The sequence below is a fragment of the Phoca vitulina genome, unplaced genomic scaffold (genome assembly GCF_004348235.1).
Source record: "Phoca vitulina isolate PV1807 unplaced genomic scaffold, GSC_HSeal_1.0 scaffold1, whole genome shotgun sequence".
Taxonomy (NCBI): Eukaryota; Metazoa; Chordata; class Mammalia; order Carnivora; family Phocidae; genus Phoca; species Phoca vitulina.
The window spans coordinates 56,501,307-56,573,395 of NW_022589704.1; the positions used below are offsets into that span (position 1 = coordinate 56,501,307).

General features: G+C 41.7%; 1 pseudogene; it reads left to right on the forward strand.

The window, feature by feature from the left end:
• The first annotated feature begins 27,572 nt into the window (after positions 1-27,572).
• On the forward strand, positions 27,573-27,747 carry LOC116638355 (annotated as a pseudogene).
• The last annotated feature ends 44,342 nt before the right edge of the window (positions 27,748-72,089 follow it).

Consider the following 72,089-nt stretch of genomic DNA (forward strand, 5'->3'; position numbering starts at 1 on the left):
GTCTAGTGCAATCTGCATGTGAAATGCCTCCAACATATGGTTCTCTATCAGAAGAGAAATCCTCTTAAAAGTATATATATTTATATTTTACAACACATGTTTGTGTAACTAAAGTGGTAACCTTTCTGTACATTGATAGAACATTCTAGATTACTGTGTCCCAGTGAGGCCTTGAACATGCCTGAGTCGGTTTTCAGCTCCAAGGCTGGTCATCTCCCACTTGATGCCTCTTTCCTCCCTTTCAGCCTTTTGACTTTTGTTAACACCTCTCCTTTCCTCTTGTCCAGCTGCCCCCTCTGGCTGTGGGGAGATGTGGACAATAGACATTGACTATACAGATGACAAAAGCAGACTGAGTGGGAACAGGCTGCCAGAGCACAGGGACGGGGATGGGGAGTTAAAAATGAAGATAGAGGAGAGAAACATGACCACCTGGCCCCTAACAATGATCTTTAAACATTTATGCCTCATCCCTTCTCCTAGTGGTTAGATGCGGCAACGCGTGGCATGCAAATCATGTAAACCTAGAAAGGTTCCCAAATTGCAGGGGAGGGTTGGGAAGAAAGAGGAACATTGTCATCTGTGTTGCTCTGTTATGAAGCTGATCGGGGAAGTTCCTTAGGAAATATCTAGCCAGACAAGCTCTTCCTTTTCATTATCACTTTCCCCGTCAGACTCTATGCATCTATAGTCTTAGTCTATGTTCCTAGAAGGAGTGAAACTATAGTTGATCTCCTTCTGTAGACATTCTCACTGCGTGGTTAAGAATGAGAAAAATGGGTGTGGAGGAAGGAAAGACGCTCAGAAGCTTAGAAATGAGCTGATGGGTGAGTGAAACACAAGGAGCTATGGATAGGAATGAGCAGACTCCAAAAGAAAGCCTTTCTGAAGGTGCATTGGTTGCGATTACATTCAGATGTAAGTGACAGAAAATCCAAGATAACAGTGGTTTCAACAAGATTGAATTTTATTCCTCTCTCATCTAGAAGTGTGGGTAGGTGGTCTGGGGCTGGTATGGTGTCCACATACCTAATATTTTCTCTATTGACCTTATGCTCCAAAATGCTTGCACATGCACTGTAGGCAAGAGGATGGAGAAAGGGATGAAACACACACACACACATACACACAGAAAGAAACACATATGTGCTATCCTTTTAAGAGGGTTTCTGGAACGACTCTACCACTGTCTGCTTATATCCCATTGACTCTAATTGGTATGGACCAATACCTAGCTGTAGGATAATCTGAGAAATTCACTCTTTATTCAACCATTTGTGCAGTCAAAACGTGAGCTCATTGACCATGGAAGAAGGAGATAACTGATATTGGGGGATGTGTAATTATTCACAAAAATTGCCCCTCACTTGTCACCGACATCAAATTTGGCCATGTAACTTAATTCAGCCACCGAACTATAAGTCAAAGCTTTAAGAGCTAACCAGGAGTTTACCACGTCCTTTGCCCTCTGCCATGGGACTGGCAACATTCTAGCCAGAGACTGTTCCATCACACTGTGTCCTGGAGGGATGGTGACAGAGAGCAGAGTGGCAGCTGGCCTGTGACAGACATGGGACATGAGTGGAAAATACCCCTGAGATTCGGGGGCCATTTGTTACCGCAGCGTAACCTACCCCAGCAGTTTTAACATGCAGTCCCCAGACCGTCACGTCAGCATCAGCACTGCTGGGGAACTCGAGAAATGCATGCTCAGCCCCACCCTAGACCCACTGAGTTAGAAACTCTGGGGCAGAGCCCGACAACCTGGGGGCTAACAAGTCCTCCAGGGGCTTCTGATGTGGCTAAAGTTTCAGGCCACGACCTGGTCTATTTTGCCTGCTACGGGGGACTAGTTGTCACTACAGGGAGAAGCAGGGGGCAGAAGCTGCTATCAGTTCCTCATGAGAGGACAGGGAAAAGAGAGATTCAGGAGCTGTAGAGAAGAAATGGCATCTCCCTGCCCTTCGGTGTGGCTTTAGCCCCAAGAGAAGACACCACACCTAGAGGAGTTGTGGATCCGAGCTCCTCAATACAGTGAGGGAATTGGTTATTGCAAGAAGTGGATAGTTGGGCCCATGTCCTTGAAGAAGCAGGAGCAGAATGATGCCTTACAAATTGATTTCTCACTTCTTTGACTTTATGTCACCCTGTTGTTATAGTTGGAGGGCACACAAGCCACTAAAACAGCATTATCTTAAACATTACAGTAAATTACCCCTTCTGTGGTCTATATCTGACTTTCCCAGATACTACCACCCCACTCTGGTTTGTTCCAAAGCATGGCTGATAAATTACCCCTTGAATTCTCAAATGTGGCTCACTGTAATGCCTGTGGGGAGAAATACCAAGTGTTGCTCTGTAGGGCTGGAAATGAGCAATGGACACATCCCAAAAGTCAATCTTTGGTGCTCATTTTGACCCCCTTGCAGAACTTTCTGCATCATCCAGATTGCTTTGGTCCGTCAGACAGAATTCCATATTCTAGATCTTTCCCAACCATCCAACGTCTCCACTTTCCTGCATATCATTCTCTTAGGACTCCAGGTTCCATGATTAAATAGATGGGAACTATGATGTCTGCTGGTATGTTGCTTTCTTAGATGTAGGTTTTATTTCAATACCACCAGTCTGAAAGTATGAACACCCATGGCTCAGGCTCTAGGAGATGTCTGTAGGAATAAGTCTTCCATAGGACCATGAAGGGAAATGCAGCCAAACCAGGGTGAAGTGTGGGAGAGGAGTGGGAAGGATGTTTGAGCTCAGAAACGTTGGTGTGTGGTGAAGTCATGGCAGTGACGTCTCTCCTTACTTCAGACAACTGTATTTCCCCCTCTGTTATGGTTTTGTGAGAAATTCAGGTTTCAAATAAAATACCAAATAACCCTAATGAGGTAGCAATTTAGCCTGAATCAGCAATATTCTATATACATCTGCCTCACAGTGTGAACTGAGCAACCCTTCCCACCATGTGAAGAAGCAGGCACTTCATTTGCTGCTTTTGGCTGAAGAGTTGCCATATTTAAAAGAACAAACATGATTTCCCTAGGATATAACTTTTAATGTGCTCTGGTCAGTTCTCAGACTATGCTTTTATATTAGTCATTTGGCATTTTCCTCAGAGCCCACATGGAAACTCCACTGTGTCCGTCCTACTGAAGGCTCTGTGCAAATACCACCGCATCAAAGAAGCCAAATGTCCTGAACTCCACGGGACAAAACCACAGATGACACAGCTCTGGGACCGATCCCTGAGCAGACTCGCTCAGAATCCCATGCCTCTCTGCCTGGGGCCATCTCCAGGACATTGCAGGGGCCCAGAACAAATCCTACTCTCCAACCCCTAATATTTTTCTATAAGGAAGATCAAATTAAAATGAATATCAAGGGGAGCAGAAAACCAGAAGATGACAGAAAGATATCATGATGCTCAGAGCAGGGACCAGGGTGAGTTATAGGAAGGTGACTTAGACCCAGTGTTTCTCTGCTTGTGGGTCTATGAACTCCTGGGGTCTTTTTCTCAACACTGCTTAGTTGACCTTGACAGTGAATTTTGAAACTCTGTTTGAGGGGCGCCTGGGTGGCTCAGTTGGTTAGCGTCTGCCTTCAGCTCAGGACATGATCCCAAGGTCCTGGGATCGAGCTCCACATTGGGCTCCCTGCTCAGCAGGGGTCTGCTTCTCCCTCTCCCTCCGCCCCTGCCACCACTTGTGCACATGCGCACCCTCTCTCCCTCTCTATCAATTAAATATATAAAATATTTAAAAAAAAAAGAAACTCTGAGGTTCTTTCTTTCCCTGGGAACAAACTACTTAGTGACTGTGGGAGGATATGACAAACAAGACAAAGGCAAGCAGCTTCTTTAAACTTCTTCCTGCTTCAGTTTATTTCAAGACCAAAAAAGACTTGGCTCCCTTGGCTTTGTTGGGATCAGCCCATAGGAATTTCTGGGCTCTGAGGCTGAGCCAACAGTGGAGGGTTCCCTCACAGAATTCAGAGGCAAAGGAGTTCCCTGAAGCTGCTCTTCACGGGGGCGGCTTGTTAGAGTGGCCTAGCCAGGCGGGTGTAGCCGTGATTAGAATGGGATGACCACAGCTGTACTACTATCACTCCCACACAGCAGACCCCTTGCCTGTGTGCTCCCTATCTGTCCCTGCCTTCTCTTCCCCCTGCTTTTTATATCTGTACCTCTTCGTGGTCTGATGGCTACTCACCATATGGACACTTTTTCTGTGCATATCTCAGCTCCTAACCTAGGCTGAATAATTGCAGTGACCTCTTTCACCACCATCATTCTCTGTAGCTCACGGGGATGAATTGAAAACTATACATACTCCAATGAAGGCAAATGATTAGCTATTTTATAATTTTTATAATTACAATCAAAGCTTTCATAGTATTCCCCAAACCACAAAGGTAGAGACATATCAAAATGCTAAAGACCAACCCCCCACCCAGGCCTACCCCTTGGGTCCTAGGGTCTGATGGGTTTCCCCACCAGGGCGGGGTGTGGGGTGCACACGTTTTGCAGCACTTTGTCCAGCCCTGTGGCCCAAGGCTCAGGCTGGCCTCCAGGCGCCTTGTGGCTGAGTTCCACTCCTCAGGGAAGGAAGGGCATGTGCCATTAGCAGCTGGGCTGCCCAATCCTCTTCTGTTCCAGGGAAAGAATGAGAGTTTTGCATTCTCTCTCCCCTGCAGGTAAGATCTTTGTCCAAAGACCCCTGCCATCTTCTTCCCAGCCTCAGGCCATTGCCCTTGGCTGCTCCTGATCTTCTGGCTCAGAACTGCACTAAGGTATTCTTTCTCCTTTTTTCAATATTCTCTTCCCTCCGATCTTACTCCTTTCATTTTCTGTGTCTCTTCTACCTCATTCTTCTATCCCTCAGTAGAGTATTGCCCTTCAGTTTTTCTACCTCTCTGTCTTCTTCCCCTTCCAGGACATTCTACCCTGGTACAAAATGTTATCATTAAGCAAAGAATAGTAAACAAGAGAAGGTTTCCAAGCAGTGGATTCTCTTTTTTAAAATTCCAAGGTAGTGTCTGTGAGTCTAATTTATTTTATTTCCAACTTTTTATTTTGAAAAATTTCACACCTACCAAGAAGTGGCCAAAATGGTATAAGGAATACACATATGTCCTTCACCTAGGTTCACTGACTGTACATTTTGCCACATTTGTTTCCTCTTTCAGGGTGTGTATAGTCATTATTGTTACTTAAGAGAAAGTTGCAAATATCGTAACACTTTATCCCTAAATACTTCAACATGTATCTATTAAGAACAAGAGCATTCTTTCACATAACCACAGCATAATTATCAAATGCAGAAAATTTAATAGTGGTACAAAACTACTATCTAGTGACCCAGCCATGTGAGTCTATTTAAATGTTTGAAGGAAGAATCTGCATTTGGCTTTGATTTACATAATCTAAAAATAAGGGCTTCATTGCAGTTTCACCAAAATCCACATCAATAGGAATGGGTGGTGGCCTCAAGGAAATGCTTTTTTCCCTTCTTAGTCCTTAATTTATTTCCCTTATAAAGCATAGATACCACTAATAATACCTATCAACCAAAGGAATTTGGTTGATGAACAGTCTTTCCAGCATGTTAAAATCATTGAAAAAGTATGGGAGGGGGCGGGGGCGGGGGATGGTACTATACCCACAAAGACCAGTGTCTCGTTTGGAGATAACTTCCAGAGCCCTTACATGACATTTTGATATAATTTAATTTCCTGAGGATGCACATTTAGGGACATAACCCATCAAGCTTCTTCCAGGGATGTGTTTATAGCAAATACCCCTTCAGAACAAAAACCCGAGATGATGTTAAAATGGAATCCGTAGCTCTTTGTTGTGTTTTTCGAGGGAGAGGTTTGTGCTTATACACGTGTCAACAAGCAAGCGTTGGTTTAAGAGCATCTGTATTCCTGCATCCCAGACACACAGCTCTGCCTGACAACAGCCGAAGTCCAAGGTTCGACTTGAGATTGATTGCACCAACCTGCTTGGAATAGACCACAAGAGATACCTCTCTGGCCCCTCACCAAACCCAAACCGGTGCCTCTGGAATCGGTACCTTTCTGACTTTGGTGCTTTTCCTGCGCCGTTAAGAGGACATCCCATCTTTTGCCAAAAGGGATTTGTCCTTTTTATCTCGTCAGGAGCGTGCTTCAGCTATTTGCATTTTTGAATTGCTTAGCTGCCCAAGCATGCTCCGGGTGTGCTGTTTGAAATGTGTCACGGAAGCACGTGACTGCTCTTCCCAAGCTGATGTTGGACTTTCTCCAACAAATATGGATTAGGTTAAAGTCGGTTCTGAATTGCCGAGGCTCTGTTAATAACTCCCAGACGGGCATCTCCGTGCACTCCAGCAGGGAAATGCCGGCCGTCGATGGCAGGAGCAAGTGTTTGGCAGGTCCATCATTCCGTCATTAAAGGCCACATTATGACTTACAACTGTGCTTGCATGACAATGGCTGCGATGAGCCCAGCCTCGCAGTCAGGAGCCCTAGGAATTTGCTTTTGGGTAGATTGTTTTCCAGGTGGTGAAAAATATTTTGTATGGAATTTCCCTCTTCCTAGCTCCAAATAGGATAATATGAGTGAGTCAAAGGGCAGGCTGGGAGGTGGGGTGGTGGGTCTATGCTCTTCCTTGGAGACCCATGGCAAGGCAAAGCTACATGGCCAGGGATATGTGTCCAAGGATCCTCGTGCCGAACGGCCCTTGCTCAGTGGAGCAGCTTTTCTCTGCGCCTGTCCTGAGCTTGTGTCCTTCAATGCCTACTTCCTGCCCTGGCAAGTTCCGGTTGGAGCAGTGAATTACATTAGGGTTATTGGCACTGTGGTCCTAGTTTCCATTAGAGGCATATTTTCTTTGTCTCTGGTCCTTAAGCTATAATAATATGGGCATTTTAATACTGTTGTGAATTTTTTTTAAAAAGAAACAGAAGGGGCACCTGGGTGGCTCAGTGGGTTAAGAGTCCAACTCTTAATCTCAGCTCAGGTCTTGGTCTCAGAGTTGTGAGGGCAAGCCCCGCCTTGGACTACACTCTGGGTGTGGAACCTATTTAAAAAATAATAAATAAATAAATAAATAAATAAATAAATAAATAAATAAATAAAAATGAGAAAAGAAACAAAAACGGCCCATCTTCCATTATAGCATTTCCAGTCCAGAAAATAAAATGGTGTACCTTGGGTGTTAAATACCAATGTGCCAAGTATTGCCTCGGAGTGTGCAGGTCGTGGACTCTGGGGCTAATATAGTTAATCGTGATGAAATTGGATATGATGATGAAAGGGAGTAATTTGACAGAAAGATAACATATTGGTGATGGTATCGGTGCTGCGATAGATTTCAGCAGAGTGGTGAGAGGCAACAGGGTCTCTGTTTGCCAAGTAAATGCTGCATGTGCATTTCTTTCACTTAGAATGTAAAAGAATCTTTCGTCCCAATATGTATGTTGTGGTGAGACTGACCGAGCACGATAAAAAAGTAATTGAAAACATTCAGTTGTAGATGATGCGCTTTCTCCTTTGCTCTGGGTCCCTATTTCAATAACAAGTAATCCAGCCACGTAGAGTCCTTACAGTCAGGTATTTTATGATTTCATTTCATCTGCATAGGCATATCTATATGTTCTCTTTTCCTTTCCAGCAACTCCAAGGAATTTAAAAGTATAAAACCACATCTGCCAATAACATTAGGATGAACCATTTAGGATTTGGTTTTTTACAAGGCAGCAGCACTAAATGCCATTGATTCCCAGAATGCACTGGTACATTTTTAGTGCTAACAGTCAGGATTTTAAAATATTTCATTTAAAGTCATTTAAAAATATCTAAAGATCAGCAAAAGATTTCACAGAACTTCCGCATTGAGGCCTGCCCGAAAAGGGTTCGTATGGGTGTGGGACTGTTGAAAGGTAACAAGTTGGATATTCCAGACAGTTGGGGAAAAGTAATCTAGCTCGCAGGGTTTTCCGTAAGACATGGCCATGGAGCTCCCTGTAGGCTGCAGTATTTAGACCATCTGCACAGAGGGGGAAGGATTTTTGCCATCACCTGCATGCAAACTACCGCAGTGCTTTATAAGTGTGTTTTAACGTATTACACTTCCTTATGTGTGAATATCATGAAGTCTCTATCGCCCAATAGTTCCCATAACCCTGAGAGGCTGCGTATTTATTGAAAATGCCTTCAGCTCACCCCCACAAATGCAAATGACTGCCCAGTGGATTCGGATTCAGTAACCCCAATGCAGGACCGTCAGGGTCCTTTGCCTGAGCTTGCCCAAGCAACAAAAAGGGGGAAATTTTTGCTTAAAAGGCACTGTAGGTTTATTGACCCTGGGTATTTCTTAAGTCTTCAAAAAGTACTTTTGTAGTACCATTAATATTTCATTAAAGAACTTCAGTTCATGAATTTCTATTTATAGAAAGTTTAGGGAGTTGGCAGGTGCAATAGCAATAGAAGATATCCTATTTTAATGGTCATTAAGTTGAAACTTTCTGAGATACTATTAGACCCCAATTAGTTAGCTGAGTATCACCAGCGGTTCATCATTGTCATTAGGTATTAATTAGCAGCTACAGAGTGCTAGACGCTCTGCAGAACACACCAAAGCAACCGTCCCTGTTTGGGAGAGACGTATACTTCTGGGGGTGGTGATCTTTGTTGTTGTTACATTAGCATTTGTAATGAACATTTGCAGAATGCAGTACTCAGTATTTTGGAAGGGCTTTACCGGCTCTAATTACAGCCTCCATAGCTCATAGTGTACATGGTTACATTTACAGGAAAGGGAATCGACTCCGGAAGAGGTCACGTGGTTGAGCTGGCCCTGCTGTCGCGGCTTTCTGACACCCTTTTAAATGTTATGTCACCTTTGACAGAACATATCCTAATAACACAAAGAGGTGTAAAACAGGAGACTTTGAGGGAGAGAGACCCTTGTGTAAAAACCCCAATGGTATTCATCAGAGAGCAGCACGGGTGAAGGGGCCAGGGTTTTGTTTCTGCTTCCCTATCCTTTACCACGTAGGACAATATTCTTCTCATAATGGCGCTCAAGTTTCTGGATTGTTAAAAAGAAGCTTATAAGAGCAATTGAAAGTAATGTGGGCATTTTAATATTGTGACACTTAATGCTACATAAAACCTTTGTTTCCTACAGGTTTATTGAGCTGGTGTATTAGATTTCCTGCTGTATGAGCAGGAAGATTATGGTGGCTTAGGTCTAAGTATACTTTAGGGAGGCATTTTGTATTTTCTCTATAAATAGTCTTTCTAAAACAACACAATTGTGTAACTATTAATGTTTATATTGCATTATACATCTCCCAAAGTTTCCTATGCAGAGTGTAGAGTGTGATAACCAAAGGAAATGTCTTTGTCTATGAAATAGGCTAGGAATTGTCATTATCAAAGTAAATCTATTTTACGTATTATTTCATCAGTAGGATCTTCATGCTTTGGTTTTACATTATGGTATTAGGTCATTATGTCTATAAGCTTCCGGGGGCTAGTATTTATAGACATCCACATGCACGCATCCACCTGCATACATGTGTATGTCATGTTTTGAAATAAAAGCTGCAGCAGAACTGAAAGACTGACTTTAACATAGAAATAATGACATTTAGGTGAATCCAAAATGGGCAGAAAACAAAAAACGTTGGTTTCAAGTATATGGTTTTTACAGACGAAAAATCTGATCAAAAGGACTTTTGTTTAGAGCATGCACGCAAGCTTATTTTTCATCCTGAAACAATTTCTCAGGCCTAATGAAACCAAACAGATCATTAACTCCTTATTCTATGTGCATTTTTGAATAGCTTACGCTGGGTACCTCTCGCAAGTACAGGGTCAATGGTAGGCCCGCAACAGTGCAGCACAGACTTCCACTTGGGTTACGCTTCTGTTCCTTTTCCTGGGGAAACGTAACCTATGGTGAAATTGCATTTCTTTGTGTGAGTAATTTAATGAGCAATTTCTTCAGAATTTATAAGAGAAGGGCCCCAGTCCTAGCAGCGCAGGTCCCCCCAGAGCCACTTTTCCTTCCATACATGAATAGCCAGTTTCATTATTATGGTCAAAAGCAGAGCATGAGAGAAACAAATGGGGAGGGCCGTTACATCCAAAGAAATGAAAGATTATCTTCTCCAAGCGGCAGATATTAGATGTATCGGGCCTACCTTGGAATCACTCCGGGCTTCCGATAGAACATGACGTATGGGTAATCTGCAATTTGCTAGGGGCATTGTTAGCATGCTTTGCCTCCAGGGTAGGATTTTAACCAGGCCTCCGGCAGCTGTGTGTTTGGCGTCTCAGCCACATTAGGTATACAGAACCCCCCTGCTATTACCCTGGTGAAACCCGTGCCAAGGCCCCTGGTGACACGATGGAGGTAGTAGGTCAGATGAGTTACATTAAGTGGCAAGTGATAAATTCAAGATGACAATTCAAAACAGCAGTGTTTCTTCTAGTAATTAATTCCAGTGGTGCCTGAGGCGGTGCTTGGTCGCTGCCACTTGGTGTGGCTATGCTGTGTAGCTAATGAGGAAACATTACGGCGCGGATTAGGGGCCTGTGCATTCTGGCAGGCTGAGGTCACTGTGATTAGGAAATATTAACACAGACTTACTGTGATAAACCATATACGCCCAGGAAACTTAATTTTTATTTTATTCATGTAAAAACTGTTGGAATCCTTTACAATGCGGTGATTCACTAAGTGGGCTGGGGAGAGGGGTGAGGCATTCCACCGTGGCTCTGGGGCAGCCCCTCCAGGGACACTGGGATGGCAACAAAAGGGCTTGCCAGAGCCACGGGCCCTTTTTCTTTGTGTTGTTGGCACCTAGAGACACTATAAAATGATGGGCCTGTTTCATTTTCCCAAATGAGACTTAGTTAAGAGGGGTGCTGGGTGGCTCAGTCGGTTAAGCGTCTGCCTTCAGCTCGGGTCATGATCCCAGGGTCCTGGGATCGAGTCCCGCGTTGGGCTTCCTTGGCGGGGAGTCTGCTTCTCCGTCCCCCTCTGCCCGCCACTCCCCCTGCTTGTGCTCTCTCTCTCTCTCTGTCAAATAAATACATAAAATCCTAAAAGAAAAAAAAAAAGAGACTTAATCAAGAACTTTTCTTATGAGTCATCCTCCTTGCCTAAGAAATCACTCTGAATTGGTTTTATGGTGATCTTGTCAAGCAATGGACGAGGAGTTTACTTGCCCTTGCTAAGTCTGTGCTTGATGAGGGCACCCTCGATGTCATGGTGCTAACAAGTCTTCAGAGGGCTTGCTCCCAGTTATTCTCACTGCCAAACAGTCCAGAGAGCTGTGTGCAGGAAGTGTTGCCATCCCAGGATGATCGACGACAGACACAAGGCCAGAGTGTTGATGGGAATGAGTTGGAATCACATAGTCAGGTAGCCAGCTCCTGGTTGGGCCTACAACTCAGCACTCAAGGCACTGACGTGTTGTTCGCCTGAGCGTCTCCTAGAGAAGGATGCAGAGCCAACCAGCCTAGCTATCGCCTACAGAATTCCTGAAGAATACTCCACTGGGCATCGTTTTGCGCACAAACACACTATGTGTGCATGAATGCACACACATTTACACACGCACACGCACACATACACGGAATGTGAACTCATCCCTGGCGAAGGACTTTTAGTATGAGCAACTACAGATGTCCTGTGGTGTATTGGATATATGACCTATAAAATACCTACTAAATACTTTGCCTTTGGCACTGAAAAATGAACTGCTTCTAGAGGTAAGACTGTTTCCTTATCACCTGCTATAAATTGGCTCTGGTGTTTGATACTCAAGTTCAATATGCGCTCGTCCCACAGGTATGTGTGTGAGTGAAGGGAGACGAGTGGAAAGGCCATTAGCAACATGTGTTCTCTGAAATGTTGAAGTGCTGCCACCACTTATATCTCTGTGTTCCAGCTTCTTCGTTTATTAAGTCAGATACATTTTAGAGAAAAACTATAAGCACAGTGTGTTTTCTTGTTTTCCTGAATTCCATAGAACACATGATGTTGATCTTGCGTTAGTGACAATGAAATTTAGCCAGTTCCATTTTCTAGAATTGTAGAAATCATGGAGAGAGGTTTTTTCCATGATAATAGAAGAGGGAGGCTCAGTTTCAACAAGGTAACAATTAAAAAATACTTCTAATAAGGTATATATAACTCTTGTCATTTTTGTGCATGGGAAAGAAACTTAGGAAAAGTCAGTGTTTAGCAAATAAGTCTATCATTTCTTTACATGTTTTGAGCTGATGGTTTGAAAAAGCACCAAAGAGTTTCCATAAAACCTTTCTCAACTTTGTTTGAAGTGGGCAAGAGGTGTGCAGATGAGAGATGCCCGAGTTAATAAAGGAGTAGGTAGAATAAAGGATTGGTCAAGTCCAATCACTGGGCTGTGCAGGGTAGGCAGTGGGGATTCATGTAATGAAGGCATTGAATCAGAGTGTACTCAAATTATTTTTGTCTTAACTTCTATATTTTAACCTTGAAAGAGTCCTATCTTTTTGCTTACTTAAGTTTCCACAGTTGAGCAAAAAAGCATTATGCAAATCATTTTCTAGGAGGCTAAAATCTACTGAGAACAAAACACAACTTCAGAAATGTGTAGGAAATCACAGTTCAAAAACATGATCCTAAGCTGCCTGCCATTTTAGGAAATGAAGGAAGACTATATTTCCTTTCACAAGTGCTTAAGATTACATTCTGTTCAATTTATGTCATACTGTTTAATCACCTAATTTTATGTGTAATTTCACACTTGAGAATTTTAAATATTCCTTTAGTAAGGAGGGAAGGAAGTGCTCATTTCAGGCCTTGGATGGGATGTTCTTTTTTCTCCGTGACAAGTCAGAAAATAAAAGGTTTCTAATGTTTGGAAGCTTGTCACATGTCTAAATCAGTAGGCAGGTTTTAGCTACTAAGACAATGCCAAGTCTTACATTAAGAAGGCTCTAGAACAAAACCATTAATTCATCTGGATTCAAGCCTGTTTCTCATCTTGTGTCTAGTCACCATTTTTTAAATTAACCACCTAGATACCGCATGCGGAAACCAGGCTATTGCTGCTTTGTTTCTGCCGAACTACAGGTTTCTCAGGGTCTCACATTTTAAAATACTTTCTTTTATGCTATGAAAGGAAGAGCACTGGACTGGGAGTCCAAAGATTGGGCTCTAGTTCTAGCCCCACCGCTGACTCACTGTATGAACTCCAGGCCTCGGTTTTCTCATTTATGAAATGGGAGAGCAGGTTCCCAGTCCTGACATCTGATACATCATGTATACTTGGAAAGTTTTCTTTTTTCTTCTTTTTAAAACTTGTTTAGAGAGTCTTTTTCTAGTTTTTTTATTTGAGAGAGAGAGGGAGAGAGAGCGTGCACATGCGTGAGCATGCTCACGCCCTGCGAGCAAGGGGAAGGAGCTGAGGGAGAGGGAGAGAAAGAGAGAGAATCTTAAGCAGCCTCCACACCCAGCCCATCATGGAGCGGAGCCGTGGCAGGGCTCGATCTCATGACACTGAGATCACGACCTGAGCTGAAGTCAAGAGTCAGATGCTTAACCAACTGAGCCACCCAGGCCCCCATATAGTCTTTAATTTAAACTATACAAGTCATTTGTTCTTGTTTTAAGATGTCAAATAGTATGAAATATAAAGAAGAAATTTGATAACGATCCATCCTCTTCCATCACACATGCTTCCAATCTCACTCCCCTGAGATATCCACTATTAAATTTGGCATGGGTATCACTTAGGATTACACTTTGTGTTGTGTATAGTTGAAATACAGACGAAAATAACTTAAACAAAATAGAAGTCTATATCTCTCACAGCTAAATCATGTCCCAGAGGTAGGATGTCCAGGGTTGGTATAGTGGACCTTGGCTTCTGTCTTTCCATCCCACTATCCTAGCTCATGGCTGCCAAGCTCAAAGTCACCTCATGATCCCAAATGGCTGTTGGAGCTCCAGCCAACAGAGACACATTGCAGGCAGAAGAAGGAGGAAAGGCAGAGGAAATAAAAAGAGGTGGGGGAATCTCTCCCGAGTCATCTCCCTTTAAGCATACAGTTTTGTCTACATCTTATTAGCTGAAATTACATGGTCACACTCATTACAAAGGAGGCTGGGAAATGTAGCCCCACATTCTGGGTGGTAATATACCTGGATACAAACTCACTGCAATTCTAAAGAGAAAGGAGAAAACTGTGTATCTTTCCCCAGTCTGCAGCTTTCCACACTTATTTTTCATGCTTGTACAAACATACATAAATATATAGTTTCATTGGGTGGTTCTGTTGTGATTGTTTATTAAAATGAGATTACATTTTCTTTTTCTATATGTTTTTCTATAACTTGATTTTTTCTCTTAACATAATATGGACATTCCTCCAGGTCAATGTATAGTGATTGGAATTGTTCCTTTTAATAGCTATAGAATATAATATGAATTTATCATAATATATTTACTCAGTCCCCTACTGATAAAAATTCAAATTTCCCATTTAGCTACCAAAAAAATGTTGAAGTAAATATCCTTTTATGTATATCTTTAGCCATGTTTTCTTACATTTTTAAAATTATTAATTCCATCACACATACAAACGAGTATATGTCATAAATATGCCCAGTTTATAGCGTAATAAAACAAATGCATGTATACCCACCACTCAAAAAAATTATAACTATCTTTAGAGTTCCCATATACTATTCACACATAGCATACCCCCCAAAGGTAACCAATATCCTGAACTTCATCATTTCTTTGCTTTTCTTTATAATTTTACTATGTGTAGATATATTGTTAAACATATCGTTTGGTTTTGCTTATTTTTGAACAGTGAAGTCATAGGTATATTCCTGTGACTTGCTCTTTTCGCTGTACACTATGTGATGAGATTTACCAATGCTGAATGTGGCTCACTATGGTTTACTGATGCTTGCTCGTGTGCAGGGTGGCCTACCGCATGAATATGCCACAATTTCTTCATCTGTTCCCCTGTTGATGAACATTTGTTTCCATTTTTATTGCTAACACAAAAAAATGCTGTTTTATGCATTCTTGTTTGCCCTTATTTTCTTAACCATATGTGCAAGCGCTTCTCTTGCTTATATACTCTAGAATGTAGTTACTAAGACATAGGGTAATATGCCTTTCCCTCCCCAAAGTATTTATCCCGAATTACACTGCACCTGTTGTTACACATCTTCATCAAAAGTTAGTCGTTTCAGACTTTTTTCCTTTTTTTAAATTGAAGCATAATTAACAAACAATATTATATTAGATTCAGGTGTACATTGATTCAACAATCCTATACATTACTCAATGCTTGGTAGTGGCAGACTTTTAAAGTTTTGCCAGGCTAGCTATTGAATTGTGTGGAGGCCCTGTTAAAAGCGCCTTAGCCCTTGAGAACTGATTGGGTAGGTCTGGTTTGGTCATCTTATAAAGGGTCCTAGGAATCTGTATTTAATAAGTCTCTGGTTGGTTTTGATGCTTAGCCAGGTCTGAAACCGTGAGACTAGACTGACCTCTAAGACCCCGTAGAGTGTGACTATTTCCAGATCCTCTATTGCCTTTCATTGCCCACACTGACGCCACCATCTTGGTCTGGGGAGTCTTTTTCCACAGAGTTCTTCGCATTTCCAATTCTCCTTCCTTTCCACTTCTCTAGCCAACACACGAGCCCTGAATCAGGCCCTTATTACTCTCTGTCAAGATTAGAAATGACATAGAAAGTGGTTACATACACAGACTCTGGAGTGGGTCTGGGTTCAAACACTGCCTTCAGAAGGTTGCCTTCTCTGTAAAATGAGAATGATAACAAACACACCTAGCACATGGGAAATGTGAAGATTAAAAGAGTTAACATAGGTAAAGATCTTCAAATGGTGCCTGGCACAAGGTAAGCACCGAAGCACTGTTATCTGTGACTCTGACTGTCCTTGCTGCTGTCAGCTTTGTTCCCACAACAGCCTCCTGCCGGAGTGTGGGGGATTGGAAAGAAAGAAGGCCTCCCTGACAACCTCTCTTCAACCTCAATTCTCTTTACACTAGAGTGCTAAAATAATCTTCCACCAGCAGCATTTCATCGCATTCTCCACTCTTCGAGAATGTGCAATGGGGGGCGCCTGGGTGGCTCACTCGGTTAAGTGTTGACTCTTGATTTGGGCTCAGGTCCTGATCTCAGGGTCGCGAGATCGAGCCCGCTGTCGGGCTCTGCGTTTGGCGGGCGTGGAGTCGGCTTGAGATTCTCTCTCCCTCTGCCCCTCCCCCTCCCTCCCCCTCTAAAAAAAAAGAAAAGAAAAGAATGTGCAGTGGTCCCTTTTGCATGTCTTGGGGAAATAACCCATCAAACAATCATGGAAATGTCAGCGGTGTGAGGGGTTCACTATATTTGAAAGAAACAGTTTTGCCTTTTCTTCTCATTCAGCTGGAGCTTGTCTTCAACAATACTTAAAAAGTCGCTTATGGTCATTGTAGGAGCCAAGATTGTGGTTCAACTGCTTTAACAGAGACCAAATAACGGTATTTTAAACAAGCTAGAAGTTTATTTCTCTCTACTTCACACCAAGCTTCTAAGCAACACAGGAGGTCAAGTGGCTGCATTTCATGAAGTCAGACCCTGGTTTCATCCTTGTTGTTGCTACACCATTCTCTAGAGCAGAGGTCAGCAAACTTTTTTTGTAAAGGGCCAGACAGTAAATATTTTAGGCTTCTGTGGGCCATATGGTCTCTGTGACAACTACTCAACCCCGCTGTAGGAGCACGAAAGCAGCCATAGGGAGGACATGAATGAAGGAATATAGTCTCTAGCTGGGCTGCCATGTTCCTAGCTAAAGCTTGAGGGGTTTTACTACTAAGAAGGAAAGGAATGGATATCGAGGGTCCATTAGCAATCTCTGCCACAGCACCTGAGAATCAAATTGGAATAATGACAGAAAGATTATCTCCCAAAGATCCTTTGAGTTTTGTCTTCTTGTCATTGCCAAAAATGAGATCTAGGATGCTCAGTGACTCTAAAATAAATGGCTTTTGCTGTCCAGTGAGACAGACATGAGGGTCGTAGAACCGAGGGGGCAAAGGTTGCTGGTCATCCAACTGGCAACTATCACTACAGAATGTAGTCAGTGTTGTCAAGCCATTTGGTGGAGAACTGTCATTTCATACTAAAAGTAGGTGTCAAGAATCACTGCAGAAGCAAAGTGCTTTTGGCTCTTGGTTTTAACCTCCCACTTGTGTCATTTTTTTTTTAATTTTAAAAATTTGCTGATATCTGGTAAGCCTTAACATAATCCAAAACCCTTATCTAGATGTTAATATTGAGGCTGGCTACCCCACTCCCAGTCCCAAATTTTTAGTTCATGCTGGAAGAAAAAGCCAGGGTGAAGGGCAGGAGGTCAGATGCTCACTTTATCAGAAAAATAAGAGCTTTCTAGATAGACTCAACTGTAAACTATCAATCTGACAAGAAGTGAAGATCTTTTTTTTTTTTAGCTAGACACATTGCTACCCTGAAAAACCTGAGGTCCTGTTGGTAAGGGGAAGGACAGATTAGTTATCGGAAGAACAAATGACTGTATTTACCATGTGCAATTCGATTGTTGAGTTTGCAACAGATTTATTGAGCACCTGCTATGTACAGGGCACTGTACTGAGCCATAGGAAAGCAAAAATTAACAGTATAAAACATTTGTTCTTGAGGAGCTCATAGTCTAGAAGGGGAAACAGATTAACAAACACATAATCACCATGAAGTATGATAAGAGAAGTGTGTATAAAGGACAGAAAGAGTTCAGAACAGGCAGTAGTTGACCCTGACTTTGGAAGGGTGAGAAAAGAGGTCAGAGAAGCATTAGCAGAAACAGAGAATCTCCACCTTCTTCCCAGAGAATAGACTCTGGGTGTGAACAGAGTAGCATCCCATCCATCCATATCATGCATGTGATAGGAGAATGCTAGAATAGTCACATCGAATGTGTGCCAGGGTGCATGCATGTGTGTGTGCATGTGTGTGTGTTTGCACAGGACAAGTCAGCACCAGGAGCAACACCATTTCCCCGCCAGAGTCTAGCTTTACTGCCTGCAGTTGGTATCCCGCATTTTTCCTCACCATGGTGCAAGGGCTTCTCCCAACCCCAAGGACCATTTTCACAAGCCTTACCTTGCCGAAAAATACAATTTGTATATTAAAATATGCTTGGGATATGTATGTTTCTTTCTCTTATTTGGTGCTCACTTGGTAAGAAGTAAAATGAAATGCGTTTCTTAGGGTATGAGGGAATATATGCCAGGAAGTTCCCTTTTTTCTTTTTCAAATTAAAATGGTTTGCTTCTATGGCAATATTTATTTTTTTGTTTACCTAGAACGCTGCCCATGTTTGCATCCTGGGCTTACACATCGTGGACCCCAACAAGCATTAAAAGCCAGAAGGGGAAGGCTCGGAGAACATATAAACACCGGGAGATGACAGGCCTTTGCGGCAGTTGGAAGCTGGGGAATAGATAATTACATCATTGTCTCGCATTCTGTTCCCACGCGGACTTGCTTAAATGTCATTTCCACTGCAGGGTCTCACTCTTGCCTTCCTGGGAAACCTGATTCAACCTGCGCCCGGACATCCCGAGAGCCGCCCCGCGGCGCCCCCCGCGCCCCACCGGGCATTCCTACTCCGGTAGCGCGGGTCCTTGACCCGGCTCTTGTTTCTGATACCTCCCCGCAAAGTTTCTCAATCGATACGGCATCAGCCCCAGCGGCTCCTGGGAATGCAAGCCCGCAGCAGCGTACTTAATCTTGGAGCCAGCTTGTGCTCTCTGCTCGGCTGCTAAACTGGGTAGTTGGCCTACTTGATGTGGCATTATTGCTTCTGAGGTCAGGTGTGAGCGGCGCGGCGAGGGCTGATGAATGGCTGTTGGGGAGGAAGAGCCCCTCCCGCCCACCAAGGGACATTTAATAATGATAGAGCATAACTGCGCGCGCACAAAACTCCGTGTGGCGTGTTTGTGCATCCTCCGGGCTGGAGGTGTGGAAGGATTGGCATCATTATGGAAGGAAGCTTTCAAAGTGGTGGCTTGGGGTTTCCTACACAGAAAGGACAGGGGAGAAGCTAGATGGGCTGTTGTAGCATCTTCAACGATAGTAAATAAAGTTTTCTCTCCCTTCTCAGAGAAAGCAGCAGCTGTAGGATTGGTCCACCCTTTGTTTGAGCATGACTTGGAGGCAGTGTGGAAAAAAAAGGGGGGGGGGAATTATTTAAATTGTATCAAAATGGAGCATTAATAATATGTTCATCATGGAGGTAGTAATTATTCAGAATGAGAAGGGTGGATTTCGCAGTGTAACACCCACTAATATGGAGAAATTCATATAGAAATAATAATTGAGCATAGCATTGAGCCCTCACCCCCTATTGTTTAGAATGTAACACTATGAAGCCTGAATCATTCTAAAAATGGTTGTCCTTTAAGAGGTTTCAGTGCATTATTTATCTATCTAGCTATTTCCTATTCCGTGCGATCCTTTTTTTAGTAATCAGACAAAGCAGAAAAAATAAAAATGCTTGGAGTGACCTAAATATTCTGTCTGTTATAAATGAAGGCAGGTTTCTCTGTAAATAAATAGACCACAAAATATTGTCAAGAAAATCATCAAAAGTGTAAAGGTTGGGTTCAGACAGAACCTCTACAGAATCGGAGGGCTTCATTAAATATTTGATTACACAACAATTATCTAATGAATAGGAGAGTGATGACCAGCTTTTCAGAGGTGTGACAAGCTTAACAAGTCTTTGGACAGTGCATTTAGGGAAGAGCTGTAAATAATAGTTGCGTGCTCTGGGTAGAGCTCTTGATTTATTCATCCTCTATCCCAGGACAGCGTCTCCTGTAAAGAAGGTCTGCTGTAAGCTTGGATAGTGAATGGAATGAAATAGAAATGAAATGAAGTAGAGGATGGTTTGGGGACACACCTTCTGGGGGTAAGAGGATTGATGCTTTTCTAACTCCGCAAGGTTATATTTTTCCATCTCCCTAGTGGCAAGGATGGGGCTAAACTAATGATCTTAAACTACTGATGTTTGGTTTGCATGCTGCAAAATCATTTTTTCAAATATCTAAGGTAATTTCAACTTGTCTTTTTTTTTATTATGTTATGTTAATCACCATACATTACATCATTAGTTCTTGATGTAGTGCTCCACGATTCATTGTTTGCGTATAACACCCAGTGCTCCATGCAGAACGTGCCCTCCTTAATACCCATCACCAGGCTAACCCATCCTCCCACCCCCCTCCCCTCTAGAACCCCCAGTTTGTTTTTCAGAGTCCATCGTCTCTCATGGTTTGTCTCCCCCTCTGATTCCCCCCGTTCATTCTTCCCCTCCTGCTATCTTCTTCTTCTTCTTCTTCTTCTTTTTTCTTTAACATATAATGTATTATTTGTTTCAGAGGTACAGGTCTGTGATTCAACAGTCTTACACAATTCACAGCGCTCACCACAGCACATATCCTCCCCAATTTCTATCACCCAGCCACCCCATCCCTCCCACTCCCCCACCACTCCAGCAACCCTCAGTTTGTTTCCTGAGATTAAGAACTCCTCATATCAGTGAGGTCATATGATACATGTCTTTCTCTGATTGACTTATTTCGCTCAGCATAACACCCTCCAGTTCCATCCACGTCGTTGCAAATGGCAAGATTTCAACTCATCTTTACGATTGTACTTGATCCCATGGCGACCAGTTCTCACAAAGGTGCAAAGAAAATTTAGCTTTCCCATTTTTTATGACTAGTGCAATCTTTTTTATGCACTCCAAACCTTATCACCAGGACAGAGCGGGTGTGGGGATCATCTAGGTCCAAACTGTTAAATTCAATCCCAAGCAACAATTTCCATAGATGATTTAGGTATTGTTCCTTTTCCGATTTTCTACTCTTCTTCCTGTGCTTCTCTGGTACAGTTTTGTGGGTGTCTGGGGAGAAGACTTTACCTCCGGTGGTGGGGAAGAAGGGGTCTTGGAATGACAGGCTCAGGTCATTGGCCTGTCCTCTAGTTCCTGAGACATGGCTATCCCATGTCCTTCAAGTCCCTGGGTGCCCAGCTGGCATAGATGCTGACTTCTGTGGCTGATGAACTTGTGGTCTGTTTGCGTGGCTCCATCTCTGTGTGGTGAGTTGGGTCCATGTCCATCTTGTAAGTTCTGCGCATGCATGAAGTCTGGCTGCTGTCCGCATTTATTCCCAGTCTTGGCAGGCTGCCCTACAGACTGGGACTTCAAGGCTCCTCTGCCTCCACAGTGAGGGCCCCTTAGGCAGGACCCTTGTCTTGGCCCATGCCCTCTTGGGGTGTGGGAGAGATCGCGTGAGGCTCTTCCACACATCTGGCAGCCAGGAAGGACTAACTCGGGTGCTTTCCTTGCTTGGCCTTGCCACAGCTCCTGGTTGTGGAGAAGGCATCCTGTAAGGTGATCTTCTTCCCCATCCTCACATGAGAAGTAGAGAAAGCCTCTGCTTTTGGCTTCCCTAGACCTGTCGAACACACTTCTCCTCTCCAAGATTTGGGCCCAGAATGGGGGAGACAGAAGATACACGTCTCCTCCTTCCCCCTAGGAGGCCCTCAAGGCCTGAAAGATGAAGGCTATTTGCTTCCTATCCCAGGCATGGGACTTCTCCTCTGTTAGCCTGTCCTCCTCCTTCACAGGATGTCATGCCCTGCATTTCCCGGAGCCTGTACTCGAGAAGCCATGGGTGAGACTACCACGTGAGGGAAGAAGGAAGCCCAAACTTAACCATTTTTGAAATATTATCCCCCTTATATGTACTTCTTCATCTCACTTCTCTTCTCTCTTGTTGCAGTACTTTTTCTCTACACCTCAGTAAAACACAGCCCAGTCAATGTTTGAACCCGAGCTTCATCCTTATAAAGTTTGGCACCCATGAGGGGTAGCAGTTTGAATGATAGCTCCCCGAAAGATACATTGCGTCCTGGAAACTCTGAGTGTAAGCTTATTTGGAAAAAGGATCCGTGCAGCTATAAATGAAGCTAAGGAGGTCAAGATAAGATCATTCTGGATTATCCATGTGAACAGAGCAGAGAAAACATGGAGAAGACAAGGCCATGGGAAGACGGAGGCTCAACTGGAATGAGCGGCCACAAGTCAAGTCCAGCCTTGCTGGAAAAGGCAAGGAATGAGTCTCCCGGAGAGCCTCTGGAAATCAACACCTTGATTTCAGACTATTGTGAGAGAGAAATTCCTCTTGTTTTAAGCGACCCAGCTGATGGGAATTTGTCCCAGCAGCCACAGAAACAGTTGAATGAGGTTGTGTCAAGTTGGTTTTCCCAGCCAGACTCCTTTGATTCTGGATTTCGTGAGTGTTCAGGAAGTAGTAAATACCATGTGACTGGTTTCTGCGCAGTATTTCTCAATTGCTTTCCTATGCTAGTTACCTTTTTTTCAGAAATACCTCAGTTAATTTTCTTTTTTTTTAAATTTTTTTATTGTTATGTTAATCCCCATACATTACATCATTAGTTTTAGATATAGTGTTCCATGATTCATTGTTTGTGCATAACACCCAGTGCTCCATGCAGAACGTGCCCTCCTCAATACCCATCACCAGGCTAACCCATCCTCCCACCCCCCTCCCCTCCAGAACCCTCAGTTTGTTTTTCAGAGTCCATCGTCTCTCATGGTTCTTCTCCCCCTCCGATTTCCCCCCCTTCATTCTTCCCCTCCTGCTACATTCTTCTTCTTTTTTTCTTTCTTAACATATATTGCATTATTTGTTTCAGAGGTACAGAGATAATAATTTCTAATAATTGTTTCTATTTCCTTGGTGTTAGTCATGATCTCTCCCCTTTCATTCATAATTTTATTAATTTGGGTCTTTTCTCTTTTCTTTTGGATAAGTCTGGCCAGTGGTTTATCGATCTTATTAATTCTTTCAAAGAACCAACTTCTAGTTTCGTTGATCTGATCTACTGTGTTTCTGGTTTCTAATTCATTGATTTCTGCTCTAATTTTAATTATTTCTCTTCTAATGCGTGGCTTAGGCATCGTTTGTTGCTTTTTCTCTAGTTCTTTAAGGTGTAGAGTTAGTTGGTGAATTCGGGATTTTTCTATTTTTTTGAGTGAGGCTTGGATGGCTATGTATTTCCCCTCTAGGACCGCCTTTGCAGTATCCCATAGGTTTTGGACCAATGTGTTTTTGTTCTCATTGATTTCCATGAATTGTTTACGTTCTTCTTTGATTTCCTGGTTGACCCAAACATTCTTTTTTTTTTTTTAATTTTTTTATTGTTATGTTAATCCCCATACATTACATCATTAGTTTTAGATATAGTGTTCCATGATTCATTGTTTGTGCATAACACCCAGTGCTCCATGCAGAACGTGCCCTCCTCAATACCCATCACCAGGCTAACCCATCCTCCCACTCCCTCCCCTCTAGAACCCTCAGTTTGTTTTTCAGAGTCCATCGTCTCTCATGGTTCTTCTCCCCCTCCGATTTCCCCCCCTTCATTCTTCCCCTCCTGCTACATTCTTCTTCTTCTTTTTTTCTTTCTTAACATATATTGCATTATAGAAATACCTCAGTTAATTTTCCTATTTGTGGAGCACCTACTAGGTGCTGAACACTATGCGAGGTGTGCTGAGACCCAAGATAAATAAGACCCAGTCCTTTCCCTTCAGGAAATTAGATGCCAATGCCTATTAGCACAAGAACATAGAGATGCATCTTTTGGTTTACTCTGGAGTTGGGATTCCAAATGGACCTCTTTTTATGCCTCTCTCCCTATCCAAAAGAATTATTTCTGTACGAATTTGAACCAAGGAATTTCAATGGTTTTCATGCCAGCCCAGTTTTCAATCTTTCTTCCCAGGCTTGTCAAATTAGTCCCTGTTTTCTGACACAGACTCCCCAGAATAACAATAATAAGGACAAATATCTCTAGATAATAAGATAACCTGGGAATTAAAGCATGTACCAGCATTCATTTTGCAGTGATTAGGCCGTGTTGGCTGGACTAGGCCAGATAATAAGTACTAATCAGTGTACACATATGCAGATTAGAGGGGTACTGGGACTGTCCATGGGAACCTTCAGAGATCACCGAGATCATTAAGTTCAAACACAGATTCAGTTTCCTTAGCCACATCTTTAATTTATTGAGTGCACGGTGAGGGCTGGGTTTACATGATCAACGGTACCCTGCTGGATGTCCAGGATGCACTTGGGATGATGAGACAAGAATTATGGGCATGGGTATTGGGCGCTCTATATTAACAAAAGAAAAGAAAGCCAAAAAAACTGAAGATCTAGAAGTATGCCAGTGATTCTATAGATATTTTTAAAGACAGCAAGAAGCTGAGAATCTAGAACTGAGTCATTGATTCAGGCTTCCCATGCTTGCTTCCAAGGGAGGAAAGATGGCACAGAAAAGCAAGCTTTGGAATAAAGTAGACCTGGTTTTAAATCAGGGCTCTGACATTGCCTATCATACAATTTGGGGCCAGGGACCTCTCTGCCTCTGTTTCCTCACCTGAAAAATTAAGACACTATTACTTGCCTTTCAGGCTTATTAAAAGATTATAACTCACATTTGTAAAATGCCTAACATGGCGCCCATCACTTAGTGGTCAGTTAACAAATGAAAACTGTTATTATTTTCCTTTCATTCCTGTTCATCATTTTAGCTGAAGCAGCAGGGAATGAGAAGTGTCAGAGGAACATCTTTACCGGCACAGAAAGGGCCAGTGGAAGAGTACACTCTCGAAAGAAAAGGAGGATAACATGGAGAGATAAGGGCCATTCAGTCAAGAGGCAGTGGAGAGACCAATGGCCTGGTCTGGGAGTCAGGGCAGCTGCGGTTTAGCCCAGCTTCTGCTGCTGAGCTGCTGGGTGACCTGTGGGGGGCGCGTAGAGGAACCCCCTATGTCTCAGTTTCTTCCCCAGTAAAATGTAGGATTTGAACTTAATTAATATTCCTAAACGCCTGTCTGGGAACAAATGCTAGTCCGTAACTAAGTTCTCACCGGTATGCATTGACCTAAGAAAAAAAAAAAGGACACTCTCGGTAGTTTTTCACAACACTAAATGGATTACCTTCAAAGGATTGCCTTTAATCTGAAATTATGAGTGCCCTGACTTTTTGATGTTATAATACCCTTTCTTTTGAGAAACGATGGTGATAGTAGATGGTGACTACATCTTGGCAAAATATAAAAAATGGGCAACCTCGTAAGTGCCCCAAAGTTACTGGTGTGTGTGTGTGTGTGGTGGTGGTGTTTTTTTAACTTATTGGACCATGAAATCCCCAGACTTGGGAGCCACTGAGCTAGATGACCTCAAGTGCCTCTTAGCTGTAAAACCTCTGGCCCTACCAAGTATCACTAATAGTATTTTTCTCTTGGGTTGTTTCCTGGAACAAGAACTTGATCCAAGACAACTGATAGGAGAGATTGCGAGCAATTCAGGCAGGCATGATTTGAGAAGAGGGTGTGTCTGAAAAGGGCCAAGATGATTGGTAGGCAGTGGGATGGGCCACTCGGAGAGAGAAGTCCTAAGATCCAGGAACCAGGCATGTCCATCATGGTTGAACTACCATTTGGAGGTGGAGAGAAATTGAGATCATCTAACTCAGTGGTTCCCAAGTCTGGGGGATTTTTTGGTTCAGTAAGTTAAAATAAGTTAAAAGAAAAACAAAAACCAAAGCAACATGAGCAGTTATAAGGTTGTCCTTTTTAAAACAATTTTTGCCAAGATGCTATTGTCAATCTAATTTACTATCACCATTATTCCTTAAAATAAAGGGCATTATAACACCAAAAAGTGAGAAAGGGCATGACCTCAGAGTAAAAGACAATCCTTTGAATGTAACCAGGTTAGTGATGTGAAAACCCATAGCTGGTGTAAGGACCCCCATCTGGTCCAGAACCAGCATGATGTCCAGATGACATGTGGACAGGTGACGAAGGAGGGTCCAACCAGAAAGAGGGATGCTGGCTGTTAGGCCAGTTGGGAGGGGAGCAGGCATCTCAGAGCAGGCAGCTGGGGCTCTGCCAGCAGGCATGCCCTGAGCCAGCATCAGGGTGTTTGGGAGCTGGAAGTGATCTTTTCATTAAGAATGGGGTTCAGGGCCTCACCTCTAGTCCTGGAGAGGGGCCGATGGATGGATGGATGGATGGATGGATGGATAGGAAGAATGAGGCAGGGCGCCACCACAGGAGAACTTTGGGTAGAAACCTGGTCATCAGGCAAATAAACTAGGCAGAGAGATAGAAGACCAAGAACCAGTTATTCAAACTGGGAGACAAGGTGAAGTTATGGAGCAGAACTGGAATACAAGATTTGGGTGGTGCTGAGCTTACCAACTAGGGCTGCTTACTCTGGGGTCTCAGATTGGCTCAGCACATTCAAACCATCACTACCCATGTTCCATCCCAGATTCTGATATAATTCTTCTGGGGTTGGTCCTAGGCTTGGGCCTTTTTTTAGAAGCTTCCTCAGGGGACACGAAAGTGCAGCAAGGGTGGGGAGCCCCTGAGTGATTCAGAGCCTCTGTGGAGAGGACAGAATCTAAGCCGGTAGGAGAGGGCTGAGATGTGGTTGGGCCTACAGGTGGACGGGTAGTCCGGACAGTGCGGGAAGTCACACAAAGGAGAAGAGAGGTCCCGAGCACATATGCAGGCGCTGCTCCGTGGCTGTCTGGACAGGAGCTAGGGAGAAACTAGCTTGCTGAAAAATTCAGAGCTCTTTGCTATTCACTGGTATAAGCTAACACCCCCATTGGGGAGCACTGGCTTAGCAAATATAGCTTTGTGTGTGTTAATTGCTTCAGTAGATGTAAGAAGCATGACAGGTATTCACTCAAGCAGAAAGATCAGAAATTTCTCAGATATCTTCCACTCATTTTATTCAAAATTGAAAGGATATTCTGCTGTCAGCTGGGACATTCCGCTCTGCACAGGAAACACAAAACCTTCATCACCTGCCTGATGGTCTCAAGCTGGAAACCTGAAGAAATGGGCACAGCACCGCTCATTTCTACTGTTTGAAGTCCATTGTTAAATTCTGCTTTGAAACCAAAGCAGTAAAAAAGGTTGGGTGCCTCCCCACCTTGGTAGTTTGCCAAGCAAAAGAAAACACCCATTAGAAGAGCTTGAGAACTTTTGGTGGGAGACCTAAAATATCAAATCATAAAGATAATAACAATAGTAGCCAACATTTACTAAGTGCTCACTGTCTTAGTCTGCTTAGGTTTGTGATAACAAAATACCACCGATCGGTTGATTAAGCTAACCAACAGAAATGTATTGCTTATAGTTCTGGAGGCTAGAAAAGTCCAAGATCATGCCAGCCCATTTGGTTTCTGGTGAGAGCTATCTCCCTGGCTTATAGATGGCTGCCTTAATTGTGTCCTTGGGGGGCGGGGGGGAAGGAGACAGAGGGAGAGAGAGAGAGAGAACTCAGAACTCTCTTGTGTCTCTTCTTATAAGGCATCAACATCAGGACCCTCCTGCCCTGACCTCATTTAACCTATCACTTCTCAGCCTTTTGGCTAAGATCAAGTGTAGTTTGACCTCATTTAACTTTAACTCCTTATAGGCCCCGTCTCCAAATACAGTCACAATGGGGATTAGGGCTTCAACACAGGAGTTTTGGGGGACACAATTCAGTCCATGGTACTTTACTATGTGCCAGCATTGTTTTGAGAACTTTGTACATGTTATATAATTTAATTCTCACAGTGCTATGAGAAAGATACTCTAGTCATCCCCATTTTACAGGAAAGGAAATTGATGCTCACAGAAGTTAAGAGATCTGCCCAAGGTCACATGGCTGTAAGTAATCTCTTTGAAATATGAAGTATACCAAGAAATGAAGAGACAGAAGCACTACTAATACTTTCCCTGATTCTTATAGAATAAGTCCTCTTGGTTATGTCAAGTTCCCCGAGGACTCTATACAGCTAATGAGCTCTGACACCCATGATTAGGAGAGCTATGTTGGAAATATGTGATACTTACACCCTCTCTCTTTGCAGTGAACCAAATGTTCAATTCAAATGCACAATCTCACGCTTGTTTGTAATACCATTAGGTCAATATTACTTCCTTTATGAATTAAACCAATATTTTTAAGAACCTACACTACTATCCGGCACTCAGACCTTTTTCTCTTCTCAAAGAATTTAAGTGAGGAAGCCAGACATATTTATAAATAATTACAATTCAAAGTAATGACTGCCGTAAAAAGTTGTTGTCTAGGAGCTGGGAAAGAGATGGGAGAGACCACAGGTCACAAAGACCATCAGAGAAGAGATAGTACTCAGCTGGAATGGATGCCAGTTGCCCAGCGATCCTTGCAGGAAGGGCCTTCCAGGCATGCGCCGAGAGGAGCAGGTTAGGGAGCCATGGCAAGATAGAACTGAAACTCCTATTTGGGAAAGAAGCCAAATCCCAAACTGTGCAATGCTTTCTCTGAATTTCTCAGAAATGCTCCTGCTGGAGGTGTTGGCAAACCGTGCGGGACCTTAACTCTAGGAACAACATGACCAGATTTGTGTTTCTGAAGGATGATAACAAGGACACCAGAGAGTTGAACCACCAGATTGAAGACAGGCGTCCATTGCTGTAGATGTTATCAGAGATTCTGGGAGCCTGAACTCAAGAGCCAAGTGTGGAGACAGAGAAGCTAGAGCGGTCTTGATATGTATGATCAATATTTACGAAGTAAATCCAGTGGTACTCAGTGCCATAAAATAAAACCGAACTCACTCCCCATTATCTGAATACATGTAAATATAACTTCTTGGAAAACATGAAGCAATTTCTTTCCTTACTAGCTTATGATACTCTTTAGCTAGTTTTCATCAACAAAAATTATACAATTAGATTGCTGTTCACATGTAGAGCTCTCCCAACTGCCAATATGAATTGACCCTTCCTGCTGTATTGTTGAATAGTTTACATTCTACTATACTTGAGACTCCTTTATGTCTTTCTTCGACTTTTCTTAGTTCCGTTGCTGTTGAAAGCAATAGGCCAGGTGGGAAGAGGTCCACAACCCGAGTTCTCCTCAACTCTGTCAACACCCTGAGTCTATCTTCATCAGTTCCTTATTCCTCACCTCCCAGACTTCTCTAGCTGCTTCTAGGAACATTCCCTCCTTTACTTTTCTGAACTTGGGATTAATAGTTCTCTTAACTCCTTAGTTTGGCTGAGATAACACTGGAAATTTTTAAAAGAAACTTTATAAAGGACACATTTCTTATCATATGTCAATGAAAAAATAGCCCCTCTAGATTTCCTTATGCATGACATAGCTTCCAGAATTTTATGTCAAAGTACTTTGGCTTCCTGGAAGAATTGCTATGCTATATACTTTCTTAAAAGGCAAAAGGCCTTACTTTTTACTTCGGTTACCAGGAAGCACAAAGCCAATTGTGCACTCAGCTGTCACAAATGTTAGAGTTTACTCTGGATTCTTCCACTTCCATTCTCTCTTTGCTTCAGTCCTTTTTTTTTTTTTTTTTCTTTTAAAGCTTATAGTACATCATCTCAAATCCTTTCAGAGAAGGGAGCCATAAGTAAATTCTCATTAATAAATTCTCTTCAGCTGAGCTTGAGGTGCGTATGGACTTGCCTGGAACAAGTTCTCTCGTGTCAGTTCCTTGCCTTCCTGTCTGATTCAGTCAGAGGTAATGACATTACATCTGCCTTATGGCCCAGCCACTGGAAAATCTGAAGCTGAGTGGTCTCTGGAGCGAAAGTTGGCCCATCGCCAGGGCAAGGAGGTCCTCAGAGTGGGCAGCTTCTCCCTGTTGACCTCTCCTCAGTGACCTTCCCACCTCAGAGAAGGTGCCTCTGCCCCCTGTTCTAAGTCCACCACGCTGCTCCATGTCCTAGCTCTCACTTCCATCCTAAGAGGTCTCTCTAGTTCTTTGCTTGTCTTTTAGAGCAGAGGTTATTGGTTTGTTCTGTCCCAAGACATCCTCAAACCTTTTCCAGTCAGGTCAACTAGACCTCAGTCAGGTCAACTAGTCAGGTCAACTAGACCCCCCAGTCACTGTTCTTACTAATAATAGTTACATTAGTACCAACGCATACTATGAATTTCTCATATGCCCAGAATTGTGCCAAGTGCTTCCAATACATTATGTTATTTAATTCTCACGGAACTCCCAGGAGTTCAGAAATATTCTCATTCCCATTTTTGAAGAGAATTCTGAGATTTAGAGAGATTCAGTAGCCTATTCAAGGACACATAGCTAAGTTCAAATCAAAGCCAGGAATTGAACGAGGCTTAGACCAAGACAGTCTGATTCTTGAGTGCCCGCTTGTGAGCCTCGCAGCAGCCTTTACCCTCAGGTGCGCTCCGTGCCATGGAGTGATCACAGCAGATTCTGATCATCACAGTTTAGTGATGGGAGTATACCGTCAACTTCCTGGGGCAACTGCAGGCTAAGAGGTAAGTGGTTGTCTCACACACCTATGTCTTAATTGACTTTTAGTTTTTTTGTCATTTTTGGCTTGAATACAGATGGAAATTTGTATGATGTAAATTATCTTGTGCATACCATTGTCATGCTTATTGAGAAACCCCATTTTTGTATTTTTTTATATTTTCAGATTACAAAAATAATAATTGCTTACAAATGCGAATTCATTCCTTCAAGGAATAATGAATAGGACTTGATTTTTGCCTGGGAGAGCTAACAGCTACTCTTCTCCACGTACTGCAGACTTTCTCATTAGAATCCACATATACAAAATGTTCAGAAATAAATAATAAAGGACAATATTACACAGAAAAAAAATACCTCGATGTCAATAACTATCACATTTAGAACATCTCAAATGTCCTTGTTGTCCATCTGGTCTAGCACACCAGGACTGGGTCTCCATATCCTCTGAGAGCAGTCTTTAAAGTTAGTATAAAGAAGCACACCTCACTTTGGCAATAAGAAAAAGATTTCTAGTGCAGAATCTGTATCAGGTTATGTTGTCCTGAGAATCCTGTTCTCTCTCTCTTTTTCTCTCTCTCTCTCTCACATACACACAGAAATCCTTAGCTCACAATAGGCAGATACCTCTGAATGGGTTAAAAATAAACACAAGCCCTTAAAAGAAAGGCAGAAACAGTAATGACAGTTTTGAAGTATCCAGGACCTGTTGTGACAGGAATAACAAATTAATTGGGACTATAACGGATTCTTTGTAAAGGTGAAGTAAACACACTTGACTGTATATTTTTCACCATCAGTTAAGTCTCAATTGGTTCTAAAAATAAACAGAAGACATTGAACAGTTTTAATGGATTCTGACACCTAGGTATTATGCTGTCACTCCAGTATAAATGAATCATAACTTTAGACTGCACCTAGGAATTACTACACATTTGGAGAAAATTTATGGTGCACCAAGCTTTGAATCATGATGTGATATCAAAACTAAAGTCAAAAGAGGAAAAAAGCTGGGCATAAATTATTATCCTCAATACCGTATGTACCTTTCCGTGCAACAGGTAAAGGTTTGAGGATTTAGGAATACTGCCAATAATTATCATGGGTGCTGAAACAAATTTATCCTTCTGAAAGCGGTTTATAGTTAAAAAAAAAAAAATCCAGCGGAAGGCCAGTCTTGTACACATGACAGAAATATTTAATGTCTGCTTTGTGTGTGGGTCTCTCTGTTCAGTCAGACTGACCCCTCCTGAGGGCATGAGTATTTCTGCAATCTCGGGGTATCTCTCAGGGGCCACACATCTCTATTTTCAGTAGAAAGACCATTCACTGAATGGACGACTTTAGTAACTGTAATCAGTCAAGCTCATTGTTTCCAGTGACATAGGCAAAAATCACTACTTCTTGCTCTTCAAATGAACAGTTGGTGTGGTCTAGACATTGCCTCGAAGGCTGTGACTCATCATAGAAGGAAGGCCACCAGAGGATATGTCATCTTGAGATGAGAAATCTGTGAATGAATAACTTGGTATTTTGAGACTCCAAATGTATCATCAGGAGACTGCTAAATGCTCACGTATTTATGTGGTTGAAATATCAGGTTTAAAAGAGAATAACGTCTAAAGATATCAGATTCCAACACCAGGAGAAAATTTTTATGAAGTGCTTCTATCGCATAGTAGAAATTATAATACTGCACATTTGTATGGCATTTGGCGTTTTTCAAAGCATTTTCATCAAGAATACTTTATTCTGTTTTCTGCAAAGTAATGGGGCTGGCATATGACTCCATCTTATGGATAATGAAATGGAGATAAACAGGTTAACTCAGTCAGTGAAGAAGCAGATATTGGAATGCTGGTCTTTGCTTCTGGGATCAGTATTCTTTCTAGAAGTTTACTGATTTTACCTTTGGATAAAGAGAACAACATTGAACATTTGCATAGTGCTGACAGGGTAGGTAGGCTTATCCCCATTTTACAGAGGAGGAGACTAATGATCTGAGAGAGAAAGGGAATTGTGCATGGTTGCACAGCTAGTAAATTATAGAATCGAGGAAGAGAAACTCCCACTCTTCTCACAAACCTTCTTCACATGCATTGGCTATAGAAATGTGGCATATTAAACAGGACTATTCTTTCTCCTATTCAGCTTCCTATATTCTCATGGTTCCAAACAACCCTGTTAGTTAACTCATTGGGTTTGTCGATTTTCCCCGAGACCCTTAACTTGCAACAACTGAGGCCCTACATGCTGGAATAGGGGTTGAAGTCTAACCAGAGATAACCCTTTGCAGCTGGTTTATAAGTTGATTCTCTCTGATGTTTGAAGAAAATTGCAATGAATGTCCTCATCTTTTCATGATAAATCTATCAATTATCACACATGTACCAAACTATAGGAGACTCGGGATAGATGTCTCCAAGTAAACGTCCATGTGTCTTTGAGATAGGGTCCTAGTCTGGGTCCTGGAAGGACCCGGAGGACAAGACAAAGACCACGTGTGGAAGGGAGGGTGAGAGTGGGGTAACGAGGGACGACTCGGGGGGTGGGAGCTGGGGAGTAGGAACAGACTCGAAAGAGGCAGAACGGCAGCCCCCTCGGTCAGCAGGCCAGGGCCTGGGAACCTCTCCCCGCACCCTGGCCTTGCACACAGGCGAGCCCGGCCACGCCTTTCCCGTCTGTCGGCTCCGCTCTTCCTGGCTGCCATTTTGTTACACGCATCGCGAAATGGCATCCACCCATTCGCGACGTTCACTCTAACTTGGAGGTTTAATCCATCCCTTGTGGCTACTTGTGGCGGTTCAGTTTCGATGCAAGCCTTTCTGCGTTGACCTTGTACAGTTATAAATGTTTTAACATCCATTAAAAATAAATAAAAACGTGCGCTCCCATAAAGAGCAGCAAACAGAAAACACAGTAAGTCGTGGGAAGATTTGAGGCCGCGCCGCCCAGGCTCCGGAAGGCCGGCGCTCCCGCCAGCTCGCATCGCATCCCTGACGTTTAATGGCTGTGAACACGGCTATCGCGGGCTTTTTAGAGGGCATTATATTAGTGTCACCGCCGGTAAGTGCCAGCCTCACATTTTTATTTCCACCGCGGAGCAGATCGTTTCCTATGCTCCTTGAGGAAGGGAAGCGGGGCTTTGCGGCGTTTTAACCCCCAGGAAAACAGGCTGCAGCTGCCGTGTTCACAGCCCACCCGCGTCCGAGGCTTTGGGAGCTTTCCTTCGGTTGGGAGGATGTGCTGTTCATGCTCGAACGCAAGTTTCCCAGTGCTTTTGTTTTTAAGATTAAAAAACACCGGAGAGGGAAAACAAAGCTTTTAAAGCTCCATAAAAGGTTGTGAGTTCACTCCTTTATGTTTCTCGGGGTTATAAACATGGTTCCAGAAAAAGCTCCATCTCGGAGCCGAGAGACCAAGCAGCTCTTTAAAGGGGTAGCCCCTAAACTTGTCAATTTCGAGACTACCAAATGATCCTGGAGGTTTTTTATTCCTTTAATCAGCTGTAATTTTCAGCTCTGATGCTGTCTGACAGGCTTCAGCTCAACCCCCGCGGAACATTGCTCCTCTGGCTCCTTCACCGTAAGATACAAATAAGGGGGAGGGGATCTGAAAAATGAACTGACAGCATAAATTGGACGGGACCTCGCCAACCTATAGGGACTCGTGCCACAGTTGAGGTGTGAAGGGGAAGGGTTGAGAGGATGCCCGCTTTGTGGGAGAGGGACAGGGGCCAAGACTTTTTACATTTCTTCTTTTTTTCTTTCTTTCTTACCTTCCTTACTCCCTCCTCTCTCTCTCTCCCAGTTGTTCTTCTCCTTTGGATGATAGGCACGCACACATCTGCATATATGTGCACACACATGCACAAATATACACACTCAGAGACAAACACAGGCACATGTACACTTCACAGGGGCGTTCATATCTTGCACATCGAACAACAACAAAACAGTAACTCTCATGTATTGAGGACTTTCTCCATGCCAGCGCTGTGGTCCGTGCTTTACAATGCGTTATCTCCATTAATCCTCAAGTCCTCTCTACGAGGCTCATTTTACAGATGAGGAAGCTGATAGAAGCCTTGAGTGTGGATGAAAAAGAGACAAACTCCAGAAACCCATGGCCGCCAGATCAAAAATATCCCTGCTTCAAATTAAACGCTCAGTTTTATGTATAACTGGTAATCCCCCGTATACACCAACGAGTAGTTGGGGTTTGCAAGGAGTCCTATGGGGACTGGTGACCCCTGCAGGGGTTGTGTCTCAGGTGTAAGGACCACTTAGGTCCAAAAAGCACTTCTCTTTTACTGCACCCTCACCTACGTGGGGCTTGGTGGGAGGCCGCGAGATGAAAAGTGTGACCTTGGGCTCAGAGTGTGGGGGCATAAGGAGTGTTTTCCCACCTGAAATGCCAGCACGAGGGAGTAAAGGTGATTCTGGGCATTCTTTCTGATCTTGCACCCTGGAAAGGGTCATGCCAGTGCTTTCTGGATGACCTGCCCGAGAGTCGGAAGACCTGCTTCCATCAAGGCGAGACCCTATCGCCAGGTTCCACACACATAATGCAAGGCAATCTTTTCTCTCTGTCTCTCTTTTTAAGTAAGGCTTCAGGCCTTTCCCGGGGAGGGTATCCTAGCCTTAAATATGTAGATACACATGCCCTGGATTATTTCAGAGTCATTTTTAAGAATTCTCTTTTGTGTAAACAATTCGTTTCAGAAGTGTTCATTGCATTCCTACCTTAGCTTCCTTGTGAGTAAAATGAAAACCGCAAATCTATTCCTGTTAGGAAAAGATGATGCAAGAAAATACTAAGATAAAATTAATTTTAATAATCAAATGGTTTTAGGTATATATGAATAGTATGTTCCTAGCTGATGTAATTTTGTCATTGTATAGCTATAGTCCACATTGTATTTCGTAGATAGGTCCCTGGGTATCCCAGTCAGCGTGGAATGAGGATATGAAAATCATACTTCTTTCTCATTTCTGTCCAGTGATGCTTTCTCTCATCTTCATTCTCATCCTCCTCCATCTCCCCACCACAAAACAAAACAAAAACAACAACAACAAGATCATACCCTAACAACTTGAGTACAGGGTCATTCAATTCCATGTATCTTGTTTTTTTCTATTTTTTTTTAAATATGTGAAAAATCCCACAATTCTATATAATTTGCTACTTCATCCAGGAGTAATTTCTTATTGAGGAATCTCCTTCCTAAATTACAGTTCAAGGTCATTACTGACTTACTAGTTTGATCAAATCTAATATAATCATTGGCACGGGAGACTCAAATTCTTTGGCCCTTTGCTTACTATTGCTAGTTTTAAATCATACTGCAGCTTCTAGCTACCAAACAATGTCAAAGATACAAAATAGTACCTTGAAGAAGTAAAATAATTAAGTGGCTTTTTAGGGTCTTAAACTTATAAAACACCTGTGCAATCACGTAGGTGAGACCATCACACATCATGAAGAGAATTATGCTCTGGAATTATGGTAATTAACTACCTCCCCAAATAGCTGGCTGCACTTGTAACCCTCACGTCAGGAGTAGAATCCTTGACATAAGTACCGTGTTTAGGGTTCTAATTTGATTTGCAATTGATTCTCCTAAAAACCATAAGCCAGAAAAGTGCTTATTTTATAGACCCCAATATAGCATTTGTGGAAACTGTTTTAAAATTACTCTGGTGTCCTACAAACTTCAAGATCTTTTGTTTTCATAAATGATGAAAGGGAAATGTCACAAGCGCGCATCGGCGTGGGGCCCCGGCTCTGTTGACAGCTGTATGATGCTCACTCAGTGCAGCTGGTTGGGAGCTGAGAGTTTCATCAATAAATATGACTCTGATCGCTTCATGTCGACGGTCAAGGTAATGGCGTTTAGTATCTTGGAAACATATCCCACTACCAGTCATATGTGGACTTGAGAGTTGAAATCCACAGTGTGGAGCTCGTCTCATTCTTCCCTCTTGACAGAAATTTCACTTTTTATCTTTCTCACAATTCTTGATGATAATCTGTTTTTAATACAGTCATATTTCTTACTTGTACTATCCTACCATGTAAGGCTGCTCATATCCTGTATTCAGCATGTGAGAATAAGAGTGGAAGCTGATGCTGTCTATTCCAGTAGAAGGAGTATTTCACCTCCCATCCAGTTTAAGCATGGGCTGGACCACTGCTTCTCTGGATCCCTAAAGACAATAGATCAGTGTTTTAAAATATAAGAAAAGCAAACCACAGAAGGCCAGGGGAAACTAATCCTACATATAGGAAGAATCGTGTGAGATAAATCTCAAGGGCATGGTTTTTTTAGAAATCAATATTAAAACATTTTGTGTGTGAATTAATTTAAAAATAAACTGTAGCTCCCCTTAGAACCCAAGCTGCCCTACTTTATCAGTTTTTTCATTTACCTTTTATTCTTTATCTGCCAGATATCTCTACCATGGAGGATATTTTGCATGGATGTTATATCCAGATATGTGCATAAGTAGCCTTTAAATTCATTAGTTTCATTTATTTAAAAATTACATTAAAAAATAAATGAATGAATGAATAAAAATAAAGATTACATTTGTCTACATTTTGCTTCTCTCACGATTTCATAGTAGAGCTCAGTATAGAAAGTTGATGGATGAAAAGGGGTTTTTTTGAAAACAGATTAAAGATACTACATTAAAGTATGGAAAACTACATATACACGGTAACTGAGTATTTTTTATTTTTCGTGTGCTCCTCTTATTATGAAGCAATTCTTTTTAGGCAGTTCTTTGTCCATAAATGCTCTGCTCAGAAAATTTTTAAAGTTAACATGAAACACCTAGGCTTAAAATGTCACACAAAAAATTAAGTTTACGTCTCTATGCCACTAAATTTTTGCTTCAAGATTTTCCAGTGTTGACTTATAACATTTTTTTAATATCCACAATCACCTTGACAGAATTTTCAGACTCTGAAATATAGTGTATTAATTTGACTGCGAATGTTTCCTTAAACCACAAAACACAGAAAGGCAGGAAATCGTGAAAATCCTTGCATCTGGGAAATAGGGTGGTAAGTAGGTTAACATGTTATTGAAACTATAGGGAGATATAGTTTTTGACATATGAATGTTAAGAACAAGGTCTTGTAGACATTTAAGCTGTGTTTTTTACCCCTTTGAATCTATTTTTACATTGACCATAATTGAAATAATGTTAAAGTGTAACCAAAAGAATTCTCCGCAAAAATGTTGAAAGGGACAAATTTATGTGTAAAAAGATCAAGAAAGACAGGCTAATTTTTAAAAAGCCCTATTCTCCCACCATTAATTCTCGATCTCTGCAAAATTCATTTTATACGTATAATGACTTTCTGTTTTTGTAAAGAAAATACTCTTTCCTCCTTTATTGACCGAACTGTGATGAGAAAATAAGAAATTTAATGCCAATGGATTATTCCTACATTTTTTTCTTTTCTGAAGACCTGGGAAAGAATTGGCTCCAATTAATGCCAAGACCACTTTATTTGTGTAAAAATATAACATGGTTAATAAAACGTTAGCCATGAATAAAAATGTAACGTAGTGAAATGCAAATGTGGGCACTACCAATGTGCAGTGCTATATACCCGTGTTGATTTCTTTAATGGAGAAAAATATCTGTGATGCTCTCAGTAAATTAAATTACATCGGAATGTGTTCTTTAGGAGGTTTCGGAAGCTTGAGATTTCAGACTTTAATGCCTGCACACAAACGGACTTTAAAAAGCAAAGATTTGAAACAGATAAAGCAACATTTTGCCTAAAGTTCATTCATCAAAGGGCTGCATATTTTGAAAAGGGTAAAAGTACTACTAAACCCATCAGGGATAAGTAAAGGCTATATACTATAGATTATTTTAATCCCCCAGCTAGATATAAAAGGGATAATTACATATTTGTGGTTGAAGCCATGTGGTGGAAAAATCAATACAACTTTTTTGTATGACACTTCATTAGTGTGAAAAATTTTAAAAGCTGAGAAGAACTGCCTTGCAATTAAATGCCTCTGCTACTCCAGCTCCAGTAATGGGTTTGTATTATTATCTAGTTTATTTGAAATAGTGGTTGCACTATAGAAGTAATTGGAAAACATTGATTATGCACTTGTATATGGAAAGCCTGGCAAATCATTACAGGGCCTGGCAACAGTTAGTTAGCCTTACTAATGAAGCACTAATTGCTCTAAGTAGGTTAACATGTTAGTGAAACTATAGGGAGATAATAGTTTAGAAAATTCTGAGATATCTGGCCAAACATGCATTTTCATTTAATACTGCAGAGATAGAAGCCATGTGGGTTGTTTTTTTTTTCCCCCTTTTGTTTTGTTTATGATGCTCTCTTGGAAAAGAAAAAAAAAAAAAAAGGTAGCCTCAATGAAGTTCCCATATTTATTTGGCTTGAAATGACTTCATTTCCTTTCATGCTCTTTTCCTATTAACCCAACCACTTCTAGCAGAAGGAGCTAAACCACTATCAGCATGGTTGCCTTGAGCAGGTGTTTGGGTTCTTCCATTCAGAAACCTCTGACATATCTCTCTTGGCTCATTCTCCCAGCTCAAGGACTTCGTGGTTCAATCCATGCAGAATCTTCCTGCTGTTGGTCATCATCCCACTGTCCTACCTACGTAAAAGTGATAATTTAAGAACTATATGCCTTTTTACTTGAAATTAATTTTGTTAGTGGAGCGTAATACAGCTTTAAGGGCAGGAAGAGAAGCAGTGCATCCCCCCCTCCCCCAACTGCCATTCTTGGGATTTTTCAGGAGGGAAGAAAACTCAGTGCTGGAGAAATTCTTGCATTAGTGCACTAGGAGACAAGGACAAGAATGTTCTGCAAAAATAGCAAACAAACAGAAACACTTGCAACCACTCAGTGCCCATTGATGGGAATGGATAAATAATTGTGTTATATGTGCCCGATGGAGTATTATGCAGCCGGGGAATATGGGTGACATACAGGCAGACTCGTTATGAATGAATCTTCGAGATAAAATGTTGAGTGAGAAAAGAAAGTTCCAAAGGACTGCATATGATATGATAAAAAGCTCCCAAATAAGCAAGGCTAAGTAACTGTAGTCATATATACATATATAGCAAAATTATACTCTTAAAAATCTATGCGCTGGTATAAAGTTCAGAATAGAGGTTATCTCAGGAGGTGGGGTAGGGCCACCTAGGAGTTCCCAAAGGTTTCAGCGGTGGTGTAGTTTTTGAATTGGGTGGTAAATTCATGGGTGTTCATTTTAGTGTGATTTATAACTCAAATTTATGTTACAAATGTTCTTTTATATATTACAACAAAACTTTTTGAAAGGGTCAGTGTCTTCCAGTCCCTTAAAAAAATCCCATCATTTTGCCATGTCAAATAAGCAAGTCTACCCCTTCTGGTTTTCTAAGGAAATCAGAGGTAAACTGTTGCCATTTAAGAGTTGTATTTTCTGGCTAATTATTGAGAATATAAATGGAAGAAACCAAAGGAGAAAAATGTTTTCTTTAATTAAAAAAATCTGCATTAAAAATGTTTTCTTTAATTAAAAAATCTGCATAAAAATACTGCATTTTTATAAATACAGTAATTTACTCTTGTATGATTATTTATTCATAGATGTATTTATTCGTAAATGTATTTTTCTTTGCAAGGCTTAGGTGGTGAGTCCTCTCTACCAGTGAGTAGGGAGTACATCAAGGTTTACATCTGAGAGGCAGATTTATCTTTGGGGGCAATTAAGGAAACAACAGTGGTATAGAGGCTGGAAAGGGCAAGTTTTTGCCCTTCTTAAAAAAAAAAAAAAACTGTTCTTCATGTAGCATCATTTACCAATATAAGAAGCAACTGAGTAGCATGTCCCTATAAGATGGCCAACAGAGTCTGGAGGTCAGTGTGAGAGGGATGAGTCTATTTCATGTATCTTGCATTCCCTGCCTGGCCATTTCTTTATTCCAATATCTAACAGAGCTTAGCATGTAGCAAGTGGTCAGTACATACATATACATTTGGATCAAACTTTTGTGAAGACAGTGTCTACGAAGACAGATACCTTGAAGTATGTGATTATATTTGAATGCCAGAAGTGATCATTTACAAATAATAAGACAATAGCTCATAGAAGAAAAGTTTGTCTACCTGTATCCCTCCAATCAGTGAGGAAAGCTCTCCTCTGAAACAAACCAGAGACTAGCAATGCTCTTGAATTTTTCTTTATATTTTCCAACATGTGGTAGAATGGTATTATTATGAGAAATGCAGCTCATGGGAAAACATGTCCACAAAAATCTTAAAGGGTGTAAGTTTCAAATATTTCCTTGACCTATTAAAAAAATACCAAGGGCTTCTTATCTTTTAAAGATACCTGCTAGGGTGTTTGCAGGTCTGATAAATGAAATAATGCTTAGGGTTGGCTCCAGAACAGTGCACGGTGGGGAGAGGGTGGAAATGCGGATGAAACCAGATCGACCATGAGCATGAGCTGATATTGGTTGAAGCCGGGTGGTGAGTACATGGGGGTTGTTATATTACTCTGTCTCTTTTTGTATGTTTAATTTTTTCTACACTAAAAAGCTTAAAATGTGTGGGGACAGATTTATTGAATTTCTCATGTGGAACTATTTTTGTTAAGCAGTTAGTACCTAGCTAACTACTCATTCTCTCTCTTTGGGTTGGAAAAAAAAAAGAAAAGTCAGAGTCTCATTCTGGCCACTGATTGCTCTGAAAAGACTCATTTGTTTATTTTAAGGTGACATTGGATGGTAACAAACAGGTCCCATTAGGTGATGTCAGTTGAAAAAGAACTCTCAGCTTTCAATAGGGGTTTGTGTTTCCCTCGATGTTGATATTTTTTTTTCTCTTGGAGTTACTGGAAGAATCTGGCTGGGGTGGGTGGTTGCAAAGAGAGGGGATTATTGTTTAAATGGAACCCTGTTTCTTAGCCGTAAGTAAGAGGAGAGCCATTCTGGTTGTATTCAACATTGCAAAGAAAAGTAACAATGCTCTCAGAGAGCCGCTTTCTACAAAGCAGCTCATTATTGTAAAAGGCGCATGTTTAGAGTGCTAAGGCAAATCATAAAAGTACGGCCTCCACCGCAAGCTCCTTTGGCAGTAAACATTGTCCTCAGGCCAGATATACTTCTGGGGAGCCCCCACACCACCAGCCTGCCTGGAAAGCTCACCCAGTGATTCTGAAATGCAGAAAGTGTAGTTATGGACGTATAAATGTGCATGGTGAACATTATCTGCAGGGTCTTTTATGTTAAGGAAATCATGACACCTGCCAATCTTTCAAATTCCAAAGGGTAAAGCACGAGGCCTAGTTGGCTGTCATTGAACATGACAGGCTTAATGCCAAGTTTATAAGAGAAAAAGGGCAATCTTATTGTGGTTTATTCGGTTTTATGTTGCTGGGTCGGGAGGAAGGCTCCCCCCCCCCCTCTCTCTCTCTCTCTCTTTCTCTTTTAAAAATCTAATTTATAACATTTGAAATACCAAACAGATTCTTTACATATCTCCTGAGCCCCTTGCTCCTCTTCACTACCTCCAGTCTCTTCTTTAGGGAGCAACCCTAAATCCTTCCAATTTAGCATCTTTGTGAGGCCAGACAATGGTGTTAGTTGAGCATTTCCTTCCGTTGTTATAGAGCTGTTTCCAACTGCAAACATCTCCGTTTAATTACTGCTCCGACTGTTGCTATATTTTCACCCAACCTGCCCCCTCGCTTGAGCCCATTGGGCTGAAGAAAGAATTACTCCCCGCGCTGGTCCTTAGCCCTGCTTGTTCGGATCTGTAATTGGCCCTGTGTTTTTGACTTTTTGCTAATAAGCAGCTTACTTTCTCTCCCCCTAGACTCAACCCACCACTTTTGTTTCATGAATTTTACAAAGGATTTTAATAGATGCTTTAGGCTATGCAAAATGTTATATGAAGGGAAGCATTAATGCAACAGCCTTGACACAGAGGACGTGTGAATGGCTGCTTATCATTACAGTCAGGTCTCAAATTTTCATTAGGAGTTCTGGAGGACAAAAGAAGAAAAAAGTGCAGCTATATGAAGGAATATTAACCTATACTATGTAACCAACTATAATTGCTTAGCATTTTACATTAACTCTCTTCAGACACGGCCTCTCATTATTTTTACACATACATAATACCTGCTTATTACAGCGGTATAGTTCATGTCGATACATTGCGGATAGGTTGTGTCAGCACTTCTCATATAAGACCCACTTTCATGGGTTTAAAACAGCTGTAAAATTTACCTCCAGACCAAAGATTGGTAATCAACTTTCCACCTGGAGAGGGAATTTTGTTTCAAGTTTAAAAAAAAAAAAAAACACGTACGCGCACACTTTCATTAAGAGAAGAAGTTTGCTTGTTTTAAATTATGGACGTAAACAAAATGAATGAACATGCCAAAGACATTTTTTTAATTTCTAAATGGGGAGGTTTGTTTAAAGCCATTCCAAAACGTGCGTTTGAGGATAAATGTAAATAAATAAATTTTCAACAGCGCCAAAATTAAATGCCACATCCATAACAGACTTTATTGAAAATACTTATATTCCCAGTAGATTGCATTTTATACTCTGGTTCCAGAAATTCCACACATATTTTCAAGATGCATAATCCATAGTTTTCATCAGAGAATGAATAAAAATATTTATAAATTTCAAGTGTTAAGAGCTCATGAACACTCACCCACTTATATAACAACATGCAGGCTTTTAGAATTATGCTGAAATTCTGTTTTCAGAAAGTCTCTGAACAAACTGATTCTAAGAGAAGGAGAAGAGGAATTCAGCAAAAATGCTGATTTTATTCTGACCTAAAGTTAGGGACAGTTAAGAGGAGGTGGTAGATATGCCATATGAAAAAATGAATCCATTTATAGGGGTTTGGGCTTCTGACAGAGTAATTCAGAGAATGATGTTGCTAATTTTCATTAACTTTGCAAGATATTCCAGTTTTCTAGCCCCCCACATTTGTTATGAGTTAGATTACTTGTTTCTAAAGGAAATAAAAGCAACAGAACAGGATGTAATTTCTTGAAGTTACCAGAGAAACCCTTCTAATGGACGAATGAGAACTTACATGGAAATTTTCACTCATGTTGAAAAAAAAACTCAGCAAAATATTTTGAGAGTACTTCCAACTGTACTGGTTCTCTAGCAACAATTGGAAATATAGCCTCGTATGCATTATGTTTCTGAACAATAGATCAACTCTATCAAACACCAACGGGATAAGATAGGTCTTGTGTCCTTAATTTCCATTAAGCTTCTAGTTTTTTCATCTGCTTCTTTCGAAGACCAGTCACAGCTACATTTCTCAGACCTCGCTGATTCCCTGACATAGCCCAAGAACCGCGAAAAACCAAAAAGGAAGAGATGTTCACTGAGAAGGCAAATACGGAAGAACATCAGATGGCATAAAGCGCTTTATTCGCCTACTGTCTCTGGAAGTGACAGCTTACAGGAGGTGGGGACGTGGACGCAAAGTAGCTCACGGCACAAAGACATTCATGTGTCATGGTTTGGGTGTTCCAAGGAAGGAGCAGCTCTGTCCCTAAACTGTTGGAGTGAAGGGTTCCTGGCTGGCAGGTGTGCGGTGACTCTTCCACGTTGGAAAAGCTGCAACTTGTTAGTACGGTTCCAGTAAACAGCGAGCTGGCCTCACATAGCTAATTGGCTGTGGCCCCGGCTTGCATGTGCTGTGTAGTGACAGTCTAATCAGAGATGATTGTCATCAGATATCACAGATGTCTCTCTCTCGCTGCTCAGCCCAGGCAGGCACTCGTGCAGTTTGGGGAAGGCCGCTCTGGAGGCTGTTCAGAGACACCGGGTGTCCGGGTGCCTCAGCTGCGGGCTCCAGGCGGCTCGTCACTCCTGCCTCGAGCAAGAAAGCAGGGTGAGGCAGGGGGCGCAGCATACCTGTCGGGTTTTCCAGGAGGCAGTGATGCAATCAGTTTGAAAGGAGAGCTTTCAGAATGAAAGTATGTCAGGGAAGCTACTCGGCACTTTTTGGAGCCACCTGGGATTCTGGGAGATGACAAATTGCGAATTCTTTCCATTCATTAGGTATGTTTGAACCGAGCCTCGGAGAGGGGGAAAGAAACGGGCTTAAAGATTTACAAGCCACAATCAAGTTTGTGGTCAGAAAGATGAAGCCCTATGCAAAGAGGTGTGACTTTAACCCCCAAGCGAGAACCTGATCGCCCCATAATCCTCTGCCCCTCGTTCTCAGCCTGTCCTGCTCATTCCACCCTCGCAAGCTTCCGAGGTCTCTGACCCCCCTACCCAGCATCCTGTCGCCCCTCAGAAATATGGAACTTCCTGTCACTGGGGTTGCTGGTAATCTTCCACTCTGAAGACCCTCAGCGTCCAGAACTTCTCTCAGAAACACAAATTGCCACCCCTCTGCCCTATCTTCAGCGCCATCCACATGGCTTCTCTAGCACTCTCTCTGCTCTCGCAGCACTTCTTGGGCTCTCTGCCCGGGCCCTCCTTCCTTGCGTTGTCCCTGACACTGGAGTCTCAGGAGCTCCATCCCAGTCCTTGGCTAGTGCCCTTCTCAGCTGCTGTCTCCTGCCAACCTCCTCCACAGCAATGGCTTCAGCCACCAAGCCCGCTCTAGAAACACCCACATTTTCCTCCCAGGCTGTCACCTAAGTGTCACGTATTTATTGAGCAACATTCACTAAATACCCCCGTGGACATCTTCTATTTAACCTGCCCCAGACTACAAACTCATCTATCCTGGGCCCTGCCCCCCGTCACCCTATGGTTCTCCCTCTAAACCAGGTCCTCCCTCATAGCTGCCATCCTGGTGAAGGCTGCACTCTCTCTCGGGTCACCTGAGGCAGAAACCTGAAACCACCGTGAGCCCCTGCTTCCCTCCGCTCCCAAGGCCTGGCTCTCCAAAAGTCGGGTTGTAGCCTCCACCTCTTCCTCCATGTCCCTGGATTCATTCCCTCCTCTCCATTTTCCCTGTCTCTGGCCTTTGTGATCTCCCTGCGGGGCTTATTCTTGGTATAAATAAATACAGCCTTTACCCGGCATTCAGCATGGCATTTCTGAAATGTATCTGATCCTATCATTCCCTTGCTCAAAATTGTCAACAGATCCCTACACTTTGAGGAAAGCCCTGCATACCAGGCTCCGTCAGTGGACCTGCCTGCTGCTGCAGCCCACGGCACAGATGGCCGCAGTGTCCCCACTGCCCCGTGCCCCCCACCCCACCCCTGGTCCCAGTCTGGTCACGTCTTTGCATATGCATGAAACGTCCTTCCCTGTTCCACTCCGCGGAGTAATTCCCAGATTCGCCTCCGAGGTGTCTTTCCTTGGAAGCCTTCTCTAACATTTCCAGTAGAAGAAAATGCTACTTCCTAAATGCTCCTAACACCACATTTTCATGTTCCTGTTACAGCTCTGATGACATTCCTAGCAACGTTAACATCTCTGCCTACTCCACTTAGCCAGGAATCCCTGGAGGGCAAGTAATGTTCATCTTTGTAACTCTTCATCTGGCCTAGTGTCTGGCACACGGCAGACCTTGAAATATTTGTTAAATGAATGAATGAAATAAATGCAAGGATGAATGAATGAATAATTAGAAATGTATCGTTGCGTCGAGTCAAGTAAGCATAAGACTAACATTTTGATGGTTTCTTCAACTTTTCACCAAGTCTTAGGGAACTCAGAGTCTATGTCAAATGAGAAGGCAAATAGCAGTTGTAATAAATAATAATAATAACCACCATTCATTAGGCACTCACTCTGTGCTAGCCACTAGGCCAAACTGACATGAATGATCCCATTTAATCCAGTTTAAATCTTAAAACTCGATCTCTCTTACAGACGAGGAAACTGAGGTTCAAGGTCATATAGCTAGTAAATGAATAGAGTCAGATATGAACTCAGAATTCAGAATACAGAACTCAGGTATCTGCCTATGTCAGTCTGTGATAGAAAGCACTAGGCCTACACCGCCTGTGTTGTTTCCACGAGTATGGTCTTGAGAGTTTTGCACTTCGGAATTCAGGCTGTGGTCGAGATGAGAAGGGGGTATGAAGAACACCCTTTGAGCTGCCGGGTGAGAAATAAGATGGAGGTTTTTTACTGAAAGCTGGCCAATCTACTCCCTCAGCTATTTATGGTGCCACGCTATGCGGGGGTTCTGTTTCTCCACCAGTCAGCTGTCTTTCTCAGCTTTGGGGTCACTGGTGAATCCCTTACCTGGGACAGTCGCCTTGCAAATTGCAGGCCTTCATTCATGAGCGGAGCTCAGGAAGGAATTGGGTCTGAAAAAGCATTTAAGTCGCTGACATGGAATGGAATCCTTGCCCAGGAAGTTCAGCAAAAATGTGGCCAGAACACTTGGTTTGCAAATGAAACGTTTTCACAACCCACTTATGATTTGTTGGATGTGCTGTTTTTCACTGCCCGAGTTGAAGAATGGAAGGCATGGTTATTGTGGCACCGGGCAGACAAGCTCAACAGCACCCAGCATAAAGAATGTGTGTTAGAGCAAAGCGAGAATGTGGCAGAGTTGTTGAATTTAAAACTTCTGGATGCTTGTAAATAATACTGAAAGGCTGTTTTCCAACATTTAATAGGGTGAAATATAAGGGTCTTTTTATTTAAAAATTTTTTTTTGTTGGAATGGGGAGGAAGTGCTGGAAAAAATATGTCTTTGGCTTTGGCACTGAAAACATAAAGTTCTTGTACCCCCTCACCCACCCCCTGCCTTTCTCATATGTTTACTACATTTTTCTGTCTCTGGTTTGATCTTTGTTCTGTCAAGTTTCTGGACCTGTAAGGAGTACGAAATTTCCTAGCAATTGAGGTAGGTATGGACTCACTTTAATTTGAACCATTTTGCTAGGCTCATTGAAAACGACAATGGTCTTAAAAAGCCACAACACTCTTAAAAGCACAGTCAGGACCAGGGAGGACCAACTAAAGGCTCCTGATGTGAGTGTGAGTTCATAAGTTTAATAATACGTAATCTATTATTTTTACAGGGGAGCATTTTTTTTAGCCCTGCGGTTACATGCTAGAAAAATAAAAGCAAAATATGTGTGGCCAAGGAAATAAGAATAAGTAAAATAATCTAAATAAGCTAGTGCCGATTTCAACCCGATACATAACCATAGAGAGTAATACTTACTATGATCACAATTTGCGCCTCTGGTACCTTGCAGCTGGGAAAGTGCTTTCATATGTATGGTCAGTCACATATGGACTATAGACCAAACTGATGAGATCGGCAGATAGCATCACTATGCCCAGTTTCGAGAAAGGATAACTGAGGTTCAACCGGATGAGGTAACTTTCCCAGTACAGGTGGGTCCTCTGAAGCCTAGTGCTTTCTTGCCCCTACAACCACACAGCCTCCACTGTCATGTGCCTGTGCACATAGCTAGAAGCTGCTCTCACAATTGAGGACTCAAGTTTAATCCTTGTAGCCAGTTTAAACAGTAAGCAAATTCAGGATTGTGCAGAAGTTGCATTTCTGGTCCCAAAGCCTGGTTTCAGAAAAGCAAATCAGCCTTGATTATTGCCTAAGTAAAGGAAAGTGTTAATTAATCTCTCCTCCCTGGTCCGAAAGAAAAGCCTGTGAAATTCAAACGTACCTGAGGAAGGTGAACAGGCAGTTGTGAACTTGGGACAAAGGTGTAGACACATTCGCTTTTGTGTGTCTGGTGTCCGGCGTGAAAACTGCAAGATGGTAAACACTGACCAAGTGTGCAAGGGAGGAAAGGAGGGGAAAAAAGAGGAGGAAGAAAAGGAGGAAATGAAAACTGGAAAGAGGGAGAAAGGGAAGGAGGGAGAGACACTTCATTCACTAATTGGCTATATTCAAGGTGAATATTAACTAAGGCATGGTTTGGAGAGTTGCCAATTTGTTCTTCCTGCCTCAGCCGTTAGCTGACTGCCTTTCATTAGGTCTGAATATATATCCGCATTCATAGAGAAGTCAACACTTGTGTATACACCCCCGCCTCCCAACACCGGTGCGTGTGCACACACACACGTCCTCAAACGGAGCTTCCTGTCTAGCACAAAGGGTCGAACGAAGGTATGGTGGAAGAGGAAGATGAAAATATTGTAGATGAGGAAGAGTTAAGAGGGAACATTTCAGTCGAGTTGATATATCTTTGACTAATTAGGACGATGCAATTGAAACACACACACATGCACACCCACAGAGTTTCCATAAACTTGGAAAGTATAAAGAAATCTTTTGCTGAAATGGGGTTAAAAATATTCACTGAGATATAAAAGCTGCTCAAAATAAGAAGCTTTCTGCAAATCGTAACGGGAGAAAAGAGCCCAACTTCGGAAGATGCTCGCCAAATTATGATCTGTTTCCAACAGAGGGATCCACCTTAAGAAAAGTCCAGAGAGCTCAACACAAACCAAATACAGTAAGAGGAAGTTGGAAGTGTGGGTGTCAGGCTGTCAGTAATCTGACAGCTATGGTAACTACCCTCTAATCCAGCCAGCTCCAGCCATGCTCTCCGCTGACACCACCAGGACTGACTGACAGCTGAGGAGCAGGCACTTTTTACAGGCTCAAGTGACATCCAGGCTATTAAGGCTGACAAGCACAAAGCAGAGATTTGCCCTGAATGGTTTGGTACTGAAGCCTAGTAAAGGGGTTATTTGAAAGGTCTTAGAGAAAGTGTCAGACTCCAGCTCAGATGATAACAATATTGTAATGATGCTACTGGACAATGAAGTGCTATGATTGCCCATATGGGCCGGTTAGACTGTGGGCGAATGGGGAACGGGGAACGCTGAGGAGCACACAGAAGCCGGTCGATTCTCCAAGGCCAGTGCACCACCGGTTAAGGAAATTTCTTTGGGCGGTTAAGGAATTTCTTTCCGGGGTGTGTTCGCTTGGGCCTGGGGGGCATTTCCCAAAGTTGCATATTAATGGTGTTTGCGTGGCCGGGTGGGGGTGGGCAGTAGGCAGTGAGGGAGGGCTGGGTGTAAACCAGGCCACGCCTGAAAGGGATGCTTGCCTGCCTTTGGTTCACTCTTCATTGCATCCAGAGGCATGGAAAATATTTTCCAGAAGAAAATGAATGGTAATATTCAGACGACTGCTTTGCTTATTAACTCTGGCTGAAAAGTGTGTTAGCAAGTGCAACAGTAACACCATGATTATCATCACTGCTGTTCTTGACGGCACTGGTTCCCACAGGTGCCAGGCGCCGTGTCAACCCCGACACCCAGAATTTATTCGGCAGGCTTTTCTCCTAAGGACAGTAAATGGATTGTGTTTCCTAAGTGTCATTTCAGAGTTCTCTCTATGAAATAAAAAAAAAGGGCAGGGGGGCACATATCGTCATAATCCTGTTTTATTGATAGGACAGTGTCTCCCACTGTCACTATGAACTCTCATTTGGGTGAGGCGTATCCTTATGTGCATATTTATTTGGTGCCCATTTGCTTATTTATTCCATACATATTATTTCCTTATTATAAGACGGGTGCTGAGGGAGGATCTGAGGATAATTCAGTGAGCAAGGGAGTGTGGTCCCTGTCCACACAGTGCTTAGAATCCAGGGCTGGGGCTGACGTTCAGCTTCTGTGGACCACGACCAGCACACCAGCTGTTAATATTTTGACATACTTCTATACTGGAAAATAGGCACTGCTCTGCACCCTGAGAAGTGGATCCTCCCTCCCTCCCTATCCGCCTCTCCGGCCCCTCCCTCATGACTCCTTCAGCCTCCTCATGATCCAGCAACAAAAGAATCAATGTGGCCTATCAGGGCCCCAGGTCCCTGTCCAGGCATTCTGCCCAGCGTCCATTCTGATTGCTCATTCTGACATTCATGTCTACCAGTTGTGAAAGAGTTTAAACACCACTAGCTGGTGAAGCTCATAATTTTAAAATTCGTGAAAAAATTTCAAACTTTGTTTTTAGACTCCCAAATTCACTCTTCCAACTTCTTCTCAAAAAGTTAACTTCCAAAGTTTTTCCCACATAGAACATCTTGGGGGTCCTATACAGAAGGAAAGTTAAAAGTCTGAGTGTGTTTAGATCATAGGAATCTTTAAGATCTGAGAACACAACAAAACCCCAGGACCACCACCAAGAAACCAGAATCTGCTCTTAGAAATTCGGATTTGTCTATATGACTTTGATTTAAAATGGCTTCAGTTCTGATCTGTCTTCTCCCAACATTTCTCTAAGATTATCCATGAAGAGACCGAAAAAGGACTAAAATTTATAACACTTCCCAAATATTAGGAAAGATAATGATGATTATTTCTAGCATGTGGGAATAATATCCTCAAACCTGTGTCCCCCCCCCCCCAATAATGCTACAGTGAAAAACAAAACTGAGGACCTGGCAGTGCTATGCAGCTGAAAACCAGTGACACCTGCCATCAAAAAGGTAAATAGGGAAATAATATATTCCTCTCCATCTGTCTGCCCTGTGGCTGAGAAACTAAAAAACTACACCAATCAAAACACTCAGCAGCCATCCCTTCATTAAATGGATGCCACTTTTGAAGTCAACTGGTGTGCTGTACTCCTGTCCACTTTCCCTGATGTGTATTTTGAGACTTCAACTTCTAGAAAATGATTAGTAAAAATTAAGGAAGACTGGAAGTGGTGCTTTGCATGTTTGAACGCACAGTACACAAAAAATAATAATAATAAAGTTTACGGATCAGAGCAAGAAAAAGAATACCAGAAGCCTTTTCTTTTAAATAGTTTTTTAATGTGTTAAATATCTTAAGAGTATAAAAGAATTGGGAAATGGAGAAAGAAAAAGATCCTGTATGTGCCCAGCATTGCCAGACAAGATGAATGTTTAACAGTAGAAATTGGTCTAGTTGTGCATATTCAGCTCCACAGGGGCTAACAATGGAGCCAAATGTTTTCTAAATAACCAAACTGTTGACAAACACCAAACCTGGAAGATTTCTTCTTGTTTAAGGTCGAATGAACAGAAAAAGCTACATGAGGCCATTGAAAAGATTATTACAAAATATCAGTAAAAAATGCAATTTGGATGATCAAGTTAAAGATCAGACCTATGGAGATAATTTACTCCCAGAGTCAGAAGCAAACTCCTTTCCGCTAAATTTGTTTTAAAAAGAAAGAAGAATGAGGAGAAAGAAGAGGATAAGGAGATGAAAATAAGATTTAGAAGAAGGGGATGAGGAAGGAGGAGAAGGAGAATAAAGCTTCTATAAAACAGGAACAAAAATCTATGAGGAGAGAGCATCTTAAGATCACAAAGAAGATGATAAAATAAAATCAGCTTTCATGGAAATGGAAAGAACAATGATAGAATTAAAATTCCCTTTTGGGGAGTAAGCACAACAACTTGCAGAAAATTAAATTACTGATATAGGAGACAAACCTTGAAAAACTCAGAGACCTTGTAGTCAATATGACATCATAATTTCATGATTTGTCCCTCATCTTCCCTTGCCAACATCCCAAACATAACAGATAAAATATACTTAAAAATGCATGACATTTAAAAAAGCACAACAAATATCTGCAGATCAAAACCAAACAGAGACACATGCAGTCATCCACGCTGAAGGCACTAGTCTGCTGGGCATGATGTCCAGAAGAAGGCAGAGGTCACCTGGAATTTGTATCCCAGAGAGAACAGAGCCAGTCCCACTATGACAAGTTGGGGCTGAGGGGATAATGCTAAGCCATGAAAGTAAGATGAAGAAGAAAAGAGGAGCAAAGAGATAGGCAGGTGGGACCTGGTCCAACCCTCCCTAATGGATGCTTAAAAGGGCAATGAAATGTCATTAGGACTTTGAAAAGCTCCAACACATTCCTGGGAGTCCTAGAAGTCCCTGTACAAGTATAGGACTGTGCACATGCTCAGCAACAACCTGAGAAGGCCCTAACCACACATTTCCGGCTAACCTTGAGGGTCTGCACAGGCAGGAAATGAAGGCTAAGGCAGAGTTGTCAACTGCCTGGCTCAGTGTTAAAGATATGCCCCAAACCCATGCAGAGCCCTCAGCAAAGATGGAAAGTCTTGTTGTTCTAGACATTTAAGAAAATCTCTCTCCAGTCATTAGCTGACCACTGAGAAAACTGAGCAGAGATTTCAATAGCCACACGTGACAAATAACATAGACTTTACAGAATAATTCAGATGTCACTAAACAGATGACAACAACTACATCAAGCAGCAACATCAACAAGCCCTGGAGAGAGGGAAAAATCTGATTTCTAGAGAACAATATAGTACATAAAATGTCCAGTTTTCAAGTAAAAATTAAAATACATGCAAAGAAACAAAAAGGTATGACCAATGTACAGCAACAACAACAAAAAAGCAATCAATAGAAACTGTCTCTGAAAAAACTCAGATGTTGGACTTATTATACAAAGACTATAAGTCAGGCATTTAAATATATTCAAAAAACTAAAGTAAACCATGTCTAAAAAATTAAAAGTATAAGAACAATATCTCACTAAATACATAATATTAATGAAGAGATAGAAATTATAAAAATGAAAAAATAGAAATTCTGGGGTTTAAAAGTATAAAAAATGGAAAATTCACAAGAGGGACTCAACACCAGATTTGGGCAGACAGAAGAAAGAATCAGCAAACTTGAATACAGATCAATTGAGATTATCCAGTCTGAAGAACAGAAAGAAAAATGAATTTTAAAAAGTGACCAAAGCCTCAGAAACTGCTAGAACATCATGAAGCAAAGAAACATACACATAATGATAGTCTCAGAAGAAAATAAGGAGAAAGGGGTAGAAAGAATATGTGAATAAATAATAGCAGGAAGCTTCCCAAATTTGATGAGAAGTATTAATCTATAAATCCAAGATGTTCAATGAATTCCAGCTAGAATAAACTCAAGAGATTCATGCCTAATAAACAAATTCTTCAAAGGCAAAGAGAAGATCTTGAAAGCAGCAAGAGAGAAGTGACTTATTATGTGTAAGTGGTCATTAATACAATTAGCAGCTGATTTCTCATCAGAAAGCATGGAATCCAAAAGGCAGTGGGGTAAAATATGCACTGCTGAAGGGGGAAAAAAAGCTGTTAATCAAGAATTTCATATCCAATAAAACTATTCTATAAAAATGAAGGAGAAAATAAGATAAATTAAGATAAGGAAATAAGAAAAAAAGGATAAATAATAGACAAACCAAAACTAAGAATTTCTAAATAAACAAATAACTGAGTCTATTGTTATTGATAAAAACTGAGAGAGTGTTTTGATAGCAGGTCTGCCTTACAAGAAAGGGAGAAGGAAATTCTTCTGGTTGAAATAAAAGGACACTAGATGGTAACTCAACTTAACCTGAAGAAATAAAGAACACTAGTAAAGGTAACTATATAGGCAAATATAAAAGACTGTAATAAAGTACTTTGTGTTTCTCACTACTTTTTTTCCCCTATCTGATTTAAAAGACAACTTCGTAAATCAATTGTTATAAATCGATGTTGATGGGCACAACATGTATGAAGATGTAATTTGTAACAAATCAGTATCAAGGAGAGGAGTAATGGAGCTATTTAGAGCAAAGGTTTTGTCATTTATGTTGGTATTAGTCAGACCTAGATTGTTATAAATTAAGATGTTAATTGTAATCCCCAGGGCAATCACTAAGAAAATAATTTTAAACATATATAGAAAATATTTAACACAAAAGAAGACAGTAATGGAGGAATATAGAAACAAAAAAGACATAAGATGGAGAACAAATAAGAAAATAACAAACATAAATCCTCTTTACCAATAATTACATTCAATGTGAAGGATCAAACTAATTAAAAAGCAGATATTGGCAGAATGGTTTAAAAATAGCATGATCCAACTACATGCTGTCTAAAAGAGACACACTTTAGATTCAAAGACACAAGTGGGTTCAAAGAGAACAAATGTTCATATCAGCATTATTCATAACAGTTAAAATATGAAAACAACCCAAATGTCCCATCAACTAACGAATGGATAAACAAAATAATGGTATGTCCATACAATGAAATATTATTCAGCCATAAAAATGAATGAACTATTAATCCATGCTATGATATGGATGAACCTTGAAAATATGCTAAGTGAAAGAAGCTTGACACAAAATGCTACATTTCCATGAATCCATTTTATATAAAAAGAATTTGTTATGGCAGGAATTAAAAAACTAATAACTGTGTATGCAATTGTCAAATCACTATATTGTACACCTGAAACTAACATAACACTGTATGTTAGCTATACTGGCATTCAAATAAAAGAAAAAAAAAGAAACTAATATAACCGTGAAAAGCAGAGTGCTTTTCTATGTAACAATTTAATGCTATTACATTATGATCAAGTAAAACTAAATTTGTGGAAGTAATTTAATGCACTCTCTTCAAAAATTCCAAATTCTCACTTCCATCTGATGAAAGTTACGATTGATGCAAAGCTGTCTTCCCATTGTGAGGACATGGAAACAACCATCAGCATGTCTCCCGGCAGGCAAGGTCCCCAGAGTTTATCTGTGACCCTTTGCCTGAGAAGGGCCCTGGCCAACATCAAGCTCACTTGATTTCCTGCTTTGTCTGTACCTTGTATCAATCATTAAATTCAGCACATTTGTCAAGTGTCTTCTAGAAAGGCCGTTTGTCAGTTCCTAAGGAAATTCAAGATTAGTAAGGCCCTACCTCAAGGAAACTGCAATAGTGGTAGAGATGCAATGGATTTCCTACCATATGATAAAGACCAATCATCAAAATTTCAGCAGATATTTTCTTTGAGACACTATAATAGGAATGTCAGGGAAACCATATATGCCTGGAAATTTTCCTCTACAATTCAGGCTTCAAAGTGTGGATTATGGATGATTCCTTAATCCCGATTGAGAAGTATCTGAAGGGAGGAGGGGAGAGGAGGAAATAAGAAGATGGAGGATGGTACTGGGTACGTACAACTTAACCAGGTACTTTGACAGAGATGATCAGAATTTAATCTTAACTTTGATTCTTAGAGATGGTGTGATTTGGGGCAATCCATGAAATTCTTCGTGCCTTCATTTCCTCATATAATATAAAGATAATAATAGCACCTATTTCATGTGATTATTGGGGAGATTAAATAAAGGAATATGAAGTCCTTAGCAGAGGGCCTGGTACAACTTCATAATTGTTCAAACCCATTAGGTCCCTCCGTGCCCAGTTGACTCTGGAGGCACTCTCATGAAATGAAGCTGATGTGTATGTTTTTGGATTCCTGCTTGGAGTTAACAACTTAAGGCCTTTTGGAGAATTTTAAGATGGTTATAGTTCAGTTTTTTCCTTACATATCTGGGATAGATTTCTAAAACTGGAACTCTAAATCTGGCACTGTTAGTAGAATTCTAAATGTTTACTATTACTGATATTACCAACAATGCTAAACACCCATCAAGTCATCTAATCTACCCTTGCTGGGCTCATCTGCCACTCTCCTGTATATGCAATTTATATTCTTAATATAACAATGTTGACTCTCCAATACTATGATTCAGAATGATCCAAGATTTCCAGATCTTGATAAAATAATGTAAAAGTCATTAGCCTTAAAGCCAAAGCTTCCCTCCTACACATTCCGGGTTAATACTATTTTTTACTCTAGCCGGCATGAATATTTATTGGCTTATAAAGTCATATTGAATAACATGGAACTGAAAACAATACAGACTTTCCTAGTGACCCACTCTTTCTTGATTATGGAGACTCTTGACCATTGGAGGAAAAATCCAACATAAAAGAAGCCTTTGAAATACAAGTTAGCTGACTCATTATGCTCTGAATTCAAGTAGATTTTTACACTTCACTAATAATGTCCAGCCATTTAGGTACCCATATTTTGGTCATCTCAGTTATAATATTTTCTTCTCTTTTCTTTTAGTTTCTTTTCTTTTTTTTTTTTTTAGAGAGAGCATGCACACGCAAGCATCAGTGGAAGGGGGTAAAGGGGGGAGGGGCAGAGGAAGAGAGAATCTTAAACAGGCTCATGCCCAGTACAGAGTCAGGGCTCAATCTCACCATCCTGAGATCACACCCTGAGCCAAAATCAAGTCAGATGCTTAACTGACTGAGTCACTGGGGTGCCCCAGTGACAATATTTTCTTGATTTCTATCCGTTAACTCTATTACTTGTGCAGCTGTTATGACCTAGTTCACTAGCTAAGAACACAAACTTGATCACATCTTGTAGTCTTCAAATAGAATAGATTGATTCTCCCATTCATCAGAGTAACAAGAATCCAGGATCTATCAGGGTCATCCTTCCACATTGTCTAAGAACCCCAGATATTCTCTCATTCTAAAGATATCTATTTAATCTTTATAATCTTTAGATTATTAGATATCAATAGAAGAGGCCTAGCCCTGCTTCTGGATGCCTCTTGGAGAGCAGCTGGAGAATCAGACTGGGTTTCCAGACAAGGCAGCTTGAAAATGACTCCCTGCTGTTGTTGGTCCCGTGCCCTGATACATCTTTGTGCAGTGTTTCTCTTGCTGGTTCAGATTGGTGTACAGAACTTATCAGTGCTTGGGATAATAAAAATTGGTTCACAGTGATATGTTCAGCTCTTAATTTCAAAACAGGTCTACACTGTACCAGAACTAGCCCTTCTCAGAGTCTAGGTGTTGCCCATGAGCCAGGAGTCCTACTCTAGATTGGGTATTTCCCTCTTAGGTGGTCTTCACTTTCTTCTTCTACCAGTAGACCTCAGTTGAGACTGAATCTGGCAGAAGCATCTAAAGATGTTGAATCTCAAAAGAGCTGGGAACATGGTAGAGTTGGCAATGCCATTTTCCTTTTACAAGCCTTCTTGATGTCTATGGAAATGTCCTCATTTTTCCCACAATGATCAGATCTACACACCAGGTTCTTATTTGGAGGGGCTGCCTTTGTCAAGCCACAGGAGGGGCCTATTACTCTCCCTCTGGTGCAGCAAGGCCCAATTTCTCAACAGTTACATCATTGTGAGGAGTCTTTCCAGTGACTGTCCCAGAACAAGTTGCAGGGGAACTTGCCATATCCACTAATTGCTGTAGCAGATTTCAGAAGTTATCTTCTCCTGAACGAAAGAAAAAAAATATTATCATTCCAGCTAGACACTATGTAAGGAATTCACAGAAGAAAATTCAGTGGAGATAAGTTTTAAAGTTAGCCTGATATCTACCAGATTGAATCATGGTTCTGCTATTTAGCAGCTGTGTGTGCTCAAGCAAGTAATTTGATCACTCTGAGCCCATGTAATAGCTCAGCTAGAAAGTATCCGTGGCTTTAAGTAATAAAGAACTGAAAAATAATAGCTTAAACTAATTAGAATTTTAATTTTTCTTCCATAAAAAGTCCAAAAGTCAGCCATTGCAGCCATTGGTTCATAGCTCAAGATGGCAGAGCCAAAGACTCCACATTTCTCCGGGCATTTCTCTTATAGTCACAAGACGGCGCTTCCAGATCTAGCTGGCATATCACATTTCAGGCAGTAGCCAGGAGGAAAGAATGGGAAGAAGGAAGTGTCCGTGCTTGTTTCAGGAAAGCAAGAGCATCCCAGAAATCCCGAGCCAACTCTGGTTTACACTTTACGGGCCATACTATGCCACATGGCTACTGCTAACTTCAAGAGAGTCTGGGAATAGGAATTTTAGCTTTCCAGACTCTAAAGTATAAGGAGACACTGAAAAATGGTTGTAGTAGTAGGTGTGGGTTAAACCAACCCACCCTGTTTGGCACACAAGCAGAGACCTGAACCAAGGGCAATAGCAACAAGGATGAGGAAATGTAGACAAGACTGAACCTGGAGGCAACAATGTTCTTTGAGTAACTTGAGGGTGGATGGTGATGGGGAGGGTGTAGCTCAGGAACCATGTCTTATTTTTTTAGTAGCCTCCTGAAGGGTCTAATAAAGTCCTCAAGATAAAATGGACTATCAAAGATTGGCCCCCAAATGATGTTCAGGGTTGTGATTCTTGGGGTGTATAGCATGACCCTAGACTCCTCTTCAGGGAGCCAGGCCTTGTGGAACAATGGGAGCTACCTATTAGCCCTTGCTTGATTTTTAGCCAAAATTTACGCCGAAATATTTTATTAGAGACCTTTTCCTGTTTTCATTGAGTGCCTTTATTTTAGTGACCAATTCAAACAAAAAATCAATCACTTTGTGTTAAAAGGTGCTCTCGTGGCATAAACGGGGGATAGATAGAGGGTCTGATAACCTCTCAGAGGTACTGGGCAGTGAGCTCGGGTTCCATGAGAACTAGGGGGTCAGTTTTGTGGAGCCCCTTTGACATGGGTATCCTATTATTTAACAAGCACTGTAAATTGAGACCAGCATCCTGATTCTCAAGCAGCCTGGCTTTTATTGGAAGTCTCTGCCACATTTAAACATCTTTAATACATTTTAAAAATAGAATTGTAAAAGGCAGCAACCAGACTTCAAAGCATAGACATGCTGGCCAGAATTGTGAAGCTGGCGACAATTTTCACTGGTTGTAAAGCTCGCGGAGCCTCTTTCAATCCCCAGAACAACTGACGAGCAAGGGGCTCGGCAGAATGTTCCTCCTGAGTGTCTCCTGGATGGGCCTGAGCAGACCAAGTGTGGGGCACAGAGCTGTTGGGGAGGGGACCCACATGCCTCAGGGTCGATGCAGAAAGCGCCAACTGGAGCCATCAGCTCCAGCAGAGCTGAGAGAAACTAGGTTGAACAAAAAAGAAATGAGATGCGAGAAGGGACTGGCCACCCTTTTCTGAGCTTTGGTCCCTCATATCCCTCATCTCCTGCCCAGATCTTCCTTCCACGTGCAGATTTTGGACATCCTCTGCCCTCAGGCAAACCCTCTTTTTCGCCTTCACTGAACTCTGTAGAGTTTCTCATTACGCATCGCGTTCTGTCTCCTGCTGTCAGCTCTGGACTGTGAGCACTTTGAAGGAAAGGCCTGCATCTCATTCATCTCATGTACACAGCAAATTAAATGTGTGTTTAGAGAAAGTTGAGCCTCTTGGGAGAACATGGGCAATAGGATCTGGGTTGGGGGAATTACAAAGGAAGGTCGTTTACCTTCCCTTAACTTAAGGCAGAGGTTGTCAAGGTGTGGTCTCTGAATCAATAGTATCAGCATCAGTTGGGAACTCTAGAAATGCATGTTCTCAGGCCTGGTCCCAGACCTCCTGACTCAGAAAATTTGTATTAGTTGGGGTTCTCCAGAGAAACAGAATCAATAGGATGTTTAGAGAGAGAGAGGAGATTTATTACAAGGAATTGGGTCACATGACTGTGGAGGCTGACAAGGTTCCAAGATCTGCAGGGTGAGTCAGCAAGCTGGAGCCCCGGGGGACCCGATGATGTGCTTCCCCCTTGGAGGCCAGCAGGCTAGACACCCAGGAAGAACTGATGTTGTAGTTCGAGTACCAAAGCCAATGTTCCAGTTCCAAGACAAGTCAGGCAGAAAGGAACCTCAGAAACCTGTGTTTTAACAAAGCTTCCAGGTGATTCTGATGCCCACTAAAGTTCAAGAACCATGGACAAATTTTCCAATCTCAGTTCCCTCATCTGTAAAACAGATCTAATGGTAACAACCTCAAGGCTATTCCAAATATAAAATTAGATGATGTATGTATAGTGCTTAGTCCAGAACCTCATGCATATTCATCATTCAGTAAAATTATTGAAGGGTGAATACATTTTGTTTTGCTGCCTTTGGCTGGAATTGACTTTTGGAGACTATTTCCAATATTGGCATCCTCCCGTGGTGCATTTGGGTTACTCATTCAAGAGTTTCCTTGGGTTCATCTAAGGTTCCAAGTTCACCCAGCTAAGCCCTGTTCTTGCAAAATCCTTGTAACTTGGCCCTGAGCCAAGCCTGAATCCTGTTTCCCTCATTCAGCCCTGACCCTGTCCCTCAGGCACCAGAGAAGACAGATCTCAGGTGGCAATCACTATTTGTGCTGTAATGGGAACAATCATCTGTGCCCCCAGCTAGCCCAAGCGGAAAAGGAGAGGGTCTCAGAAAATGACTCCTCAGAAGAAAGTTGAAGCAGAGAAGGGTCTGAGTCAGTGCCCTCCTTCCCAGAAGCTGCTACACAAAACACTCCCCGTGGGTTGTGCTGAAGCACCACGGGGGTGGTTGAAAGCAACCAAGCTTCATGCATTTCAGGCCAATGAAATCCCCGTCCTTTCACTCTCAAAGAAATAAAGCTTTGAAAATGGTTATTATTACTGTTCTTTTAATGAGCCCGCCTTGCCTCCCTGCTCCCTCCTTCCACGAGTTTCTATCCGTTTTCCTGTCAGAGTCCGGTCTTTGAAGCCGGCACCTCCCCATGCAGGTGAAGATGTAGCACCCTTCTCTGCTGGGCTGACTCTTCCTGGAGAGGCTCAGTGGGGGTGAATTACCCCCTGGTGGGACTTTCCTCATTAGTCCTATAGGCAGCATGTATTCCAGCCTGGTCAGCCTCAGGCTCTAAGCAAAGAACTTCAAATATTTTACTAGAAATTAGCTAGAGGTGCTCAGAGGGTGACAACTAGTTTATTACTACTGAATCTGCTTTGTCCGAAACTGGCAGAAATGGCAAAGAGGAGACCACTCCACTCAGATGACTGGGTAGAAGGGAAATAGCCAGGGAAGAAGACATCAATCAGATCCTTGATATCACTCTAACTTGATCTCCATTGGTTAACTGGCCACCTAACACGAGTACTGGGAACAAGTTTGAAAAGGCCACTAGCTGAACAACGTGAAGGCAGTAAATGCCAGAATATCATTTATTATTCAGTTGACTTGGTATACAGGTAATACCAAGATGACTGAGGCATGGCCCCCACCCTCAAGGAGCTTATAATTCAATATGAGAAATAAGACACCTACACAAATGTTACAAAAACCTGAAGCACATAAAGATCAAGGAGAGAGATTTAAACAAAAATACCACAGGCATTCAGAGAGAAGAGACTTCTGCCTGGTCAGAGATTCGGGAAAGGCTTCATGGAGGAGGCATTTGAATCGAACTTCGGAAGAAGTACTAATGTATTTCAAAAGACAAAATATGGGAGACCCTGGTGTTTGTCTCTCCTTGTGTTGGTTGCCTTCCCAATTCACTTCTTTCCTAGGAGAGCCAGCCTCCCGGTGTGGAGACTGACAATGCCAAATATTCACTTTTCCAGTCTTCCTTGAAGCAAGAATGTGGTCTTTTAACTCAAGGTTGGCTAACAGCACTGAAGAAAAGTCAGCTAGGGGGCCCTTGGGAAAAATTTTATATTTTGATTTTTTAAAAAAATGAACAGAAACTGTCTTCCTTCCTGGCTTGAACATTATCTCCCAAGGATGTGATGCTTGGAGTTGTGGCCACCATCTTGGTATGTGGGGAGAAAGCAAGAGAATCACAGATAAGCAAATTTTCATCCTAGACATAACCAATCCCAGAACTCCCTACTTTTAAACTTTTTTTTACATGCAGTAAGAATTTTTTATTCATTAGGCAACTTTTAGTTGGATATTCTGTAACCTGCTGCTGAAAGCATCTGAAGTGATACGCAAAGATTATGGAAATCCATTCAGAAAGGGAGAACATAATGAGCAAAGAAATGAGGTAAGGCCATGTAGATCATGCTTATTTTGGCAAATGCTTATAGAATATGGAGAGAACTAACATGAAACAAGGCTGGGAAGTACAGGCCAAGTTCTAGAAGAATTCCATGACTAGGATAAGATACGTGATTTTACTCTGAAGGCAATGGTGGGGAGACATGAAAAGCACTTAAGCAAGTTACTGCCCTTACAGATCAAGACAATAGGAAATTAATACTCAGGCAGATATGTAGAGGAAGAGCAAGAGAAGTAGAAGGTGGGGAAAATGTATACAAAGAATCTGACTCAGGGGTTATCAAGAATGTGTTCACATTATACTCCCCTGAGGAGGTTTTAAAAAATACTGAAATCTGGGTTCCTCCCTCAAAGCTACTGATTCAGTTGGTCTGGGACGGGTTGCTGACCTGATTTTATTGTTGTTGGAGCTCACTACATGATCTAAAGTGCAGCCACTATTGAAAACCCCTGGTGTGGTTCAACTGGAACTGTGGTGAAGGAAAACAAAACGGACTTGGGAGAGACTATGAAAGCAGAATGGGCAGGAGGTAGAGGACGAAGGAGAGGAGAGAGTCAAAGATCTCAAAGACCTCTATCAAGAGGGAGTGACTGGGAGAATGGCTGAGCCATTTATAGAAATGGAGAAGCCAGGAGAAGCAAGTTTAAGGAAGAAAAGTTCAATTCAGGAAATACTGAGTCTGAAATACCAGGAGCAAGCTCTGTACCATACAGAGAGAACTAAGCTGAAATTAGAGAGTTTTAAATCACCTACATTGGGGGATCACTGATGCTTTGAGAGATGTTGATTCACCAAAGAGAGAAAGTGGAAAGAAAGAGGAGGACCAAGGACAAAACCTTGAACAACATTAAGGAGAAAGGGTAAGGAAAGAACACCCCCAAAGAGGAGCCACTTTGTGGAGTTAAAATCGAATGCTCCTCATCCACTTAGACTAACATATGGATACATGGGTACCTGGTGCAGATTAGACATCAAATGTTAGGCTGGAGTTGTTACAGAATAATTCAGTAAAGCTGCCCACCCTTCTTACCCAACAATACGGCTGAGTGGAACATGAAGATATCTGTCCAGCCTTACCTTCGCAGTAGAAAAAAAAAAATACTACCCCTAAGAGTAAATTTGATATTAAACTCTTAAAAGAGAGCAAAGGTTTCAAATGATATTCCTGAGTATGTTTCATGCCTTTAAAGAAAAAAAAAAAAAAAGAAACTCGTTCATCTGCCCCACCCATGAGGCCACGTGGTCTGATAAACAGCTGGTCAGGATTGGGAGGCTGAGATTTCCTCCTCAGAAGATTTAAAAATGCCTTAAACTCTCCCTTCATCTTCCACAGCTTTCTTCATGAAGAACTGGACAAACACAAATTCCAGACCTCTCCAGTTCATTGTGACAGTAAATGTGATAATACTTAGGACCACTGAGCAATAATATTATCGTGTGAATTATTGTTATTTAATGACATTCATATCTACCTATAAGTTATTAATATTACTAAGATATTTAATACCAATTCAATTAATTCTATTAATTATAATACAGTTAAAATTAATATTAATTATAATGTCTAATTAATACTATTAAATATCACTCTCATGCAGATAGATCCAACATTTTTTCAATAAAAACTTCCTTGGGCCTGTAGCTCTTTACACGAGACTGATTTCAAGGAGGTGGGATGAACCTGCTTCAGATTGCATGGAAATTGTTTCTATTACTTTGCTTTCTCTCAGCAAACCATATAATAAAAGGTATACAAAGTGGTGGTGAGGTTTGTAGGATAATAGAAAATCATAGGCATGTTTGCGAAAGTAGAGTTTCAGGCAGTTCCTATCAGGGAAGGAAGTAACTGTGGAAGTTATGAGATACTTTTATAATTAAATTTTAGTATGAATTCAAATTTCTCAAACTTTGAAGGAAAGGTCTAATGAGAAATAACCCATGGTTCCTCTTTCACTGTTTGGTAGTAATTGCTTCGTTGTAAAATGTTCACAAACCTGAACTTCTTTAGGCAAAATTCCTAATTAGGATTTCTATCTGGGATAAATGTACATTTGCTTAAAATCAGTCACCCATCATGCAAGATACAAAAAAGGTTTTGGCTACCACCAGGGTTAATTACCTTTAGTACTGAAACAAAATTGGTTGCTATAATGGTTATACCACTGAGAAAGAGATAACTAAATTCACGCGTTTCTCTGGAGCCTTCTCACGTTCATGCATGACCTTGGAGGTCCTTCCCAGCTCCAGAAGCCTAGGATTCCACAATGAATTGTACCTGGCGCACTTTCACCGCTGTCTTAAGGAAAGAGAAGTTTGGCTGAATTCCAGCTTATTTTTTACTTTCAAAAATACTTAAGTAGTTTCATACAGTGAAATGTTTTTAGCCATTGAAATTATGTTTCTTAAAGAAAACTTAACAAAAAAGAAAAAGACTACACACACACACACACACACAAGTACACACACATTATATACACTGCATTATTGCCATTTTATCTAAAACTCTATTAAATAAATTCTACCAAAATTTTTGAATCCGTTATAATGGTTAGCTCTGGGAGATGGAATAATAGAGGATTTTCAAATTTTCTACTTTCTATTTGTTGGTAATTTCATGGAGCGGGTAGAACATATCATGATCAGAAAATGTGTTGAAATACTAATGTAGCTTACCCAACTCTTCTTTATAATCACTAACCACAGTTACCACAGGGAGCTATCACCACATAAAACATACACATAACACATGTTAAGATAGGGGTAAAATCCCTAAAGAAACATCAGTAGTGTTTTGAAAGAAGGCATATAGAAATGCTGAAGTCCACTTTCCCTGGGCTTGAGCTTCACAGAGCAAAACACTGATAACACTTGTCTTGGGCTAGAAAATTATACAGATACCGCAACTTTGTTTGGGTCACTTGGAAGACAGAGATTGGCAAAGTTCCCACTTGGCAGGGATTTTGTTCTTCATTCATTCAGTCTGATTTCATGAGTTGATTTTATTTTATTTTATTTTTTTATTTTTAAAGATTTTATTTATTTATTTGAGACAGAGAGAATGAGAGAGAGCACATGAGAGGGAGGAGGGTCAGAGGGAGAAGCAGGCTCCCCGCCGAGCAGGGAGCCCGATGCGGGACTCGATCCCGGGACTCCAGGATCATGACCTGAGCCGAAGGCAGTCGCTCAACCAACTGAGCCACCCAGGCGCCCTCATGAGTTGATTTTAAACAGTCCTACATGATTTTCCACCTCCTGAACGGGGCGCCCTGCCAATCAGCTGTCAGACAGCCCCATCTGTGAAGGACTATGAAGGACAGGTCTCCCCACGTGGGTCATAACCAGCCATCTCCAGCTGGGAAGAACCACGTGAGGCCACAGGCCTGCTCTTAGAGTGGTCTGCACAACTTCTTGGTGCTGAGCAGAGACCTTGCAAAGAAATAAGGAGAGAGCTCTCTCCTTTGGCTCTTATCCACCAAGAACAAAACAAACAAACAAAATAAAGCCAGACCAACAAAAACGAAAACAATTATGCTTCTCATTCTTTAGACACAAAGATAAGATCATCGTTCCCCACTTCTTCCTTTCAGTACAGCCTGTTTTGACTTTTTCCTATCAAAGTCTCCCTTACCCAGTCACTGGATCCAGACGGGCCCAGCACATTCCAGGGAAAGCCTTGCCCAAAACATGTCATCCATTTACTGAGTCAAAATGGGTCTGGCTTTTTGCGCTTAGTGAGGAAAGACTTCCTAGATTCAGCCTCTGGGATGTGGGAGATTCAGGGGATGAAATTGAGCTGTGTGGATTGTTATAGACAAAGCTTCAGAGCCCAGTCGAGGAGGAGGGAGTTATACAGGAAGGGAACATACAAATTGAACATTTGCTACCTTTGCCTCAGTACTGATCACAGTTGAATTTCTTTAATTCATTAATGATGTGTTTAATGTCAGGCTCCCTGCTGCGCTCTGAGCTTCCTGAGGGCAGGGACTAGATACTGCTTTGAACTAGCATCGTGTGGTGGGCACACTGCAGGCATTAAAAAACTAAAAAATTATGAAGGAGTAATTCTGGCCTAAATGGGAATAGTGGCCAGAATGGGATGAGTAAGCAATTTCATGTTTGAATAGCCATCCAGTTATCTAAATTACCAGAAACACCATACAAAAGTCTGCACGTGCAAAGTACCGTATTAATGAAGACAATAGTAACCAAAATCTTCTATGTTTTCTCTGAAAATCAGCATGTAAATTTGATTTATATACTAACCACTAATAATCATGATGATAATTGGTTTAGCATTTCTGTGATCCGTTATGCTCCATACTCCACCTGCATACTCTCATTTCATCCTCCTAATGAACACTTGAGTTGTCATCAATTTACAGATAAGGTAGTTGTGACTCATAGTGGTTAAGTGATTTGCCCACTGTCCCACAGCTCAGATACCTACCCGGGTCTGTCTCTGACCCCAAAAGCCTGTGTGCTTAAGCACAGTGCTGTACTTCCTCTACATTGGATTTGCATTAAATATCATAGGTTATTAAAGATTTTAATTCATTTATTCAGGAAACTTTACTTAGTATCTAGTGTGTGCAAGGAATTGGGGATTAAAAAAAACGGAGATACAACTCCTCAAGGAGCTCACAAGTCACAATAGCAGAAAATCTACACTTGTAGAGGAATCACTGTAATCCTATGGTAGATCTGTAATGCTAGATAGATAAACCACAGGCCGGGCACACTGCATTCTAACTGGAGGTCAGAAGAGGTTTCTCAAAAGAGGTTACCCTAAAACAAGCCTGGAAGAATAAGTAGGATTTTGACATGCAGATAAAGAGGAGGAAGACAATCGAACAGAAGGATTGTAGAGTATGGGGTTGCTTAGGAGCTACAAATTTGTCATGGCCAGATCAGACGGCACAGAGGGGGGGAGACAGGAGCCTCTAAGTCCGTGGTTACCCAAGTGCAATCCCCATACGAGCAGCATCCACACCACCTGAGAACGTCATAGAAATGTAATACTCGATCCCTACCAACACCTACTGAATCAGAAACTCCAGGATGGGGTCCAGCCATCTAGAGGTTAACCATCCCTCTGCATGAGCCTGATTGAGGACCAGTGGTCTCCCGTCGTAAGTAGTCAAGAGAGTCACAGAAGGCTCTACAAGTTTTTGTGATTCTGTTTTGTTGTTTTGTTTTGTTTTGTTTTCCGTACACTGTTGCCTCAGTAGAGCAAACAATCTTTGATTGTCAGGACAATGGAATTTTCTTAAAAGCAATTTCATAAGTCCTTTACCAAATTGTTAGTCTTCGGCATTTGTTTTTAAAAGTAGCAATTCAATGACCATTTATAAGGCACAGCAGAACAAATGGTTTCCAAATGCCTGTTTGTGACCTGCATGGGGCCCAAAAATGCCCTCTCATTGTAGGACATTATGGGAACAAAATGAATTTGCATGATGCATCAATGGTAGAATGGTTTTATTGCTCTTTATATGACAAGTTCGTGGAAAATGGCAAATAACACTTTTAGTTTATATTCAGCTATAACAACAACTTATTATTTCCAAAGATTAAATTACAGTCTAGGAAAATGAAATGGGCTACATGGTCACTTCTTCATGGCATCCTCTTCTAGCGGCAATTTTCAAATGTGCAAGCTCAGCTAATTGAAAACAGAAACAGTTATATTCTTAAGAGGTCTCTGAAGTAGCATCTGATGGTTTACCAGACTGGCCATACAGAGCTATCAGTCTGTAAGTGTCTTCCTTTGGGCTGCTGTCCTGTAAAGATGATCCAGTAAGAAACCTAGAGCCATAAACCCTGCCTTAGTAGACTCACCAGATAAAGGTAGGCAAGTGGCAAGTGAAAACAAAGTGAACAAAATGCCTATTAAGCCCTAGACTCTCAAAATGAGGGCTGATGACTGATTACGGCCCATGTCCATTACCAGAATAACAAGTCAAGAATGGAAATCCGCTGTAATGGTTGTTTGTTGTCTTACACACCAAACACCAGGCTAGGCAGAGTTTTTTTTTTTTTTTTTTTTTCTGTTCAACTCACTGTTTGACATAGGCATGCATACATGCATCTTATGGCTTTTTCCAGACCCTTCCATCCACCTGCTCTCATTCTCACTGCCTCTTGGCTTATCTATATCCATCCACATTAAGACTCACCTCAAGTGCCATCCTCTACAGAGCCACTCTTCCTAGTCTGATCCAATAGTTCTGCTTTAGCAATTTCTATTGCGTTCATTGTTTATGCCAGTGTTTCCCAAAATCACCCAAATTTCTATTACCACCTTCACAGACTTTGTTATGATATACCACCTCTTCTATGATTTATAGGAATACTTAGACATTTTCTTTAACTCAATTTAAATATATTTAAAGTTAACTTGATATTGGTGCTATAAATGGAAAAATCAGCCTCTGGCAAAAACACGTTAATACACATTAACATAAACATATAACTATTTAAGTTCAAAAAGTTTTTATCCAGGAGCACTTTCTTTTTTTTTTTTTTTTAAAGATTTTATTTATTTATTTGACTGAGACATAGCAAGGGAGGTAACACAAACAGGGGGAGTGGGAGAGGGAGAAGCAGCCTTCCCGCCAAGCAGGGAGCCCGATGTGGGACTCAATCCCAGGACCCCAGGATCATGACCTGAGCCAAAGGCAGGCGCTTAACAACTGAGCCACCCAGGCACCCCTTTCAATGATCTTGCCTATTACCAGTTGTCTTGCAATAGAGTTCAGGACAAATTCTATAATGTCATATGGCATGGATTCTCAAAATGTGGGCCCTTGGAGAAGCAGCATTGGAAATTTGTTGAAAATGCAAATTCTCAGGCCCACTCCAGGCATACTGAACCAGAAATTCTGGGGGCAGGACCCTGCAATTTATCTGTTAAGTGCTCCATTCTGACGCATGCAAAAGTTTGAAAACCACTGCATTTACGAGATAGATTTTGTTGGGGAAATTCATATCTAAGGGTCAGCGAGAAGAAACACGGTTATACACATTGTCTCACACAGAGGTGTTGGGGCAGGTTCTGCCAGACACGCAATGGGCCTGTGGTGAGTGGAGGGACCCTCCCTCTTGTTGTTCTTCCTTCTTGAAAGGCAAGCATGAGAGCAAACCTGACAGACTAGGATTGGGGGACCAGCTATTTCCAGGAGTTGTCTGGGAAAACCAGTGGCCCAGCATATATGGGAAGTTGCATCCATTCCTTCCAGGGAAAAGAAGTCATCAATCCCATGGGAAGTTGAGAAGTTCGGGTGCAGCCTCATCCTCGAGTAGAAGGAGCCACTCCACAATCCCAGCTGGCTTATGGTGGGGGCCATTCCAAGGCAGCTCCCAGGGCCACCTTAGGTATTCCTGCCCAGGGCACTGTACCAGAGGCGTTGCTGCGTGCTTTGGCAAACACCAGCCTCTATAAATTGATACAGATTTCTCTCTGGTATCACACTCAAACTCTTAAGCAGCTCTTCTACTGGTATATAATTTTCAAAACTTCCTCGTGTTTTGTTCCCCGGCTGCTTCTTATTTTCCCCCACCTTCTCCATGGCACCGAGACAGATGTTTCGTAGGTGCCTGGTAAGTATTTAGAACCACAGCATTTTAGAACTGGAGGGGAATGAAAAAATGATTTAATCCAACCCCTCATTTCCAGATGAGAACACTGAGGCACAGAGAAGTTAAATGACTTGCTCAAGTCACACATTTAGTTAGTGGCAGACGGGGTGAAAATCCATATCTTGGTTCTCAATGAGGCATTCTTCTAACACGAAACCATAATCCATCGATATGGTCACTTTTTAAAAATTTTTTATTGTTATGTTAATCACCATACATCACATCATTAGTTTTTGATGTAGTGTTCCATGATTCACTGTTTGTGCATAACACCCAGTGCTCCATGCAGAACGTGCCCTCCTCAATACCCATCACCAGGCTAACCCATCCTCCCACCCCCCTCCCCTCTAGAACCCTCAGTTTGTTTCTCAGAGTCCATCATCTCTCATGGTTCGTCTCCCCTTCTGATTTTCCCCCCTTCATTCTTCCCTTCCTGCTATCTTCTTTTTTTTTTTTTTTAACATATAATGTATTATTTGTTTCAGAGGTACAGATCTGAGATTCAACAGTCTTGCACAATTCACAGCGCTCACCATAGCACATACCCTCCCCAATGTCTATCACCCAGCCACCCCATCCCTCCCACCCCCCACCACTCCAGCAACCCTCAGTTTGTTTCCTGAGATTAAGAATTCCTCTTATCAGTGAGGTCATATGATACATGTCTTTCTCTGATTGACTTATTTCGCTCAGCATAATACCCTCCAGTTCCATTCACGTCGTTGCAAATGGCAAGATCTCATTCCTTTTGATGGCTGCATAATATTCGATATGGTCACTTTTTATATGGGCACCTTATGCCAGACAGGTACAGCACATCCCTTGCTCATCACTCATAGAATATGCTCCTAGAAGCATATTATGTGTGTGGTTTCTTTTAATTTACTACAATGCTCTCTCCCCTAGAAGTATTTACTAAGTGTTTATATTGCCTATGGAGAAAAATTATTTATAAGTAACTTATAAAGAGGACTTACTTGACTAGCCAAGATGATTTTTCTTCTGAATTACATCCTAATATGTATAGCTTCTTGCTCTCAGCTTACTCCACTTGGAGCTATGCCCAGCACAATTTACGTCTATGAACTGCTGAACATTTAAGCAAATTAAGTGTCCAAAAAATCAAACACAAATTGTATCTTGGTGATTTATGCCTTCATAAAGCAAAATACATACAGTGTGCTGAGCACAGGCCAGATTTATAGCTCCACTGGTTAGGGAAAATGAATAGACAACTCCTAGAGAACGTGCTGAGAACCACGCATATGTATTTAATTCTTGACCGTGGGGATTTTTCCCCAATGATATTTATCTTACAAATCATCTTCAATGCTCATATGCAATGTAGAGCCGAGAATGAAAAAGATGTACAAGAATTCTGGGTAGAGATTTGGAAGCCAGTTAACTTTCACCAGAACCCCCCAAAAGGTAGGCATCTGAACAACCCTGGATCTTCCATCTACAACCTAACACCCTTGGGTTATGCTACCCTCTCTTATTAGTGTAAGCTGAGCAATTTCACTTAAACATTGGAAGATAGTGAGAAAATACATCAAGAGTGCCAGAGTAAACCGAAGAGGCTGAGTTGACTCAAATCTCTACTGAACTATCTAGGACCCTGTGGCCTTTACGGATAAAGCATCCTACTGAGAGCATAGTGCAGGGAACAAGCAGATGTGTGTTGAAGTCAGAGAAAGAAGTTTGAATCCCAAACTCTTCACTTAACTGGCTATGGGTGCTTATTTTCTTATCCATAAATGGGGATTAGCAGTGTCTACTTCAAAGAGGCGTTGTTTGAATTAATAAGATAATCGTTGTGTGGTAGCAGCCTCCAAGATCGTTCCCAAAGACTCCCATCTCTTGGGATTCATGTGCTCCTCCTGAGTATGGACTGAACCAAGTGACTCTCTTCTAGTGGACAAAATATTGCAAAAGTGGAGTCACTTCCAGGATTTATTTATAAAAAGACTCTTACTACTGTCTTGCTTGCCCTTTCTTGCTCACTTTGATGAAAGCCAGCTCTCATGTTGTGAACTGTCTATGAGAGACCTAGGGGCAAGCCACTGAGGGGGGCCCCCAGCCAACAACCAGCAAGGAACTGAGGCCCTTGGTCCAACAGTTCAGGATGAATGGAGTCGGGCCAACAACTACATGAGTGAGTTTAGATGTATATATTCCCAGTTGAGTCTTAAGGTAATAGAGTAGATATCTTGATTTTAGCCTAAGAGAGGCACTTAGTCACACCAAAATTCCCGACCCACCAAAACCACGACAATAAATGTTGTTTTAAGCTGCTAAATTTAGGATCACT